The following is a 72089-nucleotide window of genomic DNA, read 5'->3' on the forward strand; positions in this document are numbered from 1 at the left end:
GGTGAAGAATTGGTTTTATTTATTTTTTACGCCGTTCCTAGTGTGATATAAGTGATGAGATTACTTTATTCTTCGGGTCGGTGCGATTACAGAGATACCAGATGTATATCGGGTTTTTATGATTGACAGCTGTCACACACTAAAAGATGCTTTTTTTGCAAAATCTAGTTTTTGCATCACCATATTTTGAGAGCTATAACTTTTCCATATTTCTGCCGACAGAGTCATGTGATGGCTTGTTGACATTTTTATTGGTACCATTTTTGGGTACGTGACAATTTTTGATCTCTTTCTATTCCGTTTTTTGGGAGGTAAAATTAACAAAAACCAACAATTCAGGAATTGTTTTTTGAGGTTTTTTTTTATGCCGTTCTGCGTGTGGTAAAAGTGATCAGGCAGTGTTATTCTTTGGGTCAGTACGTTTACAGCGATACTACACTTACTGTATTTTTTTTTATGTTTTGGTGCTTTTACACAATAAAACAATTTTATAGAAAAAAATATTTTTTTTGCATTGCTTTATTATGAGCGCTATAACTTTTTTATTTTTCGGCTGATGGAGCTGTATGGTGGCTTTTTTTTTTGTGTAACAAGATGACGTTTTTAGCGGTACCATTTTTATTTCTATTTTGTTTTTTGATCGCATTTTTTTCCACTTTTTGTTTGGCGATATGATGAAAAAGCATATTTTTTTGCTCCTTTTTTTATTTATTTTTATTACGGTGTGCACAGAAGGAGTTAATTAGTGTGACAGTTTTATAGCTCGGGTTGTTTCGGACGTGGCGATACCAAATATGTGTACTTTTTTTGGTTTTGTAAAAATATACGGATTTATTGGTTTAATATTTTATTTATTTATTTTTATTTATTTTGTGTTTTTTTTTTTACAGTTTAAAAACTTTTTTTTTTACTTTTTTTTACATTTTTACTTAGTCCCTGTATGGGACATTAATTTTTATTTTTCTGATCACTGATCTCATGTAATGTAATAGACATGTATTACATTACATGAGATCTTCGCTGACTGTTTCACAGTCAGAGTCTCCTGCCTGGCTTCAGCTGCAGGCTGAGCCAGGCAGGACACCATATATGGCAGATCTGGAGGCGGTCATGTGACCTCCAGCTGCCATAGCAACCCCAGGTCCTGGAAGGTATCAGGGGTCGTCGGAGAGGTAAGTTAGACGACCCCCTCTCCTCCTTCTATCTTCTATATGCCGCGATCACTATAGATCGTGGCATATAGAACATAGCAAAGGGTTAACATCACTGGGACCTGATCCAATCAGGTCCTGATGATATCCCCTGTCAGAGCTAACGCTCTGCACCAGAATCGCAGCGCTTGCAGGACCCTGGGGGTCCTGAGCGCTGCGAGACCACCCATCGTTTTTAAACGTCGGCACTGCACAGAGCCCAGCAAGCGCTGACGTTTATCTACAGTGGGCGGTCTGGAACCGGTTAATATCATTATGTTATGTCTAGTTAAAAATTATGATTTTGCCCCCATTACCTTACTGCTCATGTACATTATTGACTTAATTCTTCATTTTCATATTTACTTCTATGTTCATTGATTGTTCTCAACTGTTTTGATTGTAAAACGTGAGTATAATTCCAAGTGGGGTGAACTAGTGAAAATAATACAATTCTGCCTTTGTTGTATTTTTGCTTTGCTTCATTTTGATGGCTTTTAGTGTAATATTGACCTGGCGATATGATTTTTCAGGTCAGTACAAATATAATGTTACCAAATTATTATAGTTTTGTTCATATTTTTGGGGTTTAACATAAATTTGGACTTGTGCTTCCTATTTCGGACAGCCTTAACTAATTTTTCTGTTGACATTGCTGTATGCCGCGGTTTTTATTGGTACCATTATAGGGTACATACACCGATTTCACTGCTTTTTATTGTATTTTTGGGGAGAGATGCAGTGGCAATTTTGGCATTTAGATTTTTATTCTTTTCAGTATTTATTGAATGGGTTAAATAATGTTATTTTTTATTACATCAGACTTTTATGGATGTAGCAATACCAAATATGATGTTATTTTTTTTAGTTCTTTACTTTTGCTTTGGTAAAAAGGGGTGAATTGAAATTTTTGTTTTCCATTGTTCTAATTTTTTAAATACTTCTTTGAAATTATGTTTCATTTATTTATTTTTGCCCTCTTAAGAGACGGGATTCTGTGATCAAATGATCACTTACACTGCACTTGCAATGTTTTGGTATACTGAACTAAAACAGTATTTTAAGAAGTCTAGCCATAGCATGGGCTTCATAGAAGAACCAAGATGGTGGTGCCAGGGGCATTCAAAGAGCCACCGTTGTCACAGCAAGCCATCTGCTCCCCATGATTGGAAGGTGAAGGAATGGCACCCAGATGGCAACACCAACAATTGACAACAGCTTCATAGAAGCTGATAGATGTCAGTAATGGGTTAAGTACAAGATGTTACTGCAATAAATACATTTAGAAAGTACTAAGCAGAGTATGTGTATGGTTTCACCTTAACTAACATGAAACCCACACAACCACAGATATGATATGCCCAAAGACTAAATACAAAACCGTCTTTGTTTCTTTTTACATATTGTGTTGTGTTGTAAGTGTAAAAGCATTAAAGCTTGTGGCTTGTGCATGCAACATCTGGGTGATAGGGGGAAAAAAATAAAAAATGAAAAGAACATAAGATACAAAACCACAATCACATTTATAGGAGAATTTTAGTACATTTTCTTCCAAAAATTCAATGCCTTCCTTATATTACATTAGATTGGTTGACTACATTTGGAACACTTTCATATTTTCCGAAAGATTACATATTTGGATGCCAGCAGAAGTCCATATATTTGCATGTTTCATACCAAGTCCATTTATCAGGTTTTTTTTTACTCAAAATAATAAGTTTCTCTAGACTTTTTTCTAAAGGGAGTTGAAACTAGTTTCACCCCCCCCCCCCACCTCCACGCAAAATAGATGCTCTGCTGGTGTTACATTATTCTGGGAGTTGTGTTGATATTATGAACTAAAGAGAAAATGAAGGTATATTTTTGCGATCAGGTGGCAAATAATAATTCAAAAAATTCTAAATTTACTCAGTGACATAATAGCAATAACATAAACACCTACCCTGTGGGGCATATGGTGTCTGTGTGGTGACGAAACCACATTCCATTGAGTCTGTGTCCTGATAATGCATATATGGTGAAGCAGAAAGTCCCTGTCATTGCATTGTGCCTTGGCCACTGACATCTGGTGGGCTAACCAGTCTAATGCATTATATTATTGCGATGTAGCACAAGTGGCCTAACTGCCATGTGTAGGGGCACAAAAGGGGACAATATTACTGTGTGGGTCACACGGGGGTCAGTGGGACTGTGTGAAGCCTATCAGTATACACTTTGCTTGGAATCTAAAATGAGGCACTACTACTGTGTTGACCTGAAACGAGGTGTGGTTACAGTGTGGGGCTTAAAAGGGAAAATCACTGAGAGACACTTTTACTTTGTGGGGCCCTTTAACTGGGTTACTGTCTGGCACTATTTTGTGGTCAAACTCCATCAAGAGAATGCCAAGAGTGTGCAAAGCAGTCACCAAAGCAAAAGGTGGCTACTTTAAAGAACCTAGAATATAAGACATATTTTCAGTTGTTTCACACTTTTTTGGTAAGTATATAATTCCACATGTGTTAATTCATAGTTTTGATGCCTTCAGTGTGAATGTACAATTTTCATAGCCAAGATAATACAGAAAAATCTTTAAATGAGAAGGTGTGTCCAAACTTTTGGTCTGTACTGTATACAGTGCCTACAAGTAGTATTCAACCCCCTGCAGATTTAGCTGGTTGACACATGCGGAATTAACTTGGCATTGTGACATTTGTACTGTAGATCAGCCTGGAAGTGGGAAATGCACTGCAGCAAATTTTGTTCTTTTTTTTTTTTTTTTTAAAACGTAAAAAGTTAATTCAGAGTGTCATTTATTATTCAACCTCTCAAACCTCAAGAATTCTGTTTGGTCCCCCTAAAGTATTAAGAAGCAGTTCAGGCGCCAAGAATAATGAGCTTCACATGTGTGGATTAAAGATCTCTTTTGCCAGCCTTTTCTGACTATTTAAGACCCTCCCCTAACTTGTGAACAGCACTCAGACATGGTCAACATGGGAAAGACAAAGGAGCATTCCAAGGCCATCAGAGACAAGATCGTGGAGGGTCACAAGGCTGGCAAGGGGTACAAAACCCTTTCCAAGGAGTTGGGCCTACCTGTCTCCACTGTTGGGAGCATCATCCGTAAGTGGAAGGCTTATGGAACTACTGTTAGCCTTCCACGGCCAGTACAGCCTTTGAAAGTTTCCTCCCGTGCCGAGGCCAGACTTGTCCGAAGAGTCAAGGCTAACCCAAGGACAACAAGGAAGGAGCTCCGGGAAGATCTCATGACAGTGGGGACATTGGTTTCAGTCAATACTAGTGTTGAGCCACCCCCGTAGTGTTCGGGTTCGGTTCGGTTCGTCGAACACCGGGATGTTCGAGGAACTGTTCGTCGAACTGTTCGTCGAACACCGTCGAACACCGTCGAACACCGTTAAAACCAATGGCAGGCAAACAAAAACACATAGAAACACATAGAAAACACCTGCAAAGGTGTCCAAAAGCTGACAAACTGCTCAGAAGACACTCTCTTTAAAAAAGCCGGCCGGCAAATTCAGCAGCGGCATACACCGGTACCCGACAATTTAGACAAGAAGGAATAGAGCATCACACATAGATTAGATAGATAGAAACATGTCAGTCACACATATAAGAAGCACAGTGACAGTGTTGGTTACTGCACTTGTCATTTAGTGTAAAGGATTTATTAAAAAAAATATTAGTGTTTTCATGCACCGTCTCTTTAAAAAAGCCGGCCGGCAATTCAGCATCTGTACCCGACAATTTAGAACAGAAAGAATAGAGCTTCACACATAGATTAGATAGATAGAAACATGTCAGTCACATATATATGAAGTACAGTGATAGTGTTGCTTACTGTACTTGTCATTTAGTGTAAAGGATTTATTTAAAAAAATAATAGTGTTTTCATGCACTGTCTCTTTAAAAAAGCCGGCCGGCAATTCAGCAGCGGTACCCGACAATTTAGAACAGAAAGATAGAGCATCACACATAGATTAGATAGATAGAAACATGTCAGTCACATATATATGAAGTACAGTGATAGTGTTGGTTACTGTACTTGTCATTTAGTATTAAAATAAAGGATTTATTATTAAAAAAATTGGCGTGGGGTTCCCCTTAATTTTAGGCTCTAGCGGAGGTTAAGCAGACGGCTGGGGCAGATGTTTGAAGCCTGGGAAGGGGGTAATACCCACGGAGCTTCCCAGGCTACTAATATCAGCCCCCAGCTGAATACATAGCCTTTACTAGCTATTAAAATGGGGGACCCCCCAAAAAAAATGACGTGGGGTCCCCCCTAATTTAATAGCTAGCAAAGGCTAGGCAGACAGCTGGGGGCTGATATTAATAGCCCAGGAAGGGAGCCATGAATATTGGCCCCCTCCCAGGCTAGAAACACCAGCCGTCAGCCGCCCCAGAAATGGCGCATTCATAGGATGCGCCAATTCTGGCACTTAGCCTCGCTCTTCCACGCTGCCCTGGTGCGGTGGCAGGGGGTAATAGGGTTGGGGTTGATGTCAGCTTATAATGCCAGCTGACATCAAGCCCAGGTTAGTAATGGAGAGGCGTCTATAAGACACCCCCATTACTAACCCCATAGTCAAAGTTAAAAAAAACACAAACACCCAGAATAAAGTCCTTTAATTGAAATAAAGACACAATCCTTTATTGTTCTAAATTAAACCATACTTACCGTCACGCCCATTCCAGCTGAAGCCAACGATCTCCTGCAATAAAAGAAAAATAATAAAGCAACCTCATCCTTACCTTTCCATGGTTCCCACGACAGCTTCAGCTCTGCTACATCGAGATGACAGGCTGGACCGCAGCAGAACGCTGCCATCCAGCCTCTCATCCCGCAGACACTGAGAAGCGCAGGCTTGCTTGCGCTGCTCAGCGTCTCTCTGTGACGACATCCAGATGAGCCGAGTTCATGTCCAATGAACTCGGCTCACCTCATGCACGTCACTGACAGCGTGGGAAAATTCTCACGCTGAAGCGGTGAGTGCAGGAGAATTCTCCCACGCTGTCAGAGACGTGCATAAGGTGAGCTCATGTCCAATGAACTCAGCTCACCTCCTGCACGTCACTGACAGCGTGGGAGAATTCTCCTGCACTCAGCGCTTCAGCGTGAGAATTTTCCCACGCTGTCAGTGACGTGCATGAGGTGAGCCGAGTTCATCGGACATGACCTCGGCTCATCTGGATGCCGTCACAGCGAGACAGTGAGGAGCGCAAGCATGCCTGCGCTTCTCAGTGTCTGCGGGATGACAGGCTGGATGCCAGCGTTCTGCTGCGGTCCAGCCTGTCATCTCGATGTAGCAGAGCTGGAGCTGTGGTGGGAACCATGGAAAGGTAAGGATGAGGTTGGTTTATTATTTTTCTTTTATTGCAGGAGATCGTTGGCTTCAGCTGGAATGGGTGTGATGGTAAGTATGGTTTAATTTAGAACAATAAAGAATTGTGTCTTTATTTCAATTAAAGGACTTTATTCTGGGTGTTGTGTTTTTTTTAAATACTTTACTAGAAATTCATGGCGGTCATGTCTAATACTGGCGTGACCCCATGAATTTTGGGCTTGGGGCCAGCTGATAATACCAAGCTGGCCCTAACCCCTTTATTACCCAGTGAGCCACCGCACCAGGGCCCTGGATGAGTTGGGTACAGCGCCAGAAGATGGCGCTTCTATGAACGCGCCATTTTCCGGGGTGGCTGCGGACTGCAATTTGTAGCGGGGGGGGGCCCAGAAAGCTTGGGCCTCCCTGCGCTGCAGATTCCAGCCCCCAGCTGCCTAGTTGTACCTGGCTGGACACAAAAATAGGGCGAAGCCCCACGTACTTTTTTTTTAATTATTTCATGAAATAATTAAGAAAAAAAGGCCTTCCCTATATTGTTGTGTCCGGCCAGGTACAAATAGGCAGCTGGTGGTTGGGGGCAGCCCGTTCCTGCCTGCTGTACCTGGCTGGACACAAATATAGTGCGAAGCCCCACTTCAATTTTTTTTAATTATTTCATGAAATTCATGAAATAATTAAGAAAAAAAGGGCTTCCCTATATTGTTGTGTCCGGCCAGGTACAAATAGGCAGCTGGTGGATGGGGGCAGCCCGTTCCTGCCTGCTGTACCTGGCTAGACACTAATATAGTGCGAAGCCCCACTTCAATTTTTTTAAATTATTTCAGGAAATTCATGAAATAATTTAAAAAAAATTGACGTGGGGCTTCGCACTATATTTGTGTCCAGCCAGGTACAGCAGGCAGGAACGGGCTGCCCCCAACCACCAGCTGCCTATTTGTACCTGGCCGGACACAACAATATAGGGAAGCCCTTTTTTTCTTAATTATTTCATGAAATAATTTAAAGAAAATTGACGTGGGGCTTCGCCCTGTTTTTGTGTCCAGCCAGGTACAACTAGGCAGCTGGGGGCTGGAATCCGCAGCGCAGGGAGGCCCAAGCTTTCTGGGCCACCCCCGCTGCAAATTGCAGTCCGCAGCCACCCCGGAAAATGGCGCGTTCATAGAAGCGCCATCTTCTGGCGCTGTACCCAACTCATCCAGGGCCCTGATGCGGTGGCTCACTGGGTAATAAAGGGGTTAGGGCCAGCTTGGCATTATCAGCTGGCCCTAAGCCCGAAATTCATGGGGTCACGCCAATATTAGACATGACCACCATGAATTTCTAGTAAAGTATTTAAAAAAAACACAACACCCAGAAAAAAGTCCTTTAATTGAAATAAACACACAATTCTTTATTGTTCTAAATTAAACCATACTTACCATCACGCCCATTCCAGCTGAAGCCAACGATCTCCTGAAATAAAAGAAAAATAATAAAGCAACATCATCCTTACCTTTCCATGGTTCCCATGACAGCTTCAGCTCTGCTACATCGAGATGACAGGCTGGACCGCAGCAGAACGCTGCCATCCAGCCTGTCATCCCGCAGACACTGAGAAGCGCAGGCTTGCTTGCGCTCCACAGTGTCTCTCTGTGAGGGCATCCAGATGAGCCGAGTTATTGTCCAATGAACTCGGCTCACCTCATGCACGTCACTGACAGCGTGGGAAAATTCTCCTGCACTCAGCGCTTCAGCGTGGGAGAATTCTCACACTGAAGCGCTGAGTGCCGGAGAATTCTCCCACGCTGTCAGTGACGTGCAGGAGGTGAGCTGAGTTCATTGGACATGAGCTCACCTTATGCACGTCACTGACAGCGTGGGAGAATTCTCCTGCACTCACCGCTTCAGCGTGAGAATTTTCCCACGCTGTCAGTGACGTGCATGAGGTGAGCCGAGTCCATTGGACATGAACTCGGCTCATCTGGATGTCGTCACAGAGAGACGCTGAGCAGCGCAAGCAAGCCTGCGCTTCTCAGTGTCTGCGGGATGAGAGGCTGGATGGCAGCGTTCTGCTGCGGTCCAGCCTGTCATCTCGATGTAGCAGAGCTGAAGCTGTCGTGGGAACCATGGAAAGGTAAGGATGAGGTTGCTTTATTATTTTTCTTTTATTGCAGGAGATCGTTGGCTTCAGCTGGAATGGGCGTGACGGTAAGTATGGTTTAATTTAGAACAATAAAGGATTGTGTCTTTATTTCAATTAAAGGACTTTATTCTGGGTGTTTGTGTTTTTTTTAACTTTGACTATGGGGTTAGTAATGGGGGTGTCTTATAGACGCCTCTCCATTACTAACCTGGGCTTGATGTCAGCTGGCATTATAAGCTGACATCAACCCCAACCCTATTACCCCCTGCCACCGCACCAGGGCAGCGTGGAAGAGCGAGGCTAAGTGCCAGAATTGGCGCATCCTATGAATGCGCCATTTCTGGGGCGGCTGACGGCTGGTGTTTCTAGCCTGGGAGGGGGCCAATATTCATGGCTCCCTTCCTGGGCTATTAATATCAGCCCCCAGCTGTCTGCCTAGCCTTTGCTAGCTATTAAATTAGGGGGGACCCCACGTCATTTTTTTTGGGGGGTCCCCCATTTTAATAGCTAGTAAAGGCTATGTATTCAGCTGGGGGCTGATATTAGTAGCCTGGGAAGCTCCGTGGGTATTACCCCCTTCCCAGGCTTCAAACATCTGCCCCAGCCGTCTGCTTAACCTCCGCTAGAGCCTAAAATTAAGGGGAACCCCACGCCAATTTTTTTAATAATAAATCCTTTATTTTAATACTAAATGACAAGTACAGTAACCAACACTATCACTGTACTTCATATATATGTGACTGACATGTTTCTATCTATCTAATCTATGTGTGAAGCTCTATTCTGTCTGTTATAAATTGTCGGGTACCGCTGCTGAATTGCCGGCCGGCTTTTTTAAAGAGACGGTGCATGAAAACACTATTATTTTTTTTGATAAATCCTTTACGCTAAATGACAAGTACAGTAAGCAGCACTGTCACTGTACTTCATATATATGTGACTGACATGTTTCCATCTATCTAATCTATGTGTGATTCTCTATTCTTTCTATTCTAAATTGTCGGGTACCGCTGCTGAATTGCCGGCCGGCTTTTTTAAAGAGACGGTGCACGAAAACACTATTATTTTTTTTGATAAATCCTTTACGCTAAATGACAAGTACAGTAAGCAGCACTTTCACTGTACTTCGTATATATGTGGCTGACATGTTTATATCTATCTAATCTATGTGTGAAGCTCTATTCTTTCGGTTCTAAATTGTCGGGTACCGGTGTATGCCGCTGCTGAATTGCCGGCTTTTAATGTTTCACTGTGGGCACTGTTCCCATCGATTTGGGCAATCACTGTAATGCCACAACCACCATGGCTGTGGCATTACAGTGAGTGGCAGACAATCCCTGCATGATTGGTGCTCTAAATAGCGCCAGACATGCAGGACACGCTTTTGGTGCACGAACAGTTATCGAACATAACCTCGAACAGCCGAATTTTTTGCAAATCGTTCGGGTTCGTCGAACAACTCGAACACCGCCCAAAACAGCTCGAATTTGAGATTGGCGAACAGTTCTAGTCGAACACCGCTCATCTCTAGTCAATACCATAAGTAACGTACTCCACCGCAATGGTCTCCGTTCCAGACGAGCCCGTAAGGTACCTTTACTTTCAAAGCGTCATGTCAAGGCTCGTCTACAGTTTGCTCATAATCACTTGGAGGACTCTGAGACAGACTGGTTCAAGGTTCTATGGTCTGATGAGACCAAGATCGAGATCTTTGGTGCCAACCACACACGTGACGTTTGGAGACTGGATGGCACTGCATACGACCCCAAGAATACCATCCCTACAGTCAAGGATGGTGGTGGCAGCATCATGCTGTGGGGCTGTTTCTCAGACAAGGGGCCTGGCCATCTGGTCCGCATCCATGGGAAGATGGATAGCACGGCCTACCTGGAGATTTTGGCCAAGAACCTCCGCTCCTCCATCAAGGATCTTAAGATGGGTCGTAATTTCATCTTCCAACAAGACAACGACCCAAAGCACACAGCCAAGAAAACCAAGGCCTGGTTCAACAGGGAAAAAGTCAAGGTGTTGGAGTGGCCTAGTCAGTCTCCTGACCTTAACCCAATTGAAAACTTGTGGAAGGAGCTCAAGAATAAAGTCCACATGAGACACCCAAAGAACCTAGATTACTTGGAGAAGATCTGCATGGAGGAGTGGGCCAAGATAACTCCACAGACCTGTGCCGGCCTGATCAGGTCTTATAAAAGACGATTATTAGCTGTAATTGCAAACAAGGGTTATTCCACAAAATATTAAACATAGGGGTTGTATAATAATTGACCCACACTTTTATGTTTAAAATTTAATAAAATTCAACTGAGCAACATAACTTTTTGGTTTGTAAGATTTATGCTTCTGTTCATAAAACCTACTCTCGTTTGCTGTTTGAAGGCTCTAACTTATTTGCATCTTATCAAACCAGCTAAATCTGCAGGGGGTTGAACACTACTTGTAGGCACTGTGTATATATATATATATATATATATATATATATATATATATATATATATATATATATATATATATATATATATTGTGACAGTGTCACTGGTTTTATATGTGAGGGGAGGTATGTGTCACTCAGGATGCTCTCCTGTGTGAACTAAGACCTACTTTATTTTTCTGCCAGCGCGTTTTATGCTGGTAGATTTACTCTGTTAAAGGGTGTGCGGTTTTATGGGAATGGCAAAGAGGGCGGGACGCCATTCCCCCTACCTCCCCTCATAGTGTGGCTGAGCAATGTGTAAAAGCTCAGTCCCTTTTTTTTTCTCTGGAGTGCGGTCTGGAGAGGGAAGTCTCCAGACAGTATTGTGGAAGCTGCAGAGCTTGTTACCTGTGCAGTTTATGCTACCGAGAGTGGGCGGAACCCGCTCATCTATGGACTGAGCCATACTTTGTTTTGTTTTTCCGTTTAACTCAGAGGGGACTTGTTTATTTTCCTGCGGAACCCTGCATGAGTTTATGCCAGATAATAAACCGGCAGAAAGGTTACCTGAGAATGTGTGTCCTGAGTCTGCCTCCGGGAGAGCCGAGCGAGTCGTCTTGCCACAGTTGGTGTGAGAGTGCGTGCAGGATTCCAGGAACACGTGTACCTGCCACAAAGACCGGTGGATGTCCTGGGTGAAGGCTGCCAGCCAGCCAGAGAAGTCCAGCAGCATGGAGGAGCTCGTTAAGCACCTGGTCCAGAGCCAACAGAGCATGCAGCAGCAACACCTACAGGCCCAGCAGAGTATGCAGCAGGCCCAGCAGAGCATGAAGCAGCAGCACCAGGAGACGACCAAACTGTTGCTTCAGCAAATCCAGTTGCAGCAAAATTCACAGCAGCAGCACCAGCAGGAGGCGCAACAGCAGATACAGCTTTTGGCGGACGCCATCCAGAGCAGGGCGGCCGCCCCACCCCCAGGGCCGATTGATGATTCTCACGTCAGGAAGGCGGTAAGGCGAGCCATGCAGAAGATGACCCCTGGGGATGATGTAGAAGCATTTCTGACTGTTTTTGAGAGGGTGGCTGATCGGGAGAGACTTCCACCAGCACAGTGGGCAGAGGTTCTGGCGCCATATTTATCGGGTGAACCCCAGAAGGCGTATTTTGACTTGGCGCTGCAAGATGCTAAGGAGTATCCCAAACTAAAGACAGAGATCTTAGAACGTCTGGGAGTAAATATGGCGGTGAGAGCCCAGCGAGTTCATCACTGGGCGTATGCTAACAACAAACCCCCTTGTTCGCAGATGTTTGACCTCCTGCATCTTGTTCAGAAGTGGCTACAACCGGAGTCCTCCACTCCGGCCCAGATGGTTGAGCGGGTGGTGATTGACAGGTTCATGCATTCCCTTCCCAAGCTAGTACAGACCTGGGCTGCCCAGGGTGATCCCCAGAACGCAGATGACTTCATCGGCATGGTAGAGAGGTACTAGGTAGTCGAGAGATCTCTTGGGAAACCGGATGCAGTCACTTCTCCCTACTGGGATACCCAAAAGGGGGTGGGTTCACCACGGAAGGGGTCTAGAGCCACCACTGGGGGACGTCCCACTCCTACTGAAGGTGCCTTTAGAACAGTTGGTAAAGATATAGTTTGCTGGCGGTGTCACAACCCTGGACATGTAGCCGCCAGGTGTCAAATATCCCCTGAGCCCATGGACTGCAGCCTAGGCAGACGGGTCTCCTATTATGCCTATCCAGCCTGTAGCGTGGACTGTCGACCCGGCGAGGGGCCGCAGGCGTGTGCAGTGTCCATTAATGGAGTAAAAGTGCTTTGGCTGTTGGGCTCCGGGAGTCTGGTGACCTTGATCAGAGCAACCCTTCCCCACCAGTTGATCCCTTCCAAAACCCTGGGCGTTTAGTGCATCCATGGTGATGCCAAGGACTATCCCGTGGCCACAGTGACAGTGGGGACAGACTGTGGTGCCCAGTCCCATGAAGTCGGGGTAGTAAAGGACCTGATACACCCCGTCCTATTGGGCCGTGATTTTTCCTTATTCTGGGACTTGTGGGGGAAGGGAACTGGACTAAGTAGCATGGGGAAAAGCCAGGTCCTTGAAGAAGAACCCCCGGCGAAGTCTCAGTTGGAGGAGTTCCCACTGTGCGTCCTTGTCGGTGACGAGGGTGAGACGGTGACCGAGGAGGCCAACCTCCCTGCGTTAGATATGTCCAGAGAGAACTTTGGGACTGCTCAAGTTTGAGACCAGACCTTAAAAGGGGCGTTCGACCAGGTTACTGTATGTAATGGGGTTGCCCAAGAGCCGGGGGCCGACCCCAGATTCCCCCACTTAGCAGTGCAGGGGGAGTTGCTATATCGGGTGGCCAAATTGAGGGGCGGTGAGATAGTGGAACAGCTGTTAGTGCCGGGGCCATACAGACGGCGGGTGCTAGATATGGCCCATTCACATGTTCTGGGGGGACACCTAGGGGTCGAGAAAACTCAGGAGAGGATACTGAGAAGGTTTTATTGGCCAGGGTGTTATCGAGAAGTTCAAAACTATTGTAGGTCCTGCCCCACCTGCCAAATAACCGCTCCCTCCTCCCACTTTCGTAGCCCCTTAGTCCCACTACCTGTGATAGAGGTTCCCTTTGAGAGAATTGCCATGGACCTTGTGGGCCCCTTAGTTAAATCAGCTCGGGGCCACCAATATATCCTGGTCGTCATGGACTATGCTACCCGGTACCCTGAAGCGGTTCCCCTAAGGAACTCGTCCAGTAAAAGTATAGCCCGAGAGCTGGTCCATATTTTTGCTCGGACAGGTCTGCCAAAAGAGATTTTGACAGACCAAAGAACCCCCTTCATGAGCAAGGTGATGAAGGAGCTTTGCAGAGTCCTTCAGATAACTCAGCTTCGGACCTCGGTTTACCATCCACAGACGGACGGCCTAGTGGAACGCTTCAACAAGACCTTAAAGGCGATGCTCAAGAAGGTCGTTGAAAAGGATGGGCGAGACTGGGACTACCTGCTCCCATTTCTGCTTTTCTCGGTCAGAGAAGTTCCTCAAGCCTCCACTGGCTTCTATCCATTTGAGCTCCTATATGGGCGGAATCCAAGAGGTCTCCTAGACATCGCCAAGGAAACTTGGGAGGCTGAAGTCACGCCACACCGGAGTATCATCGAACGTGTCGCCCAGTTACAGGAGAGAATGTCAAAGGTGATGCCCATCGTGAAGGAACATCTCCTCCAGGCACAGGAAGCCCAGGCGAGGGTCTATAACCGGTCGGCGAGACTAAGACAGTTCCAGCCGGGGACCGTGTTTTGGTGCTGATCCCTACCATCGAGAGCAAGTTCCTCGCCAAATGGCAAGGTCCATACGAGGTGGTGGAGAAAGTCAGCGAGGTTAATTATAAAGTCCACCAGCCTGGCCGAAGAAAGCCGCATCAAATATATCATATAAATTTGCTCAAGCCGTGGCGTGACGGTGAACCTGTGGAAACTCCTTGCCTGGGAGCCGCACCAGAAGGCAAGGTGGAGAAGGTCACTATTGCAGAGACTCTATCACTGGCCCAGAAGCAACAGTGTTGAGAATTACTACAGCGGAATCGGGAGCTGTTCTCAGAGTTGCCGGGGCATACTCAAGTGGTAGAGCATGATGTGCTGACAGAGCCGCACGTACGAGTGAATCTGAAGCCGTATCCGATTCCGGAAGCACGCCGGGAGGTGATCCGAGGTGAAGAGGATGTTAGACCTCGGAGTAATAGAGGAGTCAAAGAGTGGGTGGTCGAGCCCAATCGTCCTCATGCCGAAACCCAATGGAGAGTGGAGGTTTTGTAATGACTACTGCCGGCTGAATGAGGTATCCAAGTGTGACGCTTACCCGATGCCCCGCGTCGACGAACTCATAGAGAGGCTTGGACCAGCGAGGTACATCACCACTCTCGACCTGACGAAGGGCTACTTGCAGATCCCCATGTCCCAGATGGCTAAGGAGAAGACGGCTTTCTCAACACCTGATGGGTGTTTTCAATACACGCGGATGCCGTTCGGACTACAGGGGGCCCCAGCCACTTTCCAGAGGGCTATGGATCGGATCTTAGCCCCACATAAGAAGTATGCCGCAGCCTACCTCGACGACATTGTGGTCTTAAGCCCAGACTGGGCTAGTCACCTACCTAAACTACAGGCCGTTCTGGACGCACTAAGGAAGGCAGGATTTTCCATAAATCCGAGAAAGTGTGCCATCGGAAAAGAGGAGGCCAAGTACCTGGGCTATGTTGTTGGGAGAAGCGAAATAAAGCCGCAAATCAAGAAAGTGGAGGCAATTCAAACCTGGCCGCAACCGCTCTCGAAGAAACAGGTGAGAGCATTCCTAGGAATGGTGGGATACTACCGGCGGTTTATCCCGAATTTTGCCATGATTGCCGCGCCACTAACGGATCTTCTAAAAGGCACCAAATCAACCATGGTGAAATGGACGGAAGGAACGGAGACCGCGATTCAACAGTTGAAGCTAACACTGTGCAAGCAGCCGGTCCTGGTCGCGCCAGACTTCAAGAAAGAATTTGTGGTCCAGACGGACGCTTCAGAGGTTGGTCTAGGGGCTGTACTCTCCCAAGAGATAAATGGGGAAGAACATCCCATTCTCTATCTAAGCCGAAAGCTGTCCTCCTGCGAGAAGAACTACGCCATAGTAGAGAAAGAGTGTTTAGCCATAAAATGGGCCGTGGATACACTGAAATATTACCTACTAGGCCGGAAGTTTAAATTAGTATCAGACCATGCCCCATTGAGATGGTTGAGGGAGAAGAGGGGTAAAAATGCCAGGGTAACTAGATGGTTCCTAGGGCTTCAAGATTTTAACTTTCACGTGCAGCATAGGCCCGGGTGGTTACATGGGAATGCAGATGCCCTCTCTAGGATTCCCTGCCTGGTGTCAGAAGGTGCCCAAACCCCCGGCTTTGGGCAGAGGGGGGGAATATGTGACAGTGTCACTGGTTTTATATGTGAGTGGAGGTATGTGTCACTCAGGATGCTCTCCTGTGTGAACTAAGACCTACTTTATTTTTCTGCCAGTGTGTTATATGCTGGTAGATTTACTCTGTTAAAGGGTGTGCAGTTTTATGGGAATGGCAAAGAGGGCGGGACGCCATTCCCCCTACCTCCCCTCAGGGTGTGGCTGAGCAATGTGTAAAAGCTCAGTCCCTTTTTTTTTCTCTAGAGTGTGGTCTGGGAAGTCTCCAGACAGTATTGTGGAAGCTGCAGAGCTTGTTACCTGTGCAGTTTATGCTACCGAGAGCGGGCGGAACCCGCTCATCTATGGACTGAGCTAAACTTTGTTTTGTTTTTCCGTTTAACCCAGAGGGGTCTTGTTTATTTTCCTACGGAACCCTGCATGAGTTTATGCCAGATAATAAACCGGCAGAAAGGTTACCTGAGAACGTGAAAACACTTGAAATAGGTCACTCTGTTTGTAAAGACTCCATATAATATATGAGTTTCACTTTTTGTATTCAAGAACTGAAATAAATTAAATTTTTGATGACATTCTAATTTAGTGAGAAGCACTTGTATATACAGTGTTTATATATATATATATATATATATATATATATATATATATATATATATATTACTTGTATAATACTTTATAATTCCTTTCTTTAGATGTTTACCATATTTTCCAATGTACTTTTGTGCTGCGCAGACTAGAGTAAATCTCTCATTGCAGCACAGGACTTGTCAACAAGTTGCTATCGGCAGGGCCATTTTTACATTAATTCAGTGCAAAGATTTCATGAAAACCTGACTCCTGAACTTTTTTAATTGCTTTACAATGGCAATTAAATATTTTGCCATGAAGAGTATTTTTCCCAAAACTTATATCTGCAGAGATCAATACACTTATCAGCTTTTTCAGCACTTTACTCAATTCTTTACCCATTACATAAACTTTCCATTCTGCCTTATATCTTTAGGCACTGATTTGTGATTTGTTTAAGTCACTTTTCCTTTTTGTCTTAAGCATTTGTTGCCATATTATGAGCCAAGTTCTTCAAAATGGTTTATACATTTTGCGCAAAGTCAAAAGGCATCTTTATGTTTGTCTTTTACATTTTTTGCAATTCTTCAGCTCAAATAGTCATACATTTTATAGAGTTTTTAAATTCACTCCAGGGAGAGCTTGGATTACATTTGTGTCAAATTTTGTGACTTTTTGAAAAGTCACAAATGATGAACATAAACATACAGTACAGACCAAAAGTTTGGACACACCTTCTCATTTAAAGATTTTTCTGTATTTTCATGACTATGAAAATTGTACATTCACACTGAAGGCATCAAAACTATGAATTAACACATGTGGAATTATATATACAGTATATATGTTTATATATATATATAGATATATGTATATATACCTATACAAATTGGCAGAAAACCATTGGGCCACTAATATATCAAGTTTTTTAAATTGGTAGTCATCAATACAATTTTTTTAAACCTAAAGGATGACTGCACAAAATATGATATAGAAAATATTTATCATTCCACATAATCATAATATACATAACTTACAAACAAATGTAACTAACAAACAAAGCAGCACACTGTAACGCTAAGTATGCGAACATGAAATATATGAAATTTGAATAGCATTACTGCTGCAACTAAAATCGGCTGTGGCATAGAGGCGGAGTGCTCAGTGAAAGCTTATACATAGAAACAGAAAAAAATGGCCCGCACTTCCAAAACAAGAAATAGGTGTGAACAGCTGCTTACTAGGAGCAACTACCTCCATATACAACTAACAAACAAAGCAGCACACTGTAACGCTAAGTATGCTAACATGAAATATATGAAATTTCAATAGCATTACTGCTGTAGAAAATAGAAATAAATTAGAAATCTTAGGGTGTAAATTGGTAAATTCATGTGTACCTGGTAGCCACGTTAAGGCGTTTTTCTAAATACCAGGACCCTATCAATGTGTAGTTTAGAAGTTTGTTCAGGACAACTTTTTCAATTGGTGAAGCCTGTGGGGAGTGGACAGTAGATGGAAAAGACACTTCATTGGTTCCCCAATTGATAGTGGGATTTTGCGTCTGTAGCCATGGCAACACCAGGATTCTTGGAAAATGTGGAGATGAGATTAGTAAGAAGAATAAGACCTCATGGTGATTAGGTTAAATTACTATCTCTAAGGGTTCAGTCTCTTGGTTCACTGGTTCCGAATTTAGTGGAGATCTGTCAACAGTTTCCATGATAATAGATGAAAGTCTGTTTTGAATCTTTACCCCACGTTCCTTTACGAAAGAGATGTCCATAAAATTTCCGAATGCTCCTGAATCAACCATGGCAGATGTGGAAATCCATTGAGAATCAACTTGAAACTTGATAGAAAGGAAGCAATGAGAGTCCTTGTTTTCTTTTCTAATGTTGGGTGCAGTAGAAGAAATTGTATGGATGACAGCATTCACTGGAGGCGCTGGTTCAGGAATAAAATGATTCTTCATTGGAAAAGTTGGGATCCACTACCACTGCCAATGTTTTATGTAGTCGAGAAGGACAATTGACGAGAAAGTAGTCAGTCTTGTCACAATAAAAGCACTGATTTTCCCAAAGTCACTGTTCTTCTCTCAGCACTTTCATGTTTTAACAGGCTGTTGACCTGCATGGATTCAACTTCAGATATGTGAGGACTCATTATCACAAAGTCTCTGGTACGGGTGGTTGAAGCAGGTGGATAACGATTATTGTTACGGGACCAGTTTGAATTCCACTTTTCTTCTCTCTGATAATCGGTTGTCTATACGAATGCAATGGTGAATTAAGTCATCAAAATTTGTGGGCGCATCAGCCAAGGCTAGTTCATCTTTGAGTACACTGGAGAGTCCGTTCTTAAAAAAAGATAATTTTGCAGCATTATTCCCTTCAGTATCAATCACCCACCCTTTGAATTCTGTGGCATACTCCACAACAGAGCATTTACCCTGATGTAGCGCCATCAGTGTAGCTGAAACTGTTGCACAATGATTAGGGTCATCAAACTCCTGGCTCATGGCTGCTAGCTAAGCCTCCAGATCATTAAGTCAATCATCATAAAGTTTCAATAAGGGGGCTGGCCCAAACCAATGCTTTATGTGCAAGTAGTACAATGATACACAATACTTTTGATCTGTCATTATGGAAGTGAGCAGGATGTGCACTAAAGTACAATCTGCACTAGTTGATGAATCCACAAAATTGGTTACGGTCTCCACCAAACCTGAAAGATGGCAGTGGAAGGGTGGGTGGAGGGGCCAGATCAATATGTTGATTTTGTAGCTAAAGGATCTGTTCAGACTGCAGTGTAATCTTATTGCTTAGATCTTGCACAATATTCTGTAGATCTTATGTAGCTTGCCCAAAAATTTGTATGTTATGAGTTGTCTGATTTTCAAATGCCGTGTATTTTGTTTTTAGTGTTTGCAGTTCATCTTAGTTACAGGCACCTCTAATTTTCCTCCCTTGGTGGCGTCCATGATGATGGCTTGAGTTTCCTGTTACGATACTGGTGTAGTACTGCTGGAAACCAGTGGCTGAAGGAGCACAAGCAGGAACCACAAGCGGTAGTATAAGTTCTTGGAGATAGCAAGGAGTTGTAGGAAACAATCCATAAATAAATTAGAACAGACTGGTAAGAATGTTCAGCAGCTGGAGAATGAAGCTAAGCTAACAGGTAGACACAATATTCAAGCAATGATTGTGAGATCCCTGTGGCTTTAAGTGGGCCCAAACAGTAAACAAGATGGATTCCATAGATTCAGAATCCGCCATCTTGGAAAAGGGCAATTGTAGAACACAACAGCAGCATCCAGTGGTAAGGCGTGAAACTGCAGCCCAATTATTAAAGTGAACAATAGCAGCCAATAGTGGTCAAACTGTAGAAGGCAACAGAATTCCTGAAATCCAGTGGATGGACTAATTGACATCTGCACATAACATGTTACTACAATATGTTAACAACAAATCCCTTTGGACATGATTGTTAGAGACTAAGCAACACTTGCATAAAAGATCTTTGTTAACTTTACTTCATTGAGCAATGTAAGTCTTTTTATACCTAGTTGCTTATTTTCCATTAACGTTTTTACAATATACTAAATACTGAATTATTTTTGTAGCACATACACTATGCTTTAGCATGAATTATACTATAGCTATACACGTAAAAATATAAGGTCATTAGTCAACATGTTTTGATTAAAAAGTGTCAAAAATATCCAACCAAGGTGTATCTTTATACTACAAACCCTGGCAAAAATTATGGAATCACCGGGCTCGGAGGATGTTCATTCAGTTGTTTAATGTTGTTGAAAAAAGCAGATCACAGACATGGCACAAAACTAAAGTCATTTCAAATGGCAACTTTAGGGCTTTAAGAAACACTAAAGGAAATCAAGATTATAAATGTGGTACTCAGTAAGGGTAATTTTTTCAGACCAAACAGAGGGAAAAAATTATGGAATCACTCAATTCTGAGGAAAAAATTATCGAATCATGAAAAAACAAACACACAAAAGAACACTCCAATACATCACTAGCATTTTGTTGCACCACCTCTGGCTTTAATAACAGCTTGAGGTATGGACTTAATGAGTGACAAACAGTACTCTTCATCAATCTGGCTCCAACTTTCTCTGATTGCTGTTGCCAGATCAGCTTTGCAGGTTAGAGCCTTGTCATGGACCATTTTCTTCAACTTCCACCAAAGATTTTCAATTGGATTGAGATCCGGACTATTTGCAGGCCATGACATTGAACTTATGTGTCTTCTTTCAAGGAATGTTTTCACAGTTTTTGCTCTATGGCAGGATGCATTATCATCTTGAAAAATGATGTCATCATCCCCAAACATCCTTTCAATTGATGAGATAAGAAAACTGTCCAAAATATCAATGTAAACTTGAGAATTTATTGAAGATGTAATGACAGCCATCTCCCCAGTGCCTTTACCTGACATGCAGCCACATATCATCAATGACTGTGGAAATTTGCATGTTCTCTTCATGCAGTCATCTTTATAAATCTCATTGGAACAGCACCAAACAAAAGTTCCAGCATCATCACCTTGCCCAATGCAGATTCGCGATTCATCACTGAATATGACTTTCATACAGTCATCCACAGTCCATGAATTCTTTTCCTTAGCTCATTGTAACCTTGTTTTTTTCTGTTTAGGTGTTAATGATGGCTTATGTTTAGCTTTTCTGTTTGTAAATCCCATTTCCTTTAGGCAGTTTCTTACAGTTCGGTCACAGACATTGACTCCAGTTTCCTCCCATTCGTTCCTCATTTGTTTTGTTGTGCATTTCCTGTTTTGGAGACATTGTTTTAAGTTTCCGGTCTTGACGCTTTGATGTCTTCCTTGGTCCACCAGTATGTTTGCCTTTAACAACCTTCCCATGTTGTTTGTATTTGGTCCAGATTATAGACACAGCTGACTGTGAACAATCAACATCTTTTGCAACATTGCGTGATGATTTACCTACTTTTAAGAGTTTTATAATCCTCTCCCTTGTTTCAATTGACATCTCTCATGTTGGAGCCATGATTCATGTCAGTCCACTTGGTGCAACAGCTCTCCAAGGTGTGATCACTGCTTTTTAGATGCAGACTAATGAGCAGATCTAATTTGATGCAAGTGTTAGTTTTGGAAATGAAAATTTACAGGGTGATTCCATAATTTTTTCCTTAGAATTGAGTGATTTCATAATTTTTTCCCTCTGCTTGGTCTGAAAAAAATTACTGTTACTAAGTACCACATTTTTAATCTTGATTTCTTTAAGTGTTTCTTAAAGCCCTAAATTTGCCATTTAAAATTACTTTAGTTTAGTGCCATGTCTGTGATCTGCTTTTTTTCCACAACATTAAACAACTAAATGAACATCCTCCGAGCCAGGTGATTCCATAATTTTTGCCAGGGGTTGTAGTTGGTCTTTAACTCTAATGACTCTCCATGTACCCAAACAGACCTCAAATGAATTGCAGAAGAGATGGGATCCAGGCTAATCTCTAAATTAAAAACTTTCTGGGATAAATGGGGGATAAGGGTGCACAGCCAAGGAGGGCACCACACCCCCAAATACACAACACAAAAAAGGTACACCTTGTCGTGGTTGGACAGCTTTTATATTTTTTGATCAAATAATGTTAACTAAGTACCTTACTCTTTCCATAGTGGCATTGGGATTTTCCGTTCCCCATATTCGGACATTGTGACGGTTCACCTTTCCAAATAAGTGTAAGGTTGCCTCGTCACTGAATATTATCCAGGAAGTGAATTCATCATCTGCCAATGCTGCCTAAAAAAGTGCACAGAATTTGTATCAGATGCTCTGGTCGGCTGGCCATAAATGTTGCAATAGCTGTATGTGATATGGTTTCTGCGCAGTCGCTGTCTCAGAATCTTCCAAACAGTCATCTTGAGGAATGCCAAGTTTACGACTTGCGCAACATGTTGATTTCTGTGGGCTACGTGCAAAGGTCTCTCAAACCCTCTCCACTGCTTTGCCTTTAACACTTGGTCCTCCGGGGCTTTTAAGTTTACACAAGCATCCTGTGTTCTTAAAGCACACCTGTCAGCAGGATTGCGCTTAGTAAACTACATACACTGTCAGGTGGGCGACATTAGACTGAGTAAAATGATACCTTTGTTAATGAAATCCGTCCAGTGGTTATTTTATAATCTTTATTTTCAGTTCTGCCATAATGATATGCTCGTGCTTCGGGGTTGGACTTTAGGGAGGGGTTGTAACTGGTGCTCTTATCATGTATGCCTATCTCTGGACTCTGACAGGTCACTGTGCTTTCAGTGACCTGCCTACTATTTTAAATACTGCCTTTGTAATTTCTCTGCCAAAGTGAAATTTACATGTCCCAAAATCGCCGCCGCTGCCCGCGCATGCGCAGTAGCATCTTTTGGTTGCCATTTTGCTTTTGGAAAAAGAATTTGGGTGCAGCAATTTGGCGCCACTACTGCGCAAGCGTGGGCAGCGAGAGCCATATTGCTGCAGGCAAAATTCTTTTTCCTCTAGCAAAATGGCGCTGAAAGCACAGTGACCTGTCAGAGGCCAGAGATAGGCATACATAATGAGAGCACCAGTTACAGCCCCTCCTTACAGGTCCACCCTGAAGCCCGAGCATTTCATTATGGCAGATATGAAAATTAAGATTATAAAAGAACCACTGGATGGATTTCATCAACAAAAGCATCATTTTACTCAGAGTAATGTCACCCACCTGACAGTGTATGTGGTTTACTAAGCACAATCCTGCAGACAGGTGCGCTTTAAATTCTAGATACCACTGCAGAATACTCTGGTAACCAAGTGGGTCACTTTCATACTGTCTTCGGAACGCTCGCTGCACGGTAACAATTGATTTACACTTCTCAGACTCTAAAACACAAAACGCTTTCTCATAGTTGCCATTTTGGGATCTGATGCTGCCCTGCCACCTTTTGAGTAACAAGTGAGTCTGCAAGCGTGAGTTACAAACTGAGATGTCACCTTTCGATACGTTATTATTACAGACGGGTGAAATATATATCTTTGCAGTAATATGAATCTTTTATAATCACCCCGTATATACATGACTCATGAACCATTGCAAATAAACTATACTGAGCAGGAGGGCATAGATAGTGTTCAAAAATAAAATTCATCAAAGATTGTTAAAGAATAACTAATCCAAAATAAGTATAGTCCTTGTATAATTCATATGTCACAATTAGTGTTGAGCCACCCCCGTAGTGCTCGAGTTCGGTTCGGTTCGTCGAACACCCGTGTGTTCGTCGAACTGTTCGTCGAACACCTTCGAACACCGTTAAAACCAATGGCAGGCAAACAAAAACACATAGAAACACATAGAAAACACCTTCAAAGGTGTCCAAAAGCTGACAAACTGCTCAGAAGACATAACTAACACATGGAAAAGTGACAAGTACATATAGTCATGCGAAAATAAAAGAGGTGGAGGAGTAAAAGGAGGGGGAGACACAGATATAGGCATGTCATGCCCTTCTAAAATCCAAAAAGTGAGAAGCCGACACGGCCAGTCCGCTCCTGCCCGTGCCACCTCCGTGTCGCCGGGTTTGTGCCAGAGCCGCGGTGAACCCTGATGGCCAGCCCCCCTCTCCCAATACTGGTGCCTGTTCGCTGGTGGGTCGAGCGAGCCCCCCTGTGGTGGAGGCAGCTCTAAGCTTTTTAATTTAAATTGTCTCTCTAATTTGAATGAATACACTTTAAATCCATTTACAAGGATCTATTGGAGGGCAAGTCTCATGCCAGCAGCCGCGTAATTCCAGCTCCAGTAGCGTCCACTAAAGCTGCTGCAGTTAAAAAGCTTTTATAAGGATCGAGCTCGGCTGTCCACCGCAAGGCATCCTACTGCCAGTCCCAGCCCCTATGCCTTGGGGTGCCTCCTGATGCTCTTCACTGAGTATCCCATGGTCCCGAAGCATTTCCTTTGAAAAAATTAAGTGTCTAAACTACAGGTGGTGTAGCTTGCTTAACAGCCGGGATAGTCCGCTGACTAGCAGACACTGCTACTAGGCACAAAGTATTTCCTGGGCTAGATGCAGTTAAAAATTTGTAATTAGATACTCTCGTTGGATGCTGAGAAAGCATTCCATAGAGTCTCCTGGCACACCATATATGATTCTCTTAAAAAGCTTGGGGTAGGGGTCTAGGGGACCCTTTTATAGCCAAAATCACGGCCCTGTATCGCAATACGTCACCTAGGCTGAAGATAAATGGAACTGTAGCACCCTGAGGGCTCGGTTGCTACAGACGTATTGCACCTCACCCAGAGGTGTGATATCTCACTCTCAGGTAAGGATGGAGTGTGGATCAGGACCCGACACCTGCATGCATTACACCACATTGCCGTGGGGCAGGGCGACCAATATGCCCCTGAGATGGGCACGACAGTCCCTGTCCCTGGCTGGAGTGGGGGGAGGGAACACTGAGGAAGGGGAACCCTGTAGTGCAGGAGCAGGGAGGAAGCAGTTCCTGGGTGCATTGAGAAGGGAGTATAAAAGGTGGGCACCATCTTAGTTCAGTGCAGAGAAGTCTGAGCAGAAGTGGCAGGGAGCAGGGGCTCTGCATGAGCTCTGCTCCGGAGGCGGGCCTAGTAACAGAGGCCCAGGCCTGGAAGAGGGAGAAGGAAGGAAGAGGAGCGGAGAAGGCTCCAGGAACGAGGAATGAAGAGATCCCAGGGGTGCGGAAGGGCGAGTCGCCACCGCACGCCCGAATCCACCTGCGTGGAGGGGTCAGGCCAAAGGGGGAGACCGGTCCCTGAACTAGTGGAGGCAGGAAACGACCCTCAGCTAGAAACTGGAGGCTCTGACATTTTATGTGGCGCAGCCCCTCGCTACACCCGCTAGGAAGGCACCACATAGGGTCAGGGAAACTGGCGCCAAGTTTACCAAGAGGAGGCCCGAGGCAGCCGGACAGAAGTGTTGGTAAGAAAGGCCAGACAAAGGACACACAAAGGGGGTCCTGTGAAGTGCTCCAAAGTTATCTGGGAGTTGTCTGAGCCCCTCACCTGGTGAGCACAGTACGACGTGGGCAGCCGTTACCTGCAGACGTGGTCTGGATAATAAGAACTGTGAGTAAAGGCCCTGGACTGCATCACTGACTCCGTGTCGTTACTGCTGCTGCCCTGCACCATCACCCCCATCCTCCGCATACACTGCCCTGAGGCTATACTCCTCCCGTGGGGAGTTATGCTACGCTCTGCTGCACCCACAACACCAGCCTCAGCGGTCTGCCCTGTAGCGGCGGTTCACTCTGACCGCAATCCACGGGTGGCGTAGTCGGACATTTAAACATCAAAACCACATAAATAGTTCCGCCACTGGTTTGATCGCCCTGAGCCACGGAACCGGGTCGCCGCCACGAAGACTACAACCACCAGCATCCACCAAAAAGGGTCCGGCTCCGGGTGTCCCAAGGCCCAGGAGGTGCGTCAGAACATTTTCATCACCTTTCACAATCACCAATGGGACAAGGCAGGGAAGTCCTCTGTCCCCTCTCTTATACATCCTAGTGACGGAGCACCTGCTCTCATCAATTCGCCATAACCCCAATATTAGGTGGATTGAGGTGGGAGGCACCGAGTACAAGTGCTCTCTATTTGCTGATGATGTCCTAGCATATATCACTCAATCACATATATCCATCCATGCTGTTATGGCTGAAATAGATCACTTTGTTACATGGTCAAATTTTAAAATCAATGCAGCGAAGTCTGAGGCCCTCGATGTCTCCCTCCCCAAATCCATATAGGATTCCATCCAGTCCAACTTTCCCTTTGCCTGGCCCTCACAGGGTATCAAATACTTAGGAATTCCTATTCATAGAGACCTCTCCCATCTATGTTATCTTAATTTTGGGCCCTTTATTGAACAATTCCATACAGACCACGGTTGGCAAGTTAGAACTGTAAGATTCACTACGTGAACCGCTGGTGTTTTGTGGAAAAGCACATGTACACCGCGTTCCAAATTATTATGCAAAAAGTGTTTAGGAGTGATAAGGGAAGAATTTGTTTGTTTGTCAGTTAAACTCATTGATGGTGATGTGTGTCAGGGCTCTTTATATCACTGTAAGCAATTGCAGACACCTGTGCTAATTAGTTTGGCAGGTGTGTCCAATGAAAGGCAAGACTACTTAAGAAGGCTCTCTCATATTATTAAGCAGCCTACATTTTCTGCCAAAATGGGAAAGAAAAAGGATGTGTCGGCTGCTGAGAAGCAACAAATTGTGGAGTGTTTAGGTCAAGGCATGACTACAATCAACATTGTGCGATGATCAGGATGAAGTGTCTTGGCAATCAAGAAGTATGTAGCTGATTCACAGTACACACGTGTGCGTGCTGATAAGGGCAAATTGAGGACTCTTTCCTACAGGCAATTACGTCAGGTTGAAAGAGCAGCGGCAAAAAAGCCTTGTCATAGCAGCAGACAAGTTTTTGAAGCTGCTTGTGCCTCCAACGTCCCCCGAACAACAAGATGCAGGGTCCTTCAGAGGTTTGCAGCTGTGCATACGCCATCCTGTCGACCTCCTCTATCCACTTCACACAAGCAGAAACGGCTCCAGTGGGCCAAACATTACATGAAGACTGATTTCAAAACTGTTTTGTTCACGGATGAGTGCCGTGCAGCGCTCGATGGTCCAGATGGATGGAGTGGAGGATGGCTGGTTGATGGACACCCCACGCAAACACGGCTACAGCACCAACAAGGAGGAGGTGGAGTCATGTTTTGGGCTGGAATCATGGGGAGAGAGATTGTCGGCCCCTTTAGGATCCCTGAAGGCGCTAAAGATGAACTCCATAATGTATGTGGATTTTCTCAAACAGCACTTCCTGCCATGGTTCAAGAAGAAGAACCGTGTATTTCACAGCAAGATCATTTTTCTGCATGATAATGCACCATCTCATGCTGCACATAAAACATCTGCATCTCTGGCTGATATGGGCATAAAAGGGGACAAACTTATGGTGTGACCCCCATGCTCCCCTGACCTCTACCCCATTCAGAACCTTTGGAGCATCATTAAAAGGAGTGTCTATGATGGCGGGAGGCAGTTCACATCTAAGCAACAGCTCTGGGAGGGTATTCTGTCCTCATGCAAAACAATTGAAGCAGAAACCATCCAAAACCTGACAAATTCAATGGACGAGAGAGTTCAGAAGCTCCTTTCGAACAAGGGGTCCTATGTGAAAATGTAACATCACCTAGAATAAAGTTTTGAGTTGAAAACTGTTTGATTTCAGTTTCTAACAACCTGCTAATGCTTATAATTTCAAAAATGACCATTTTTTTGGTCTTTATTAAAATGAAAAGGTTGATCGAAAAGTTTGGGGGATCTAAGAGTGTGGCAACCCAGTAGTCATGATTACTTCGAATTCTGACAATATGAGGGTCATGCTGCAGGTAGTGCAGCAAGAAGGCACTTATGTGTCTTGCGCATCTCGGAGCCCCAAAATTATTTTCCGGGCTAGATGCAGCTAAAAATTATTTTTAATTTTAAATCTGGTGGAGCTTATTATAGATGGCCTAATAGGATCAGTGCTGCACACTGCTACAAAGCCCAAATTATTTTCCAGTCAAGATACAGATAAACATGATTAGTAATTTGAAAGCTTAAAACGTTTGGTAGGGTGATTTTAACCAATCATCAAGCTTTTACTCTCCCCGGGATGACACAGGGGTAGAAAAGTCGTTTCGGATCCATGATTTGTTCATCTTTATGAACGTGAGTCTGTCTACATTATCAGTGGAGAGCCGCGTGCGTTTATCTGTCAGCACACCACCAGCAGCGCTGAACACACGTTCAGACAGAACGCTGGCTGCGGGGCATGACAAGATCTCCAAGGCGTAAGTGGCTAGCTCTGGCCATTTATCCAGATTGGAAGCCCAAAAAGAGCAAGGGTCCAGTGACACAGTCGTGGCTTCAATGTTTACTTGGAGATACTCCTGTACCATCGTCTCTAGGCGTTGACTATGTGTCAGCCTTCATGTCTCCTGTGGCCTTGCAAAGGATGGGCTAAAAAAGTGGTGAAATGATTCCGCAAAATTGATGTTACCAGCAGATACTGTGGTTCTGTTACGGTTTGAGTGCTGAACACTTGACGGTCCCACGGTTGGCAAGTTGGAACTGTGAGATTCACTACGTGCACCACTGGTATTTTGTGGAAAAGCACATGTAAGATTCTGCAACAGTCTCTGCTGATACTCCTGCATGTGTGCATCCCTTTCTATGGCAGGAATAATTTCTGCAAATTTACTTTTGTACCGGGGATCTAACAGTGTGGCAACCCAGTAGTCAGGATTATTTCTAATTCTCACAATTCGAGGGTCATGTTGCAGGTAGTGCAGCAAGAAGGCACTCATGTGTGTTGCGCATCCAGGAGCACCAAGTCCCTGTTGTGTTGGTGGCGAGGTAACAATCATGCTTCCTTCCTCTGTCCTCTACCCCCAACCTCACACAACAGAAATGTGATCAAGGTCTCCCTCATCTGATGAGTCTTCCATCAGTTCGTCCTCCACTTCTTCCTGGGCTCCTGCACCTTCCTCACTAGTTTGGCTGCTACCATGATCCCTGGTAAAACCATCTCCCCCACCCTCACATGCCTGCCGCCTTGGTGCTGCCGACCGTCTGGACCTTGCAGATGTTAGCCCTTCCGCATACAACTCCTCCTCCTCTACTTTCTCCACCTCCTCTTGTGCCACCACCTGAATCCGAATTCTGTTTAACATGTGCTCCAGCATGTAAATCACCGGAATAGTCATGCTGATAATGGCATCGTCAGCACTAAACATCTTCGTCGCCATTTCAAAACTGTGCAGAAGGGTGCATAGGTCCCTGATCTGAGACCACTCCTCCAGCGTGATTTGCCCCACCTCTGGATAGCACCCATGCGACCTGAAGAGCCACCACGACTTGTGGTGAGAGGCAGAGTTGTGTTTGAGGATGCAGTTGTTGACGTGCTTCCAGTACTACGTCTCTGTCCAGGAAGGCGCAACCTGACCTCGTCGTCACTAGCATCTTCCTCCACCTCCTCTGCTGACCTCATCTCTTGGCTGACTGTGGGTTGACAGTAAGTGGGATCTCCAACCTCATCATCATCACCCTGTGCGTTATCACACCCGTCGTCCTCAGAGCCAACCTGTTCCTGCCCTGACAAAAAACTAAAGTTGTCGCTCCAATCAGGTATTTGAGTCTCATCATCGTCTTCCTCATTGTCTCCACCAACAGGAGTTACAGTTTGGGAATGAGGGTCTACATTATGGTCAGAACCTTCTGCGTCTGGTCCTGGATCCGACTCATAAAGATTCTGGGCATCAGTGCAGATCATTTCCTCGTCTGGATTCACAGAAGCGCTGGAGTCGACCTCTGATTCCCAGGCTATAGTATGAGTAAACAGCTCTGCAGACTCAACCATCTGTTCTACCTCATACTCAGACGGGCAGCTGGAGATTTGGGAGCTGTGAGGAAGCAAGCGCGATTTGGGTGACACCTTTGAGGACTGGAGTATTTGTGATGTTGAAGTTGATGTGGAGGAGAGCCCACTTAAAGGAGCACTTGATATCCGTTGAAGCACCTGCTGTTTTTGTGCCTCATCTGGAATTTGTAGCGATTGGCGTGGCCGTAAGAAAGGGATCTTATCACATTGTCCGCTAAAAGAAGTAGACATTTTAGTTTGGCTGGAAGATGGTCTTTCTTCTGCAGATGTTACTGTTGCTTTAACACCTACCCCACGGACACAACCTTTTTTCCCCTTCCCAACACGCCTATTCCCCTTTCCACCAGCAGCAGGCCTTTTTCCACTCATTTTGGTGGTTAACTAATTCACAACTCTGGAGTTGTTTGCACAAAAAAACAATGGATGGTAACCGAGCAGAGCTGAGTGGCCAAACTGTGGTATTAGGCCAAAACTATTGGCTGGGTTAGATGCAGAAAAAAATTATTTTGAATTTGCAACCTGATGGAGGTCAGTATAGATGGACTAATAGAGAAAGTCCGACACACTACTAGAAGGCCAAATATTTTTTCAGAGGTAGATGCAGAAAAAAATATATTCAGTTTGCAACCTGATGGAGGTCAGTATAGATGGATTAATAGAACAAGACCCACACAAAGCTAGAAGCCCAATATTTTTTCAGAGGTAGATGCAGAAAAAACTATATTCAGTTTGCAACCTGATGGAGGTCAGTATAGATGGACTAATAGAACAAGTCCCACACACTGCTAGAAGCCCAAATATTTTTTCAGAGGTACTGTAGATGCAGATAAAAATTAGTTTTAATTTGCAACCTGATGGAGGTCAGTATAGATGGACTAATAGAGAAAGTCCGACACACTACTAGAAGGCCAAATATTTTTTCAGAGGTAGATGCAGAAAAAAATATATTCAGTTTGCAACTTGATGGAGGTCAGTATAGATGGACTAATACAGCAAGTCCCGCACACAGCTAGAAGCCCAAATATTTTGTTCAGAGGTACTGTAGATGCAGATAAAAATTAGTTTTAATTTTCAACCTGATGGAGGTCAGTATAGATGGACTAATAGAGAAAGTCCGACACACTACTAGAAGGCCAAATATTTTTTCAGAGGTAGATGCAGAAAAAAATATATTCAGTTTGCAACCTGATGGAGGTCAGTATAGATGGACTAATACAACAAGTCCCACACACTGCTAGAAGCCCAAATATTTTTTCAGAGGTACTGTAGATGCAGATAAAAATTAGTTTTAATTTGCAACCTGATGGAGGTCAGTATAGATGGACTAATAGAGAAAGTTCGACACACTACTAGAAGGCCAAATATTTTTTCAGGGGTAGATGCAGAAAAAAATATATTCAGTTTGCAACCTGATGGAGGTCAGTATAGATGGATTAATAGAACAAGACCCACACACAGCTAGAAGCCCAATATTTTTTCAGAGGTAGATGCAGAAAAAACTATATTCAGTTTGCAACCTGATTTAGGTCAGTATAGATGGACTAATAGAACAAGTCCCACACACTGCTAGAAGCCCAAATATTTTTTCAGAGGCACTGTAGATGCAGATAAAAATTAGTTTTAATTTGCAACCTGATGGAGGTCAGTATAGATGGACTAATAGAGAAAGTCCGACACACTACTAGAAGGCCAAATATTTTTTCAGAGGTAGATGCAGAAAAAAATATATTCAGTTTGCAACCTGATGGAGGTCAGTATAGATGGATTAATAGAACAAGACCCACACACAGCTAGAAGCCCAATATTTTTTCAGAGGTAGATGCAGAAAAAAAAATATTCAGTTTGCAACCTGATGGAGGTCAGTATAGATGGACTAATAGAACAAGTCCCACACACTGCTAGAAGCCCAAATATTTTTTCAGAGGTACTGTAGATGCAGATAAAAATTAGTTTTAATTTGCAACCTGATGGAGGTCAGTATAGATGGACTAATAGAATGATGCTATGCCCAAAAGATTTTACTTCACTAGGTGCAGTAAAAAAATTGGTATTCTATACACAGGTGGTATATCTTGCAACACAGATAGGCTACTCCACTGACTAACACACTCTGCAATAGGCCAAAAAGGATTAGCTTTGCTAGATTCAGCCAAATGCTGTGAAAAAAACTTGCACAGCACTGGCACAGACCTGCCTGGCAAAAACTGATAGGAACTCATGTAACCTAGTCCTGAAAAGGACTGCAATTACAATTAGTCTTTACTCCCACAACCGATCTATTTAAGAGCACAGACCTCCCTGATAAAAGTCGTAGGAAATGCTGTAACCTAGTCCTTAAAAGGACTGCAATCACAACTATTCCCTACTCCCAAGCTATCTGTAGATTTGTGCGAAAATTGGCTTGAAATTAACAAGGTATAGCGCACACAGCAACAGCGGTGCCGTCTAACACGCAGCTGCAGCAGTGAGAAAATGGTGGCGACGGGGAAAATGGCTTGGTCTTATAGGGCAAGGACATGTGACATACACTGCCAATGACACATGCCCTTGCTTGTGTGAAAAAAAGCACTTCGCTCCGTGTGTGCGCTGCTGATAGGCTGACAGATTGCACCTCCCCACTGTAAATGCGGGAAAGAGAAAAAAAAATGGAGATCTTCATTGTTCCTGCAGAGATCCATCCCCTGCCCCTCCCCCCACCCCGCTGTACACTCAAATTGCGTATTAACATTAATTTTCATCATTACTGAGAAAAAATCCAGTTATGATTTTGGTGCACGAACAGTTATCGAACATAACCTCGAACAGCCGAATTTTTCTCAAATTGTTCGTGTTCGCCGAACGGCTCGAACACCGCCCAAAACAGCTCGAATTTGAGATTGGCGAACAGTTCGAGTAGAACAACGCTCATCTCTAGTCACAATACTTCAAAGTGCATAGTACATAAGGATATTCTAGGCTATCATGCTCAGTAACTATAATTAGTAAAGTGCATAGTGTCATTTAGAAAACTAGCATATATGCTGATAACATGTCAAGTACATTCAATATGTCCAGATATAATTCACACATAATAGCAGTAAAGGGAGAGTACCATTACACAGCCTGTCACCTCTTGCTCAGTAGAGTTTATTTGCAGTTGATCATGAGTCATGTATATATTTAAGTATGAAACTAGAATCTTATAGTTACAATTGATGAAGTTCATTATTTTTAGCATATTTACATTTGTTTGTAACAGAAAAAAATGGCCGGCACTTCCAAAACAAGAAATAGGTGTGAACAGTGGCTTACTAGGAGCAGCTACCTCCATATACAAATAACGAACAAAGCAGCACACTGTAACGCTAAGTATGCGAACATGAAATATATGAAATTTGAATAGCATTACTGCTCAAGAAAATAGAAATAAATGAGAAATCTTAGCACATAAACTGGCCAATTCATGTGTACCTGGTAGCCATGTTAAGGCGTTTCTCAAAATATCAGGACCCTATCAATGTGAACTCCTCTCTAAGAGACATCCGTCTGCTTATGTTTGGGATAATAAGATCCTGCTGCAATTAAAATCGCCTGTGTCCTAGAGGCGGAGTGCTCAGTCAAAGCTTATACATAAAAACAGAAAAAACTGACTGGCACTTCCAAAACAAGAAATAGGAGTGAACAGGTTCTTACTAGGAGCAGCTACCTCCATATACAACTAACAAGCAAAGCAGCACACTGTAACGTTAAGTATGCGAACATGAAATATATTAAATTTGAATAGCATTACTGGTGTAGAAAATAGAAATAAATTAGAAATCTTAGCTCATAAATTGGCCAATTCATGTGTACCTGGCAGCCACGCTAATATGTTTCTCAAAATACCAGGGCCCTATCAATGACAAGAAAAATGCCTACAAACTCTCTCCTCATCGGCCGTATGATTGTCCAATTGATCTATTGCCTGGAGCAGCAATACCCTTTGGAAGCATTAACCCACTGGCAGAGCAGGAATTAAAAACACTCAAGGAATACATCAATGAAAATGTAGCCAAAGGGTTTATTCATCCATCTTCATCACTAGCAGGTGCACCTATATTTTTTGTCAAAAAGAAAGATGGTTCCTTAAGACCCTGCCTTGATTACAGAGAATTTAATAAAATTGCTGTAAAGAATCGTTACCCTCAGCCTTTGATCCCTGAGTGGCTGGACAGAGTTCGTCATGCAAAGTTGTTCACAAAACTGGATCTTCAAGGGGCATACAACTTGGTTTGTGTTAGACAAGGTGATGAATGGAAAACGGCATTCAGATAATGTTATGGACACTTTGAATACTTAGTCATGTCATTTGGACTATGCAATGCTCCTGCAACGTTTCAGCATTTCGTTAATGACATTTTTAGAGACTTGTTTGATCAATTTGTAGTCATTTATCTGGATGATATACTAAGTAATCTTTTCTAATTCTGCAGAAGAGCATAAGAATCATGTGAAAACTGTGCTAGAGCATCTAAGAACCCACCATCTTATTATTAAGCTGGAAAAATGTGAGTTTCATCAAACAGAGATCCAGTTCTTGGGCTATATAATCTCTACTCAAGGATTGCAAATGGACTTTAGCAAGATTAAAGCTATCGCTGAGTGGCCAATGCCAAAAGACGTGAAAGAAGTCCAATGATTTGTGGGCTTTGCCAATTTTTACAGATGTTTCATTAAGATTTTTTAGGTATAATTGCACCAATCACTGAATTAACAAAGAAAGGTATATCATTTGTTTGGTCTCCTCAAGCACAAGATACTTTTTCTTGTCTGGAGACAGCTCCTATACTAATTCATCCCAATCCTGAACATGCCTTTATTGTAGAAGTGGATGCTTCAGACGGTGCAGTAGGGGCCATTCTATCACAAAGAACAGGAGCAAAAGATTTGTTACATCCTTGTGCTTATTTCTCCTGAAGTTTGATCGTGTCAGAGAAGAATTATGATGTGGGGAACAAAGAGCTCTTAGCTATCATTGCTGCTTTTAAGGAATGGAGACATCATCTAGAAGGAGCAGCTCAACAAGTTGTTGTTCTAACTGACCATCATAACCTTGAATTTATCAGAAAATGTGCAGAATTTTGATGCAACAATTCTCAAAATGCTTCGACCAAACAAACACACTTCACAAATTCTGGTACCATCCAAGTATCCTTCCTAATTTTCCCAGAGAAACGCCTATCCCTGCTGTCATCGACAGAATTCAATTTCTGCAACAGAATCTGGAAATACTAAAAGACACTGAGTTGCCCAGGAGAAATATAAGGAAGCAGCAGATAAATCTCGCAGACCTTACCCTAGCTTCCAAGTGGGTGATGAAGTATGGCTTTCCACCAAGAATTTGAAACTCCATATACCCTCACCAAAACTGGGTCAAAAATGTAGTGGTCCATTTTAAATAATTGAACAAGTTAGCTCAGCAGCTTTTCGCCTTCAACTTCCCAGAACAATGAAGATACATTCAGTGTTCCATGTCTCCTTACTAAAGCGATTAATTCCAAATCCTTTTCCAGGGCATCATCTGCCTCCTCCTGATCCTATTAAAGTAGAAGGGCAAGAACATTACACAGTTGAAAAGGTCCTGGATTCCAGAATATTCAGAAACAAGTTACAGTACTTAATAAAGTGGCAAGGGTACGGCCCTGAAGATAACTCCTGGGAACCTGTAGAAAATCTCAGTGCTCCTCGACTGCTTAAAGAGTTTCACCAAAAATACCCACACAAACCAAGCCAAGCATCGCCTGGAGGCTGCTGTTGAAAGGGGGAGTAATGTCAGGAATTCTGTTGCCTTCTACAGTTTGACTACTAGTGGCTGCTATTGTTCACTTTAATAATTATGCAGCAGTTTCACTCCTTAACACTGGAGGCTGCTGTTGTGTTCTAAAATTGCCCTTTTCCAAGATGGCGGATTCTGAATCTATGGAATTCATCTTGTTTTCTGTTTGGGCCTACTTAAAGCCGCATGGATCTCTCACTCATTGCTTGAGTATTGTGTCTAGCTGTTAGCTTAGCTTCAGTCTCCAGCTCCTGAACATTCTTACCCAGTCTGTTCTAATTTATCTATGGATTGTTTCCTACAACTCCTTGCTATCTCCAAGAACTTCTACTACCGTTTGTTGCTCCTGCTTGTGCTCCTTTGGCCACTGGTTTCCAGAAGTACTATGCCAGTATTGTAACATTGGTTTCTTTGAAGTAAGGGCTGCAGTTTTATTCTCAATTTTCCCATGATCAATATTGATATTTATTTAAAAAGGACCAATCACCTGCTGGAAAACTTATAGAGTAAAAGACCAAATACAAACCTTTTTGCCTTTTTGTATTGCAAATAATTAGGAAAGTTAAAACTTAGTTCTAAATGCACTGTTCCTTTACAAGAGGGAGACTTAAGTCGACTGAAGTTAAGATTACCTGTCTCACTATTTTGACAGATTTGTTTTATAGAAAAGCAAGAGAAGGAAGATATATAGGTACATTTCACAAAATTAGAATATCATCAAAAAGTTAATTTATTTCAGTTCTTCAATACAAAATGTGAAACTCATATATTATATAGAGTCATTACAAACAGAGTGATCTATTTCAGGTGTTTATTTCTGTTAATGTTGATGATTATGGCTTACAGCCAATGAAAACACAAAAGTCATTATCTCAGTAAATTAGAATAATTAACAAAAAACACCTGCAAAGGCTTCCTAAGCATTTAAAAGGGTCCGTTAGTCTGTTTCAGTAGGCTCCACAATCATGGGGAAGACTGCTGACTTGATAGATGTCCAGAAGGCAGTCATTGACACACTCCATGAGGTTCCAGAGTTCCAACTTTCATTTGGAAATCAAGGTCCCAGAGTCTGGAGGAAGAGTGGAGAGGCACAAAATCCAAGCTGCTTGGGGTTTAGTGTGAAGTTTCCACAATCAGTGATGGTTTGGGGAGCCATGTCATCTGCTGGTGTAGGTCCACTGTGTTTTATCAAGACCAAAGGGAAGGGAGTTCGAAACGCGCGTCGGGGCATCCCACTCCACGTGTGCGCTCTCCTATTGGGCTCCTTATTTCCTGGTTGCCCCTGGATTTTTCCGTGACCTGGGTTGATTTACCCTGGTATGTATATGTATATGGTGAATGCTCTTGGGATAATGTATATGTTACTGTTTATGAGCATTTCTTTCACCCTCTATATGATATAAGGGCATTAAGACAGATTACTTTTGGCATAGAGTTGTCACTTGTTATGTTCCCCATGGTGGCATCTTCTCTGCTATTCTATGTCTTAAATCTATGACGGAAGTATATATAATATGGAGCTTAATGTGATGACTGCCATGTGGAGTGGGCTGTTTTTATGGCTTTTTTAGTCTATCCTATTGTACTTGCACTTACTCCTATAGTGTGACTATTTATTGTTAATAAACTTTGATATAAACTCTCAAATCCAGTGGCCCCTTATATCGTTTTTTGTTCTCTAAGTGTTTTCTACGTCTCTCTTTAGTAGATGAACTCTTTAGAAACCGCAATGTTTTCTACCTGAAGACTAACTCTTTTGAAAAAGCTGTATCCTTCTCTATTATTTAAACCATTTAATACATAATAATAATAATAATAATAATAATAATTTTTATAACTATAGCGTCAACATATTCCGCAGCACTATACATTTCAGAGGGGACTTGTACAGACAATGAAAAGACATTCCAGGATAACAGTATTCACATAAATAAACAGATACCAGGAGGAGTAAGGGCCCTGCTCGCAAGTTTACAATCTATGGGGAAATCAAGGAGACACGAAAGGTGGATGGTAACAATTGCTTGCATTGTACGGTCAACCATCAATGTAATAAAAAGGGTTATCACTTAATGCTAAATGAACCAGTCACCAACCAGTATGTGAACAAGTACAGACACAGTAGTCTACTAAGTGATGGGGTGTATGAACAGAAGATATGAGGGACCTGATTTGTAAGGAAGTTTTGTATGGGAAATAAAAAAGGGATAGTTAGATAGGTGAGGTGAGGTGATAGGCCAGTCTAAAGAAATGCGTTCTTAGGGCACGCTTAAAACTGTGGGTATTGGTGATTAATCGAAGAGTCCTGGGTAGTGCGTTCCAAAGAATTGGTGCAGCACGTGAGAAGTTTTGGAGATGGAAGTGGGAGGTTCGGAGTATTGAGGATGTTAGTCTTAGGTCATTAGCAGAACGGAGAGCACTGGTAGGGTGGTAGACTGAGACGAGAGAGGAGATGTAGGGCGGTGCTGAAGCATTGAGCGCCTGATGTAAGATACATCAGGGTATCTTATTAAATGACTGATAAATAACAATAGTTTCATAGCTAGTTTTTAGGTTTAATAAGTCCATCACTAGCCTAATATATTGATCGAGAGGAAGACAAAAACCCCATGAGGCAGATTCAGTTAGCCCCATATTAGGAGAAAAATTACTTCCTGACTACAAATACAGCAATTTGACCAATTCTCTGGATCAACGTTCAATCACAAAATTTAGTACTCATAACATGTAATATATTTTTTAAGATAGGCACCCAAGCCCTCCTTGTACTTTTGTAGTGGATCAACCATTACCACATCATGTGGCAGAGAGCTCAGTAGTCTCACTGCTCTTACAGTAAAGAATTGCCAAATGTTATTATAATTAAACCTTTTTTCATATAGACATAGAGGATGGCCTCTTGACACCATTGCAGGTCAAGGTGTAAAAAGATCATTAGAAAGGTCTCTGTACTGTTGTCTAATATATTTGAGAATTGTAATAAGATCACCCCTAAGCCATTATTTTAACAAACTGAATAATCTCAAGATTGATAACGACTTGGTACTGCAGCCCACCCATTCCCTTGACAACATTGGTCTTCTCTGCACCCACTCAAGTGTGACCGCATTAGTGACTTGTATAGAGGCAAAACTATGTTCCTGTCATGAGCATCTATGGCTCTTTTTTGCATCAAAATAATTTTATTTGGCTTGGCAGCAGCTGCCTGGCACTGGTCACTAAAGTTGAGTTTGCTGTCCACCCACACACCCAAGTCTTTTTTAATGACAGTTTTGCCCAGTGTTTTACAATTTAGCACATAATTATACATTTTATTTCCTCAGCATAAGTGCATGACTTTACATTTATCTACATTAAATATTCTGTATGTAGTAAAGTTCAGGCTCCTGGATGGAGGCTTGGAAATTCTTTGCGTAATTTGTGCTTTGAAATTATTTTCCCATTAAAGAGGTGGTCTGAAACACAAATTAATTTTTATCCTAAATGTCTATATATTGAACGTCATAATCTAATCTTTTTTTCTAACACACTTTAATAAAAAATCCCTATCCTTCCCTCACTACACTAATCTAAATGTTTTTTTTTTACTACTCCTCTTTGATGATGCTTCATTTGAGAATCCCAGTGCATGAAATATGCATAGTGATGCTCTCTTGCCTACTCAGATCAGAGGTAGTGGTTTTAGCAAGAGAGTGCACTGTCAGTAAGAATACCCGCTCCGCAAGTGAGTTAATTTGTGGGGGCAGTGCTGGTCTCTACACGCCAGGCATTCTTACAATGTGCATTGACAGTGCACTCTCCTACCAGCTCATCATTACTTCTGATCTGAGCCGAAGAGAGCACACTGTCACTGTGCCTATAGTACAGTGACAATAACCTTCTGTGCATACGTTGGAATTGACATCCAACGCATGCTCAGTAGAGCACAGACTAGCCCAGCCCCTGAAGTTGAGGTCACTGATGATGCTTCGTTTCAGTATCGCAGCAGGCAATGGGATTCTCAAGCAAAGTGTCATGAAAGAGAAAGTAGTAAAAAAAAATCAGTTAGTGTAGTGAGGGAAGGATAGGGAATTTTTAATAAAATATATTATATTATTTTAGGATTAAAATAAATTGTGTTTTGGACCACCCCTTCAAGTACAGATCTGAATGCAAGAATCCATTTACCATTCAGGTACTGTGTACAATCAGCTCTCCCTCACAGTTGATATCTCCCAAAGAAGATAATCTCACCAAACCATTTGTTCAAACTGGTAAAATTAAAATAAATCCTGTGTTGCTGTAATATTAAAGGAAATTATTTTTTTTTTGCTCATGGCATGTATTTGAGAAAAGTCTTAAAAGTTAATCTATTGTAATTTTTTGCATTTTCTTACGTCTTCGATAATGTTTTTTTTTTATATGCCACTATTGCTGTGTCGTGCTTTTCATGTTTGTCTGAGTGTCAGAAAGCCAAAGAAAAGTTTTAATATTTTGGGTAACTACAATTAGGTTGTGTTGTGAAAATGATCAAAATACAATTAACTCTGCCTACAGTATTTCAGACATGTTCAGAAAACCATGTGACTGCTTTTAAAGTTGGACTTTTCTTTGGTTAACTCACCAGCTGATTAGTTTAAGTCTTGTGACTAAAATCATTTCTTTCACTCTATTTAAACTATCTGTGTCAGCTTTTATTTCTTTCTTGCCAAAGAACATATTGTACAGTTCTCTGAGGGCTATAAAACAAATATGAAATTTGCATTGGTTAATTTTACGAAACAAATTTTCTGTAACTTGTTTACAGTGAAATATATGTAGGACGGCCCCAAAATATATTGGAATATATAGGTATTTAGCTCCCTAAACTATCCACCCCCTATATATCAGATTGACTTAGATGCAAAAACATACCTTTAATACTATTAAAGTAAAAAAATCCATCTATTTTTTTCCCTATGAGTAAGGAAGACACACATACGATCTTACCAGTAACTAATCTTTTTTTTCATTTTTAAACTAGAAATATAATTTCAATACATTCTGTAATAGGATTGAATATGCTATTTTGGGGTTAAAAATGTCTCCTGGGACACTTTAGGGAAAATGCCATAACACTAGTTACTTTATTGACCCATTCTACACTGTAAGTGAAATTGAACATCATATACAAAGCCCACAGCATCAAGCAGTGTCTACACAAACCATCAAAAGGTGGTTGCATGACATTGGGCTACGAGTCAACGAATCAGAGTTCCAGCTACAGATGTTCCATTGACCTCTTGCCAATGCTCTCAAAGGCTATTAAGTTGCAGAGCAAGACAGGAATAGAGACTGGCTTGGAGGTTTAAACTCTTCAGAGATGAGTCTCGCTTTTGTCTTGTCTTTGTCAACCGAAGGGCTGAAAGAGTGGCACCCTGCCCTCACCCACTGGGGGAATGGGAGCGAAGTGAGTATGTGTTTTTTTTTTCATATGTGTATGGGATTTTTGCATGTATATAGGAGGCTATGTTGAGGCTCATACTGTATATTGGAGGTTATATGGGGGCTCATACTGTATTTAGAAGGCTATGTGGGGGCTCATATTATATATAGAGAGGCTATGTGGGGGCTCACACTGTATATAGGAAGCTATGTGGGTCTCATTTTGTATTTAGGGGGCTATGTGAGGGTTCATATTGCATATAGAGAGGCTAAGTCGGGGCTCATACTCTATATAGGAAGCTATATGGGGACTCACACAGTAGGAGGTTACTCAGTTATGCAGCTGGGATCCAGCAGTCAATCAGAATGACATTGGCAGTCCCTATGCAATGCAGGTGTCTGAATGCAACGCACAGAGAACACAAGGCAACAACAGTCAGTGATAGATATAATTCTATTTAAATGCAGCAGTAATTTTACAGTAATTTAAAGTAACTCTGAACAATTGGTGTTAGTAACTAGGCAAATAAACAATGAAAACCTAAGCTTGGAATATCGAATAAAGTCTTTCACTATGTAACATTAATGTCCCTTTAACAAGGATGGTGCACCCAACAAGTTCCTTCTGCAGCTCTGGCCCTAGCAGGGGTCAACGGGTTTTCCCACTAAGCTGCAAGTCTCTCTCTGATGTAGCCTATTAAAGCACATTGAGCCTCCCACGCACCAACCGGCCTCCTCCCAATCTGTTTTTCTAATTTCATCTGACCCCAGTACCATAGGTTATATCTGCAAGTGACGGCCCTGCTCTCTCGCGTTGTCTCTCTGCAATTGCAGGCGTGCCTTTCCTGGTGCAGCCTCCTCGCAGATCTTCTCTGCTTGACTGTCTGTGGAAGTCTCTTGGGCTTGGGGCGGAAAGGACTGGACCTCGGCTCCTCATAGGCCACGTCTAGTCTCAGAGGCTTGACCGGTGTAGGTCGCAGGTCCTGGTCTTGATCAGTGCAGTCTGGACTCTGAGTCTCACCGGGTGTCGTCTGGACCTTGTCTGCAATCAGCTAGCACCCTGCTGACACACGCTTCCTGCTGCTGCCTGTCACTCTGGCAGCAGCGTCTTCTCCTGTGCACATCTGCATCTTGCGCGCTCTTAGCGCCAAAGCCCCCAGCAATCTGGCATGCAGGGCTTTTATATCAAGGAAGTCCTTCCTCTGGGTCCCCTGATCAGGTCAAGCACACAAAGTCGCTCCCCCTGCAAATCTTCCAACACAATTTGGTTCTGCTTGATTTCGACTGGCCAGTAGATGGCAGTCTCTCATTATTAATGGCACATCCTGCAAGAGCTCGTCAGTGATATCAATGCCTCTTATTACACCTGTTAATAGTGAAGGGTGGAAAAGAAGCTGTCACTCTGTAGATGTAACGTCAACAGAGGCAGCTGAATCATCCTCAGAAGTTGTCTGTGAACGCTCTTTGCTGGGGAAGAACAGTGACAGGCAGCAACTATCTGTGTTTAGGCATTGCTCCCAACCGTCATGTCTCAGCTGTTCTCCCAGCTTCTATACTCACCTCCGAACATTTTCATAGCTCCTCCTCCACGGGGGGGTGTCCCCCCTTCTCTCTGCTGAGTGCATAAATTTAAATATTTACTCACTGCTTCTCCATTCTGTGATTGAGTCTCCATTAGTGTTGAGCCACCCCCGCAGTGTTCGAGTTCGGTTCGGTTCGTCGAACACCCGTGTGTTCGCCGAACTGTTCGTCGAACTGTTCGTCGAACACCTTCGAACACCGTTAAAACCAATGGCAGGCAAACAAAAACACATAGAAACACATAGAAAACACCTTCAAAGGTGTCCAAAAGCTGACAAACTGCTCAGAAGACATAACTAACACATGGAAAAGTGACAAGTACATATAGTCATGCGAAAATAAAAGAGGTGGAGGAGCAAAAGGAGGGGGAGACACAGATATAGGCATGTCATGCCCTTCTAAAATCCAAAAAGTGAGAAGCCGACACGGCCAGTCCGCTCCTGCCCGTGCCACCTCCGTGTCGCCGGGTTTGTGCCAGAGCCGCGGTGAACGATGACGGCCAGCCCCTCTCCCAATACTGGTGCCTGTCCGCTGGTGGGTCGAGCGAGCCCCCCTGTGGTGGAGGCAGCTCTAAGCTTTTTAATTTAAATTGTCTCTCTAATTTGAATGAATACACTTTAAATCCATTTACAAGGATCTATTGGAGGGCAAGTCTCATGCCAGCAGCCGCGGTAATTCCAGCTCCAGTAGCGTCCACTAAAGCTGCTGCAGTTAAAAAGCTTTTATAAGGATCGAGCTCGGCTGTCCACCGCAAGGCATCCTACTGCCAGTCCCAGCCCCTATGCCTTGGGGTGCCTCCTGATGCTCTTCACTAAGTATCCCATGGTCCCGAAGCATTTCCTTTGAAAAAATTAAGTGTCTAAACTACAGGTGGTGTAGCTTGCTTAACAGCCGGGATAATCCGCTGACTAGCAGACACTGCTACTAGGCACAAAGTATTTCCTGGGCTAGATGCAGTTAAAAATTTGTAATTAGATACTCTCGTTGGATGCTGAGAAAGCATTCCATAGAGTCTCCTGGCACGCCATATATGATTCTCTTAAAAAGCTTGGGGTAGGGGTCTAGGGGACCCTTTTATAGCCAAAATCACGGCCCTGTATCGCAATACGTCACCTAGGCTGAAGATAAATGGAACTGTAGCACCCTGAGGGCTCGGTTGCTACAGATGTATTGCACCTCACCCAGAGGTGTGATATCTCACTCTCAGGTAAGGATGGAGTGTGGATCAGGACCCGACACCTGCATGCATTACACCACATTGCCGTGGGGCAGGGCGACCAATATGCCCCTGAGATGGGCACGACAGTCCCTGTCCCTGGCTGGAGTGGGGGGAGGGAACACTGAGGAAGGGGAACCCTGTAGTGCAGGAGCAGGGAGGAAGCAGTTCCTGGGTGCATTGAGAAGGGAGTATAAAAGGTGGGCACCATCTTAGTTCAGTGCAGAGAAGTCTGAGCAGAAGTGGCAGGGAGCAGGGGCTCTGCATGAGCTCTGCTCCGGAGGCGGGCCTAGTAACAGAGGCCCAGGCCTGGAAGAGGGAGAAGGAAGGAAGAGGAGCGGAGAAGGCTCCAGGAATGAGGAATGAAGGGATCCCAGGGGTGCGGACGGGCGAGTCGCCACCGCACGCCCGAATCCACCTGCGTGGAGGGGTCAGGCCAAAGGGGGAGACCGGTCCCCGAACTAGTGGAGGCAGGAAACGACCCTCAGCTAGAAACCGGAGGCTCTGACATTTTATGTGGCGCAGCCCCTCGCTACACCCGCTAGGAAGGCACCACATAGGGTCAGGGAAACTGGCGCCAAGTTTACCAAGAGGAGGCCCGAGGCAGCCGGACAGAAGTGTTGGTAAGAAAGGCCAGACAAAGGACACACAAAGGGGGTCCTGTGAAGTGCTCCAAAGTTATCTGGGAGTTGTCTGAGCCCCTCACCTGGTGAGCACAGTACGACGTGGGCAGCCGTTACCTGCAGACGTGGTCTGGATAATAAGAACTGTGAGTAAAGGCCCTGGACTGCATCACTGACTCCGTGTCGTTACTGCTGCTGCCCTGCACCATCACCCCCATCCTCCGCATACACTGCCCTGAGGCTATACTCCTCCCGTGGGGAGTTATGCTACGCTCTGCTGCACCCACAACACCAGCCTCAGCGGTCTGCCCTGTAGCGGCGGTTCACTCTGACCGCAATCCACGGGTGGCGTAGTCGGACATTTAAACATCAAAACCACATAAATAGTTCCGCCACTGGTTTGACCGCCCTGAGCCACGGAACCGGGTCGCCGCCACGAAGACTACAACCACCAGCATCCACCAAAAAGGGTCCGGCTCCGGGTGTCCCAAGGCCCAGGGGGTGCGTCAGAACATTTTCATCACCTTTCACAATCACCAATGGGACAAGGCAGGGATGTCCTCTGTCCCCTCTTTATACATCCTAGTGACGGAGCACCTGCTCTCATCAATTCGCCATAACCCCAATATTAGGTGGATTGAGGTGGGAGGCACCGAGTACAAGTGCTCTCTATTTGCTGATGATGTCCTAGTATATATCACTCAATCACATATATCCATCCCTGCTGTTATGGCTGAAATAGATCACTTTGTTACATGGTAAAATTTTAAAATCAATGCAGCGAAGTCTGAGGCCCTCGATGTCTCCCTCCCCAAATCCATATAGGATTCCATCCAGTCCAACTTTCCCTTTGCCTGGCCCTCACAGGGTATCAAATACTTAGGAATTCCTATTCATAGAGACCTCTCCCATCTATGTTATCTTAATTTTGGGCCCTTTATTGAACAATTCCATACAGACCACGGTTGGCAAGTTAGAACTGTAAGATTCACTACGTGAACCACTGGTGTTTTGTGGAAAAGCACATGTACACTGCGTTCCAAATTATTATGCAAAAAGTGTTTAGGAGTGATAAGGGAAGAATTTGTTTGTTTGTCAGTTAAACTCATTGATGGTGATGTGTGTCAGGGCTCTTTATATCACTGTAAGCAATTGCAGACACCTGTGCTAATTAGTTTGGCAGGTGTGTCCAATGAAAGGCAAGACTACTTAAGAAGGCTCTCTCACATTATTAAGCAGCCTATATTTTCTGCCAAAATGGGAAAGAAAAAGGATGTGTCGGCTGCTGAGAAGCAACAAATTGTGGAGTGTTTAGGTCAAGACATGACTACAATCAACTTTGTGCGATGATCAGGATGAAGTGTCTTGGCAATCAAGAAGTATGTAGCTGATTCACAGTACACACGTGTGCGTGCTGATAAGGGCAAATTGAGGACTCTTTCCTACAGGCAATTACGTCAGGTTAAAAGAGCAGCGGCAAGAAAGCCTTGTCATAGCAGCAGACAAGTTTTTGAAGCTGCTGGTGCCTCCAACGTCCCCCGAACAACAAGATGCAGGGTCCTTCAGAGGTTTGCGGCTGTGCATACGCCATCCTGTCGACCTCCTCTATCCACTTCACACAAGCAGAAACGGCTCCAGTGGGCCAAACATTACATGAAGACTGATTTCAAAACTGTTTTGTTCACGGATGAGTGCCGTGCAGTGCTCGATGGTCCAGATGGATGGAGTGGAGGATGGCTGGTTGATGGACACCCCACGCAAACACGGCTACAGCGCCAACAAGGAGGAGGTGGAGTAATGTTTTGGGCTGGAATCATGGGGAGAGAGATTGTCGGCACCTTTAGGATCCCTGAAGGCGCTAAAGATGAACTCCATAATGTATGTGGATTTTCTCAAACAGCACTTCCTGCCATGGTTCAAGAAGAAGAACCGTGTATTTCACAGCAAGATCATTTTTCTGCATGATAATGCACCATCTCATGCTGCACATAAAACATCTGCATCTCTGGCTGATATGGGCATAAAAGGGGACAAACTTATGGTGTGACCCCCATGCTCCCCTGACCTCTACCCCATTCAGAACCTTTGGAGCATCATTAAAAGGAGTGTCTATGATGGCGGGAGGCAGTTCACATCTAAGCAACAGCTCTGGGAGGGTATTCTGTCCTCATGCAAAACAATTGAAGCAGAAACCATCCAAAACCTGACAAATTCAATGGACGAGAGAGTTCAGTAGCTCCTTTCGAACAAGGGGTCCTATGTGAAAATGTAACATCACCTACAATAAAGTTTTGAGTTGAAAACTGTTTGATTTCAGTTTCTAACAACCTGCTAATGCTTATAATTTCAAAAATGAACATTCTTTTGGTCTTTATTAAAATGAAAAGGTTGATCGAAAAGTTTGGGGGATCTAAGAGTGTGGCAACCCAGTAGTCATGATTACTTCGAATTCTGACAATATGAGGGTCATGCTGCAGGTAGTGCAGCAAGAAGGCACTTATGTGTCTTGCGCATCTCGGAGCCCCAAAATTATTTTCCGGGCTAGATGCAGCTAAAAATTATTTTTAATTCTTGTGGAGCTTATTATAGATGGCCTAATAGGATCAGTGCTGCACACTGCTACAAAGCCCAAATTATTTTCCAGTCAAGATACAGATAAACATGATTAGTAATTTGAAAGCTTAAAACGGTTGGTAGGGTGATTTTAACCAATCATCAAGCTTTTACTCTCCCCAGGATGACACAGGGGTAGAAAAGTCGTTTCGGATCCATGATTTGTTCATCTTTATGAACGTGAGTCTGTCTACATTATCAGTGGAGAGCCGCGTGCGCTTATCTGTCAGCACACCACCAGCAGCGCTGAACACACGTTCAGACAGAACGCTGGCTGCGGGGCATGACAAGATCTCCAAGGCGTAAGTGGCTAGCTCCGGCCATTTATCCAGATTGGAAGCCCAAAAAGAGCAAGGGTCCAGTGACACAGTCGTGGCTTCAATGTTTACTTGGAGATACTCCTGTACCATCGTCTCTAGGCGTTGACTATGTGTCAGACTTCTTGTCTCCTGTGGCCTTGCAAAGGATGGGCTAAAAAAGTGGTGAAATGATTCCGCAAAATTGATGTTACCAGCAGATGTTACGGTTTGAGTGCTGAGCACTTGACGGTCCCACGGTTGGCAAGTTGGAACTGTAAGATTCACTACGTGCACCACTGGTATTTTGTGGAAAAGCACATGTAAGATTCTGCAACAGTCTCTGCTGATACTCCTGCATGCGTGCATCCCTTTCTATGGCAGGAATAATTTCTGCAAATTTACTTTTGTACCGGGGATCTAACAGTGTGGCAACCCAGTAGTCAGGATTATTTCTAATTCTCACAATTCGAGGGTCATGTTGCAGGTAGTGCAGCAAGAAGGCACTCATGTGTGTTGCGCATCCAGGAGCACCAAGTCCCTGTTGTGTTGGTGGCGAGGTAACAATCATGCTTCCTTCCTCTGACCTCTCCCCCCAACCTCGCACAACAGAAATGTGATCAAGGTCTCCCTCATCTGATGAGTCTTCCATCAGTTCGTCCTCCACTTCTTCCTGGGCTCCTGCACCTTCCTCACTAGTTTGGCTGCTACCATGCGCCCTGGTAAAACCATCTCCCCCACCCTCACATGCCTGCCGCCTTGGTGCTGCCGACCGTCTGGACCTTGCAGATGTTAGCCCTTCCGCATACAACTCCTCCTCCTCTACTTCCTCCACCTCCTCTTGTGCCACCACCTGACTCCGAATTCTGTTTAACATGTGCTCCAGCATGTAAATCACCGGAATAGTCATGCTGATAATGGCATCGTCAGCACTAAACATCTTCGTCGCCATTTCAAAACTGTGCAGAAGGGTGCATAGGTCCCTGATCTGAGACCACTCCTCCAGCGTGATTTGCCCCACCTCTGAATCTCGTTGGCCCAGGCTATACGTCAGAACGTATTGCACCAGGGCTTGTCGGTGCTGCCACAGTCGCTGCAACATGTGCAGAGTTGAATTCCACCGGGTAGGCACATCGCATTTTAGCCGGTGAAGTGGCAGGCCCAACGACTTCTGTAGAGATGTAAGTCGCTGAGCTGCGGGATGCGAACGGCGGAAGTGAGCACACAGCGACCGTGCCCTCTGCAGAAGGCCATCTAGTCTGGGATAGTGGGCTAAAAATTGCTGGACAACCAGGTTCAACACGTGAGCCATACAAGGCACGTGTGTGACATTGCCCCGGCGAAGGGCCGCACCCAGGTTTGCAGCATTGTCGCACACGGCCTTCCCTGGTTTCAGGTCCAGTGGAGACAACCATTCATGAAATTGGTTCTCCAGAGCTGACCACAACTCCTCAGCTGTGTGACTCACATTTCCCAGACATTTCAAAGTAAAAACCACCTGATGACGTTGAGCCCTACTGCCAGCATAGTAAGGAGGTGTGCAGGATCCCTTCTGCGCAGTTAGAAAGCTTGTGGCATGACCAGACAGGCTTTGGGTGCAGGTGGAAGACAGAGAGGAGGTTGAGGAGGCAGAAGCAGTGGAGGAACTTTGACATAAAGAGGATTGACGCACAACTCGTGGGGACGGCAAGACTTGGACAGCAGCCCCTTGTCCTGCTGTCACCATAGTTACCCAGTGCCCAGTCAGCGACATGTAACGCCCCTGTCCATGCCTACTCGTCCAAGTGTCTGTGGTGAAATGCACCCTGTCACACACAGAGTTTCTCAAAGAAGCGGAGGTGTTGTGTGCGACATGCTGGTGGAGCGCAGGCACACCTTTCTTTGAGAAGTAGTGCCGACTGGGCATCTGGTACTGGGGCACTGCGACGGACATAAGGTCTCGAAAATCCTCTGTGTCCACCAGGCGGAAAGGCAGCATTTCTGTAGCCAAGAGCTTGCAGATGGTGAAATTCAACCTCTTAGCTTTCTCATGGCTAGGAGGAAATGGTCTTTTACTTGTCCACATCTGAGGGACCGAGGGCTGGCTATTGTGCTTAGACGGGGTTGATAAGGGTGTCCCCGGCAAACTGCCGGTCTGTGAGGAAGATGCAGGCGTACATGTTAGGTTGCCTTGATCCAAAGGTGGTGCTATCGATGTCGGACAGCGCTCAACACCAGCTGGTGTTACCACCTCCAAAGAAAATGATGACCTGCCAATCACGCTGGCTGTTGTGGGTAAAGAGGTGGCAGGTCTGCGCCCCAAAACAGGTGTGACTGCTGTCCTCCCAGTCACAGAGGATGAAGAGGCCGCGGATGCACAAGATATGGCAGACGGTGGTTGGCCCGGCCGGCTAGGCCGCATTGTAGCACACTGAGCTTCCCACTGCAACTTATGCTTCATGTCCATGTGCCGGTTCATGCATGAAGTACTCAAACTATGTATTTTTTGGCCTCTACTTAGCTTTTGCTGACAAATGTTACAGATAACACGATTTGGGTCATCTTTATCGATCTGAAAAAATGCCCAGGCTATGCAAGGCTTAGCACCCATGCGACCTGAAGAGCCACCACGACTTGTGGTGAGAGGCAGAGTTGTGTTTGAGGATGCAGTTGTTGACGTGCTTCCAGTACTATGTCTCTGTCCAGGAAGGCGCAACCTGACCTCGTCGTCACTAGCATCTTCCTCCACCTCCTCTGCTGACCTCATCTCTTGGCTGACTGTGGGTTGACAGTAAGTGGGATCTCCAACCTCATCATCATCACCCTGTGTGTTATCACACCCGTCGTCCTCAGAGCCAACCTGTTCCTGCCCTGACAAAAAACTAAAGTTGTCGCTCCAATCAGGTATTTGAGTCTTATCATCGTCTTCCTCATTGTCTCCACCAACAGGAGTTACAGTTTGGGAATGAGGGTCTACATTATGGTCAGAACCTTCTGCGTCTGGTCCTGGATCCGACTCATAAAGATTCTGGGCATCAGTGCAGATCATTTCCTCGTCTGGATTCACAGAAGCGCTGGAGTCGACCTCTGATTCCCAGGCTATAGTATGAGTAAACAGCTCTGCAGACTCAACCATCTGTTCTACCTCATACTCAGACGGGCAGCTGGAGATTTGGGAGCTGTGAGGAAGCAAGTGCGATTTGGGTGACACCTTTGAGGACTGGAGTATTTGTGATGTTGAAGTTGATGTGGAGGAGAGCCCACTTAAAGGAGCACTTGATATCCGTTGAAGCACCTGCTGTTTTTGTGCCTCATCTGGAATTTGTAGCGATTGGCGTGGCCGTAAGAAAGGGATCTTATCACATTGTCCGCTAAAAGAAGTAGACATTTTAGTTTGGCTGGAAGATGGTCTTTCTTCTGCAGATGTTACTGTTGCTTTAACACCTACCCCACGGACACAACCTTTTTTCCCCTTCCCAACACGCCTATTCCCCTTTCCACCAGCAGCAGGCCTTTTTCCACTCATTTTGGTGGTTAACTAATTCACAACTCTGGAGTTGTTTGCACAAAAAAACAATGGATGGTAACCGAGCAGAGCTGAGTGGCCAAACTGTGGTATTAGGCCAAAACTATTGGCTGGGTTAGATGCAGAAAAAAATTATATTCAATTTGCAACCTGATGGAGGTCAGTATAGATGGACTAATACAACAAGTCCCACACACAGCTAGAAGCCCAATATTTTTTCAGAGGTAGATGCAGAAAAAAATATATTCAGTTTGCAACCTGATGGAGGTCAGTATAGATGGACTAATACAACAAGTCCCACACACAGCTAGAAGCCCAAATATTTTTTCAGAGCTAGATGCAGACAAAAAATTAGATTCAGTTTGCAACCTGATGGAGGTCAGTATAGATGGACTAATAGAATGATGCTATGCCCAAAAGATTTTACTTCACTAGGTGCAGTAAAAAAATTGGTATTCTATACACAGGTGGTATATCTTGCAACACAGATAGGCTACTCCACTGACTAACACACTCTGCAATAGGCCAAAAAGGATTAGCTTTGCTAGATTCAGCCAAATGCTGTGAAAAAAACTTGCACAGCACTGGCACAGACCTGCCTGGCAAAAACTGATAGGAACTGATGTAACCTAGTCCTGAAAAGGACTCCAATTACAATTAGTCTTTACTCCCACAACCTATCTATTTAAGAGCACAGACCTGCCTGATAAAAGTCGTAGGAAATGCTGTAACCTAGTCCTTAAAAGGACTGCAATCACAACTATTCCCTACTCCCAAGCTATCTGTATATTTGTGCGAAAATTGGCTTGAAATTAACAAGGTATAGCGCACACAGCAGCCGTCTAACACGCAGCTGCAGCAGTGAGAAAATGGTGGCGACGGGGAAAATGGCTTGGTCTTATAGGGCAAGGACATGTGACATACACTGCCAATGACACATGCCCTTGCTTGTGTGAAAAAAAGCACTTCGCTCCGTGTGTGCGCTGCTGATAGGCTGACAGATTGCACCTCCCCACTGTAAATGCGGGAAAGAGAAAAAAAAATGGAGATCTTCATTGTTCCTGCAGAGATCCATCCCCTGCCCCTCCCCCCACCCCGCTGTACACTCAAACTGCGTATTAACATTAATTTTCATCATTACTGAGAAAAAATCCAGTTATGATTTTGGTGCACGAACAGTTATCGAACATAACCTCGAACAGCCGAATTTTTCTCAAATTGTTCGTGTTTGCCGAACGGCTCGAACACCGCCCAAAACAGCTCGAATTTGAGATTGGCGAACAGTTCGAGTAGAACAACGCTCATCTCTAGTCTCCATGGGAATCAAACTCACATCTCAATGTTGGCAGGCTTCTTATCTACCAATGATCCACAGCCCACTTTGACATAGTTAGGAGAATTTTGTTATCTTGACCTCGATTGCAGGCAATGAAGACAGAAACAGAGTATACATATCCAAAGAAATACATTGTGTATATAACAATGTATTTTTGTGGTGCCTGTATTAAGAGCTGAAGAAAAATATTTTTTTTGGTTCCTATAAAAGTATTAAAAAGTAAGTTATTTCTGTGAGTCTTCCAGACTTTTACCCACAACCATAACATTACAGACAGGTGCTTTAAGCTTCTGAACCACAAGGCCTGATGATGTCAGTGGGAGAATTTTATGTATTTGATGTGTACTACATGCTTTGACTACAGACAGATTATACTGATAGAAATACACTGCTATGTGCAATGTATGTATTTGTATTCTGGAGGGAGAATGAGAGATTTTTTCATCCTATAAAATGACTAAAAAATAATAATGAAAACCCTTGATAATGAAAAAAATAATGTAATTTTTAATGTGTTTTGTTTTAAATAATAAACATCACTAATCAGCAAATAACATGGACATATTTGGTCTCCCTGTAATCGTAAAGACCAGTACAACACAGCAATCAGATTATTTACGGGGGTCAGTAAATGATGTAAAAAAATGGCATTTTTCTCTATTAAACCCATAACAAAATGTAATAAAACTGTAATGCTAAGACTGTGTTCACACATAGCCTAAATGCTGCCTTCTTTCTGCTGTTTTTTTTCTGCAGGTGTCCCCACGCAGTAATAATCTTAACTGATTATTGCATATTTGCTGTTTTCTTTTATGCATTTTTCCGCTTATTTGATGCGTTTTTGGTGCAGATGTGAATGCGCGTTTTTAACTATTTTTTATTAGCACAAAAATGCTTTGATTCTGCACTTAAAAATGCAACGGCGGTTTTTTCTTCATATGTTTTTTTCAGAAGAAGCCTATAGAGAAAAAATGCACCAAAACTGCAGAGCTCAGCAGCGTCTGCAGACCACAGAGAGTGGACATTTTTATGGAATCACATCAACTTTGCTTGGACATTTAGACCGTGTTCACATGCTGCTTTTTTTGTATAAAAATTCTGCTGTGTGTAACTGGCCAAGCAAAGTGGATGTGATTTCACGGGCAGGGTCCTCGCTCCTCCTGTACCAGTCGCCCACTTGTATTGTTCAAATTTATTGTAGTTGTTTGTGCTATGTATATCCCTTTCAAGCGCCATGGAATGAATGGCGCTATAATAATAAATAATAATAATAATAATTTCGTGAAAACTGTGCCCGCTATTAGAATTCAACAAACAGTATTTTACAATATTTAAAAGTTAGTATTTCTCTATATGCTTGTCTTTCCAGCTGTTTTTACAAGTGTTCTTCCTTTCCCTTTTCTTTCCTTGCCTTTCCCATTCCTTTTCTTCCCCTCCTATCTCTTAAATGTTTTATATATAAAACCTATTCCCCTGCCTATCCTGTATATACCAATCTTTTTAATTTTCATTTTATCCCTTTAATTTTTTCTATTTCCTTTATTCCCATTTTCCTTAATAAACCATATTTTCCCTTCCCTCTTCTCATCCTTAACCCTTTTCACCCTTTATTTTGCCTATATCTTTCATCCCTTTAAATGTAGATTTTTTTTGCTTTTATTTGTTCGTGTTTTCTTCTATATTACTGTGTATTTATAATATGTCTCCTCCTTTTCCTATATTACTGTGTATTTATAATATGTCTCCCCCTTTTTCTATATTACTGTGTATTTATAATATGCCTCCATCCCTTTTTCTTTACCCCATTTATGTAAAAAATCCTTAATAAAAACTACTTTAACAAAATAGGCGCCCAGAGAAGCTGCTGATCTTTGCAGGTTTGGTGTTGTTTTCTTTTCTTTCTTGTCTCCTATGTGGGGCCTAAAAAACACATAAAAAACTGCATTTACTTTTTAAGTGCAGAATCCAAGCTCTTCTGTACTATAAAAAGCACATTAAAAACGCGGCTTCGTGGTGAGGCGCCCCCTGGGCCGTGGGAGTACTCAGCAGCCGGGCCTCTGCGTATGCCGGTGGGGGATATCATGGTGGCTGGCCCGTTCCGTGACCCAGGGCGGTCAGTAAAAAGGGGAATTTGTAGGGGGTTTGGAAAGTTTGTGACGCCGCCTGTGGAATGCAGCAAAAGGGATGCCGCCGCTGCGGAGCAGTCCTCTGGAGCTGGTGTTACGGCAGCAGGGATGGTGTGGCTCTCCAGAGGTAGAGCTAGCTCCAGGGTAGCGTGGGGTGTAATGGAGGATGCTAGGGAGAGACGGCAGGACGTTCCCGGAGGAAAGACGGACACTCACACTGGGGTAAGCTTCAGTACCTTTACTGGTGATGCTGCAGGCACGATCCCGGGTACTCCGGGTGAAGGGTGCACTTTTGGACTCTCCCCAGTGAGCGGGTATAGGGCCTCCCGATCCGTGGCTTTTCTCATTAAGCTTCTGGCCTGCCTGGAACTAGGCCTAGCTAGGTTACTGTCTCTCTCTCCCTTGCACCTGCTGACCTGGTGGTAGGGCCTTCTCTTTGGAGTTCACTCTCCCTGGACGCTGGGGCCTCCGTGACTCCTAGCCCTGGTACTGTAGTCAGCGTTTGGCAAACCTGGGACCTGTAGTTCTCCTGGGGTTCCGGTAGTCCCTACTGGGTGTAAAGAGTCCCTGTAGTCGCGGACCCGGTGTCCAGTATATATCTCGGGGTGAGCCTGGTATGCTCCTCTGCCCCCTTGCTACTTTTTCCTTTTCCTCTCGCCTTCGGCCCACTCAAGGCCCTCACTAGGCCTTCACACGTGCTGTAGGCCTTGGCTCGCCTAAGCATAGCAGCCAGCGTGCTACCTTTTTGCTGCTCTCTGAGCGTCAGCACGCTCTCAGCTCTAAACTCTGAGCTAAACTCAACTGTGCCTGAGCTACATGGCTCCACCCTCCCTATATATCTCCCTATCAGGGCTCCCTCTGCTGGTCTGAGGTGGTAGGATGGAGGTGTGTGAATGTGTGAGGGCCTCTTGTGAAGAAGTACATCCATGCACCCTTCTGGGTTCTGTGGCACCAATGCGCAGCAGGGCACCACAGTGGCCTCCCGTACAGTCGCCAGGTAGCACTGATCTGGACCCTGGACCAGAGACGCATGAATCCATCCTCTCATCTCTAGTCCTAACTGTCCAGGATATAACCAACAGTCCTGTATTTGGGTCTACACCCTGCAGTCTCGAGCGTCTGCTGAATGTCCCTCACTACTACCGCCCCTCTTACAACTCCTCCTACCAGAGTAGAAAGAAATGGTAAATGGGCATGGATTAGGATGTGGCCTGGGGCGTGGCCAAATCTGCAGCGGTGGGCTATGTGCGCCGCATGATCTGTCCCTCTATGTGTTCTTCAAAAGTTGGGAGGTATGGTTTAGGCAAATTTTTTTTTTACAAAGTCCCAGATATTCCTCTTTATCTAGTACAGTCACATTGAGAAAAGTGCTGAAGCTGAGTCTGCACAACACTCGATGTGACTGCAAAATGTTCTCTTTTATACAATTTTGTATAGGAAACAAAAAAAGCACTGCAGTCACACTTGTTGCTGGGGACCAGTGGCGTACCGCCAATGGCGGCAGACCATGCCACTGCTATGGGGCCCGTGGCTGGAGGGGGCCCGTGAGGGCCCCAAGCAGTGTGGGAACGAGGAGGATAGGTGAGTAGGAGGTTGCGGCGGCAGAGGAGCGGGTTGCGGCAGTGGAGGAGCAGAGCACACACAGTAGAAGCTATCACGTGTGCCCACTGCTAAAGGGACATGAATATTCCCTCTTCTCCACTCCCATGGGCGTGGAGAAGAGGGAATATTCATTCTCTTTAGTAGCGGGCATGGAGGAGCGCTGAGCCCCAGCTCCTGCTGTCAGTGCCCGCCGCTAAAGAGAAAGCATATTCACGCTTCTCCACGCCCATAGTCCCGTCGTGGAGAGGAGTGAATGTGCCGGCAGCAGCAGCAGCAGCTGCTCACCTCGGCTTCTGAGTGCGTGCGCAGCTCAGATGCTGACATGAGCTGCTGCAGACAGGACTCAGCGCTGGAGCAGAGGTGAGGAAGGAAGGAAGGTGAGCATAAGTGTTTATTGTTTTATGTGTGCAGTGATTGGGGGCATGAGGAAGCCACACATACCAGGATACTTGGATTGAGGAGGCCACACATACCAGGAATGGGGGATTGAGGAGGCCACACATAACAGGATACTTGGATTGAGGAGGCCACACATACCAGGAATGGGGGATTGAGGAGGTCACACATACCAGGATACTTGGATTGAGGAGGCCACACATACCAGGAATGGGGGATTGAGGAGGCCACACATACCAGGATTTGGGGATTGAGGAGGCCACACATACCAGGATTTGGGGATTGAGGAGGCCACACATACCAGGATTTGGGGATTGAGGAGTCCACACATACCAGGATTGAGGGGTTGAGGAGGCCACACTTACCAGGATTGGGGGATTTAGGAGGCCACACATACCAGGATTGGGTGATTGAGGAGGCCACACATACCAGGGATTGTGGGATTGAGGGGGCCACACATACCAGGGATTGTGGGATTGAGGGGGCCACACATACCAGGCATTGTGGGATTGAGGGGGCCACACATACCAGGGATTGTGGGATTGAGGGGGCCACACATACCAGGGATTGTGGGATTGAGGGGGCCACACATACCAGGGATTGTGGGATTGAGGGGGCCACACATACCAGGGATTGTGGGATTGAGGGGGGCACACATACCAGGGATTGTGGGATTGAGGAGGCTACACATACCAGGGATTGTGGGGGCCACACATACCAGGGATTGTGAGATTGAGGGGGCCACACATACGAGGATGGGGAAATTTACCAGTAGCTGCTGCATTTCCCACCCTAGGCTTATACTCAAGTCAATAGGTTTTCCCATTTTTATGTGGTAAAATTAGGGGCCTCGGCTTATATTCGGGTCGGCTTATTTAAAATATACGTTATTTTAAAATCAGTGAGTACGTGGTGCCCATAATACTGCAGGACTGTGGCGTGCATTATACTATATGGGGGCTGCATTTTACCCTATGGGGTGTGTAATATACTGTATGGAGGACTAAGGGGAGTGCAATATATTCTATGGAGGACGATGGGAAGTTCATTATACTATATGGAGGTTTATGGGTGGAGCATTATACTATATAGAGGATTATGGGGGCGCATTATACTATATGGAAGATTATTGGTGGTGCATTATACTATATGGAAGGCTATGTGGGGCCATTATAATATTTTGAGGGCTATGTGGGGGGCCATTATACTGTATGAAAGCAATTATACAGTGTGAATGTTTGTGTGGGGCCATTATACTGTTTGGAGGGCTGTGTGGGGCCATGAGAGTGTATGGAGGGCTCTGTGGGGTTCACAGTTGGGGGATTATACTGTGTTAGAGTCACCATACTTTGCCGTGGGAGTTGAAGTGGGGTACAATAGGGTCATTATACTGTGCATGTGGAGGAATGCACCATAGGGGTATCATACTGTTTGGGGGGCACTTTTGTTGGCATCATACTTTATGGGGGCAATGAAGGAGGAATCTACGACTTCAGAAGGAGGCAAATTACTATGTAAAGGCTGGAAAGTTATGAGATCTGCTCTTCTGTGACACAGACAAATATTTATTTTTTGTAGGGGGGGGGGGCAATTAGAGCTTCTGCTATGGGGCCCCATGACTTTAATGTACGCCCCTGCTGGGGACACAGACAACTGCCTGCTTTCCTTACAAGCTCTCAGGGATCTGCACTCCTGCACAATGCTGTCTTTGTGATTGTAGTGTAACATTGAGTGTGAGAAAGCTGTGCAGGACTGAGTGTCCTGGGACATTTGCAAGGATAGTAGGCAGGCAGTCTATGGACCTGGTGACAAGCGTGACTGTAGCATGTTCTCTCCTATATAAGAGTGTATAAAGAGGAATACTCTACAGTCACAGAGAACTGTGCAGACCCAGCTCCTGTACTCCTCTCACTGTGACTGCTATATACTATGAAGACTCTGCTCCCTCATCATCTATATTCCATATCTGGATGTATGCACTTTTTAAAGCACACTTTAGAACTTATTTTCTCAATTAAAGGAGTTTCCCCATGGCCAAAGCTAATTTTAATCAACATTTTAATCAAAAGATCTTTGAATAATAATAAGTTCTACAATTAGATGTGTTTAAAAAAAAAAGTTCCTGTGCAGAGATAATCTTATAATTGTTCCCCAGCTATGTACAGTGTAATGTCCATGTCTGACCATGCTAGAACATGGTCTGATCATACCACAACTCCTGGCCAGGGGAGGATGCAAAAGAGTAAACAGACAGGACAGTATGGGATCACAGCTGATTCTTTCTTTGAGGTAAAATACAGTGGGTACGGAAAGTATTCATACCCCTTTACATTTTTCACTCTTTGATTCATTGCAGCCATTTGGTAAATTCTAAAAAGTTCATTTTTTTCTCATTTACACTCTTCACCCCATCTTGACTGAAAAAAACAGAAATGTAGAAATTTTTGCAAATTTATTAAAAAAGAAAAACTGAAATATCACATGGTCATTTTCAGGTCTCTCCAGAGATGCTCAATTGGGTTTAAGTCAGGGCTCTGGCTGGGCCAGTCAAGAATGGTCACAGAGTTGTTCTGAAGCCACTCCTTTGTTATTTTAGCTGTGTGCTTAGGGTCATTGTCTTGTTGGAAGGTAAACCTTCGGCCAAGTCTGAGGTCCAGAGCACTCTGGGAGAGGTTTTCATCCAGGATATCTCTGTACTTGGCCGCATTCATGTTTCCTTCAATTGCAACCAGTTGTCCCTTCCCAGTAGCTGAAAAACACCCCCATAGCATGATGCTGCCACAACGATGTTTCACTGTTGGGATTGTATTGGGCAGGTGATGAGCAGTGCCTGGTTTTCTCAACACATACCGCTTAGAATTATCACCAAAAAGTTCTATATTTGTCTCATCAGACCAGGGAATCTTATTTCTCATAGTCTGGGAGTCCTTCATGTGTTTTTGAGCAAACTCTATGTGGACTTTCATATGTCTTGCACTGAGGAGAGGCTTTCCGCCATAAAGGCCCTACTGGTGGAGGGCTGCAGTGATAGTTGACTTTGTGGAACTTTCTCCCATCTCCCTACTGCATCTCTGGAGCTCAGTCACAGTGATCTTGGGGTTCTTCTTTATCTCTCTCACCAAGGCTCTTCTCCCACTATTGCTCTGTTTGGCTGGACGGCCAGGTCTAGGAAGACTTCTGGTGGTCCCAAACTTCATCCATTTAAGGATTATGGATGCTACTGTGCTCTTAGGAACCTTGAGTAATGCAGAAATTCTTTTATAACCTTGGGCAGATCTGTGCCTTGCCACAATTCTGTCTCTGAGCTCCTTGGGCATTTCCTTTGAGCTCATGATTCTCATTTGGTCTGACATGCACTGTGAGCTGTGAGGTCTTATATAGACAAGTGCGTGCCTTTCCAAATCAAGTCCTATCAGTTTAATTAAACACAGCTGGACTCCAATGAAGGAGTAGGAACATCTCAAGAAGGATCACATGGAAATGGACAGCATGTGACTTAAATATGAGTGTCTGAGCAAAGGGTCTGAATATTTATGACAATGTGATATTTCAGTTTTTTTTTAATAAATTTGCAAAAATTTCTACATTTCTGTTTTTTTCAGTCAAGATGGGGTACAGAGTGTACTTTAATGAGAAAAAAATGAACTTTTTAGAATTTAACAAATGGCTGCAATGAAACAAAGAGTGAAAAATTTAAAGGGGTCTGAATACTTTCCGTACCCACTGTATTGCTTAAAAACAGGAAGGGAAATGTTTTGCATCAAAAAGAATCAGTTACGATCCCCTGCTGTAATGTCTGGAGGAAAGGAGGTTCCTGCACCAGCATAGAAGGGGATTCTTTACGGTCAGAGCCGTGAGACTCTGGAACTCTCTGGGAGAGGAAGTGGTGATGTCCAGCTCACTTAATGAGTTCAAGAGAGGCCTGGACGCCTTTCTTGAGAACAATAAAATTACATCTTATGCTTAGTGATAGTTAATTAATCCAAGGATTTAATCTGACTGCCAGATTGGTGTCGGGAAGTGAATTTTTCCTCAATGATGTAAATTGGCCTATACCGCATGGTTGTTTCTTGCCTTCCCCTGGATCAACGCTGCGGAATAGCTGCAGTGCACAAGAAATAGGCTGAACTGGATGGACGCTTGTCTTTTTTCGGCCTTATAAACTATGTAACTATGTAACTATGTCTGTATACTTGCTTCCCCTGCCCAGAATATGTGGTGTGTGCAGCCTAGCACGGTCAGACACGGCCATTAGACAGTACATAACAAGGGCACATTTATAAGATTATCTCAACACAGGAACATTTTTATTTAACACATCCAATTGTGGAACTTATTTTTATTCAAAGATCTATTAATTAAGATATACTTTGTTTGTGGAAAAACCCCTTGAAGGCAGCAGTGTTGTCACGACTCTGTTGTTGGATTACCCAGGGCTAGGGGCTCCATCCTTGTCCCTAACGCTAGGGGTGCCTTAGCTATCCCTGCTCCTTGGATTACTTTTGATTGTGAAGATGCCAGTGCCACGCACATAGCTAAACTCCTGAATCAGCCCTATATCTGTCATCCTCCCCCACCCAGTGAAGTGGGGAGTAGTGATGGGCGAGCACTAAAATGCTCGAGTGCTCAATGCTCAGGTCAAGCAAATTGGAATGCTCGAGTGCTCGACCCGAGCAACGAGCCCAATGTAAGTCTATGAGAAATGCGAGAATTTTTCAGGCGGCTCCCCCTGGCGGTCTGCAGAGGGCCTAAAACATACTCAAATCAATGGGAACAGTGCTCAAATTACATGGGAACAAAACCAAAAATACTCCTCCACACCTTGGGCTATGTTCACACGTAGCGTTTTTTATGCGTTTTTGCACTTTGCTTTGCTTTTAACCAAGACAAATGCATTCACTGGGAAATGTCATTTTAACATTTTATAACCTTATCTGGCCATGTGGTGTGTGACACATCATCAAACACATGCATACAGTGCTGAAAAGACATGGGAGTAGAATGGGGAGGACCCCTGGAAGCATCTCTGACTCCCAGGTCACTGCCTAAAAGTGTGCCCATCATAAGTGATCCTTGGCGCATGCGAAGATACCTCCCACCATGCAACGGTCGTTGCAGACTTACAACAATCACCGTCCATGTTCTTGTCCCAGTGCAGCGTTCAGTTGTCCCTACCCCATCCCTTGGAATGCAAGCGCAAGTAAACAGCCAGCCACCCACGCACAGGCTGCAATACTATACTGCCAAATTTTTGACGGCTGCTTGCACTTGAAATGTGGCCTTTTAGGCTCGTGGAGGCAGAAGCTGTCCACAATCTTATGGCGGCGGCAACTGGGTATCCATACTCGGTCCCCAGCCGCCACTATTTGTCCCGGTGTCGTCTCTGCCTTCCACAAGCATGGGTCCCTACAACTTTACCCGTGCCCTCCCCAGTGAACTCACTGGGAAGGACCGCCTATCTACAAACACGTGGTCAAGTGAATGTGGCCAGGGACGGTACGGAGCCAGTCCACAGCTTTTTTTTGCTGAGAGTTGCATTTCAGCACAGCCATATTCTTTAGGTTGATGAAAGGACTTGGGAAACCATATCTACTCCAGTCGTCATTTCTCCCAGGAAGTCCTCTAAAGCTGCTTTCACTTGAAATGCGGACTTTTAGGCTCGTGGAGGCAGAAGCTTTTCACAACCTCATGCCGGCTGCGCCGGGTGTCCATACTCGGTGCCCAGCCGTCACTATTTCTCCCGGTATCATCTCCACTTTCCACAAGCATGGGTCCCACAACATTACCCATGCCCTCCCCAGTGCACTTACTTGGAAGGACCACCTAAGCACAAACACGTGGACAGGTGAATGTGGCCAGGGACTGTACAGAGCCAGTCCACAGCTATTTTTGCTGAGAGTTGTATTTCACCACAGCCATATTCTATAGCTCGGTGAAAGGACTGGCATAGAGGGAAACCGGATCTACTCTGCGTGTCATTTCTCCCAGGGAGTCCTCTAATGCAGCTTGTTGTGTGGCGCCCCTGCGGGTTCAGTCGCAACAGAGGTACTGCATCACACCCAGAGGTGTGGTGTCTCACTCTCAGGTAAGGATAGAGTGCTGCCGGGGACCCTAACACCTGCATCCAACACATTCCACTTCAGTGGGGGCAGGGAAGGGAGAGCACAGTCCCTGGTCCTTGGCTGAAGGGTGGAACCATGTAGTGAGTGTGGGTGGAGAACGTAGTTTAGAGGAGCACTTCGGTAGGTGTATAAAAAGGGGAGCCATCTTGAGAGAGTGTGGCCTGTCAGTCAGTGGAGTTTGAGGGGAGCAGGAGCTCTGTAGGAGCTCTGCTTAGGAGGAGGGCCTGAGAGAGAGGCCCAAGACTGAGAAGGAGAGAGGAGCAGGAGGAAGGCTCCAGGAAAGTGGAAGGGATCCCAGGGGTACGGGCAGTGCTGGAGGCCTTCCATACGCCCAAGTCTGCCAGGAGGTGGAGGGATCAAGCTGCAGAGGGGACCGGCCCCTAACTAGTGGAGAACTACAAGGCTCAGCTAGAAACCGGTGGCTTCTGTACTTTCTGGGTGCAGTTGCCACATCCCCACTCAAGTCGCCAAAAAGGTAACCACAGAGGATCCAGGGAACTCCAGGTTGCCCAGAAAGATCCGAGGATACCGGCTTGGGACATTGTTTGACGAGGCACAGGGCAGGAGGGTGAGAGCCAGCACAGGAAGACGGCTGAGGAGGTCATATAGAACGGGGTCCTGTCAGGCACTCTTGAAATACCTGAGGGATTGCTGAACCCCTGCCTGGTGAACGCAGCGCAACGTGGGAGGCTGTAAGCTGTTCAGTGCAACCTGAGGAACTTAACAACTGTGAGTAAACTCTGAGGACTGCACCCCACTGTCTCTGTCAAGTTATTGCTGCGCCATCACTCTCTGCACTACACTGCACCACGAGTGCTACTTCATAACAGCAACATCTACACTGCCATGGAGCTAAGCTCTACCTGTGGAGAGCTAAACCAACTCTGCTGCATTTACACCAGCTCCAGAGGACCTGCTCCGCAGCGGCAACTCCACATAGCCGCAAACCACAGGTGGCGTCACGAATTGGGTATAAAAACTATAAATCCCCTGTAAATATAACCCCTTTTGTTGACCACCCTGGGTCACGGCCGGGTCACCGCCACTGTGACATCTCCCCTAGCAATGACCGGCCCGGCACCGAGTACCCCACGGCCCAGGGGGCGTGTCAGTTGCAGAAGCAATGGCAGCCCGTCCAACATCAGCTCGCACTTCGTGGTGCTTTGACACACAAACATCTTTCTTTGCGTCTTTAATTTCATGACTACAGAGACAATAGCCTGATCTGCAATGCGGTTTGAGAAATAACATGCATAAGCATGTCCAATCAACATTAAAAAAGCAGCCATAGAGTGTCCGGGAACCTTCCCACACACTTTTCTTAGCCAGAGCTACTTCTCGGCAGGGTTGGACAGGCCCACCAGAGAACTGGAGACTCCTCCGGTGGGCCCTGGCTTCTCTTTCAGGAGAGTTCATAGTGCCGAAGTGAGGCCATGATGATGATAGAGGCCACCATTTGTTTAGTTTTCTGTTACTTGGAATGTAAGCGTAAGTATGCAGCCAGCCACCCACCCACCCACAGGCCGCAAAACTAAACTGCCACATTTCTGGGCAGCTGCTTGCACTTGAAATGTAGCCTTTTAGGCTTGTGGAGGCAGAAGCTTTTCACAACCTCATGCCGGAGGCGGCTGGGTGCCATCACCACTATTTCTCCCGGTATCGACTCCGCCTTCCACAAGCACGGGTCCCACAACATTACCCGTGCCCTCCCCAGTGTACCTACTGTGAAGGACCGCCTAACCACAAACACGTGGTCAAGTGAATGTGGCCAGGGACGGTATGGAGCCAGTCCACAGCTTTTTTTGCTGAGAGTTGTATTTCACCACAGCCATATTCTTTAGCTCGGTGAAAGGGACTTGGGAAACCATATCTACTCCAGCTGTCATTTCTCCCAGGAAGTCCTCTAAAGCTGCTTGCACTTGAAATGTGGCCCTTTAGGCTCTTGGAGCCGAAAGCTTTTTACAACCTCATGCTGGTGGCGGCTGGGTATCCATACTCGGTCCCCAGCCGCCACTATTTCTCCCGGTATTGTCTCCGCCTTCTACAAGCGCGGGTCCCTAAACATTACTGCTGGTACTTTTCTGTGGGAATATGCTTGCCACCTACCAGCCTGGAATATTTCCAGTAAACTATGGTACGACGCCATGGTATTAGCACTGCCACCAGTACCAGTAGCGAAGCCATCCCCAAATTCCTTCTCAAGAAATTTATTTGGTTGACTGAGTGGCTGCCCAAATACATTAGTTTCTCACAAAGGAGCTGAAGATAGAGTGGCAGTAGGTGCAAGTTTCTCCAGCCTGTTAGATATCAGAGGGTGAACAGCAGCACATTGGATCAGTAAAAAAAATGTTCCCATTATAAAGGAGCGGGTCTCCTATAGTAGTAATGCCAATGCTGTGACTGCAAGGGCCGCCGAAATTTGGGAAAAACCCCACTAACAATTTAAAGACACATAGAGCAGGGCCACAGTAACGAGTACGACATGTTCCCATTAGAAACGAGAGGGTCTGCTATACAGTTATAGGGTATGCAGTGAGTCCAACGACTGACCAAATTTAGGAAAAACCCCACTAAAAATTTAAAGGCACATAGAGCAGGGCCACAGTAACGAGTACGACATATTCCCATTAGAAAGGAGAGGGTCTGCTATACAGTTATAGGGTATGCAGTGAGTCCAATGGCTGGCTAAAATTAGGTCAAACCCCACTAAGAATTTAAAGACACATAGAGCAGGGTCACAGTAACGAGTACAACATGTTCCTATTAGAAAAGAGAGGGTCTGCTATACAGTTATAGGCTATGAAGTGAGTCCAACGGCTGACCAAATTTAGGAAAAACCCCACCAAAAATTTAAAGACACATAGAGCAGGGCCACAGTAACGAGTACGACATATTCCCGTTAGAAAGGAGAGGGTCTGCTATACAGTTATAGGGTATGCAGTGAGTCCAATGGCTGGCCAAATTTAGGACAAACCCCACTAAAAATTTAAAGACACATAGAGCAGAGTCACAGTAACGAGAACGACATGTTCCCATTAGAAAGGAGAGGGTCTGCTATACAGTTATAGGCTATGCAGTGAGTCCAATGGCTGACCAAATTTCGGAAAAACCCCATTAAGAATTTAAAGACACATAGAGCAGGGCCACAGTAACGACAAATTCCCATTAGAAAGGAGAGGGTCTCCCATAGTGTTGGCCTATGCAGTGAATGCAAGGGCTGCCAAAAATTGGGAGGCACTCCAATGCCCCTTGGAACAGACTTAGAGGGCCTCATATAAAAATATTCCCATTAGAAAGGAGCGGGTCTCCTATACTTGAAATGTCCATGCACTAAGTGTATGGGCTGACAAAAATTTACCCTTGAGGGGTATACATGAACATAATGTATAAAAAATTTTTTTACGGGCATCATAAACATCCTTTAAAAAAATGATGTAGGTGTTGCATCACGGACCACGGTCACCGTGGTAATATGGTGGTGGAGGATGAGGATGAAGAGAAGGAGGAGGACAAGAGTAAATAGCCAAAATCAGGAAGCGTATACCCATGTGTGGGTGTGAAAAGGTGCATGGGAATACACCTACGAAAAAAAGACACTGGATTTCAGTTTATGTTACACTGCTATCATTCAGTGGTGTTGAGAAGTCTGGCCCAATCCAGCCCTTGTTCATTTTTATAAGGGTCAGCCTGTCAGCATTTTCAGTTGACAGGCGGATGCGCTAATCAGTTATACTTCCACCAGCGGCACTTAAAACTCACTCTGATAAAACGCTAGCGGCAAGGCAGGCCAGGACCTCCAAGGCGTAGAGAGCCAGTTCATTCCAGTATCCACCTTGGATACCCAATAATTTTAAGGCATAGAGGAATCACGGAGGACATTGGTACGGTCTATAAGGTACTCCCTCAGCATCTTCCCACTCTTTGCACTCCTTGTGAGAGTACCCCACGCCTCAGGGCTTGTGCGATGGGAGGGGCTGAGAAAATTCTCCCAGAACTTTGACAGTGTTCCCCTGCTTCTGCTGGATTGGAGTTGTGTCTCTCTCAACTATAGTCTTTGGTTTTCCAACGAACTATCACGTCTGCCGCCAGCGTTTTCAGATGGGAATTGTTTTAATAGTTCCGCAACAAGGGCCTTCTGGTACTGTCCCATTTTCGTAGACCTGTCCGCCTCAGGAATAAGAGATATAAAGTTCTCCTTGTAGCGTGGGTCTAGAAGTGTCATCAACACGTAATGACTGTCACTCAAAATTTTGAGAACATGAGAGTCATGGGAAAGGCAGCGTAACATAAACTCAGCCATGCGTGCCAGACTGCTAACAGGCAAGACTTCCATGTCCTCACCAAGAGAACGAGTAACCATGCTCTCCTCCTCCTCCTCTCTGTCCTCAAGCCATCCACGCTGAATAGACGGTATGACAGTTGTGCAGGTAGTACCGACTATAGCGCATGAAACTAGCTCCTGTTCTTCCTCCTCCACCTCCTCTTCCTCATTGTCACCCAATCCACGTTGGGATGAGATGAGGCTGGGCTGTGTGTAATCACCCTGTATGGTTCAGTGCACCATCTCATCGTGCTCCGCCTGCTATGCATCCTCTTTGATTGTGAGCGGAGAGCATTTCAGAAGACAGAGAAGCGGGATGGGGACGCTAATTATGGCATCATCGCCGCTCACCATCTTAGTGGAGTCCTCAAACTTTTGGAGGATGGTACAGATGTCTGACATCCATGTCCACTCCTGAGGTCTTATGTGTGGAGCCTGAACTGAATACTGATGGCCTCGTTGATGCTGGTACTCAACAACTGTCCTCTTCTGCTGACAAATCCTTCCCAACATCTGCAGTGTAGAGTTCCAATGCGTGGGAACATCACACACCAGTCTGTGAGCCGGAAGCTGCAAACGCTGCTGATACACAGCAAGGGTGGCGGAAGCTGTAGGTGACTTTCTAAAATGGGCACACAGGCGGCGTACTTTAACAAGCAGATCCGGCAGCTCCGGGTAGGATTCGAGAAATTGCTGAACCACGAGGTTAAGCACATGGGCCAGGCATGGTACATGTGTGAGCTCGCCTCGCCTCAGAGCCGCCACCAGGTTCCAGCCATTGTCACATACGACCATGCCTGGCTGTAGGTTCAGAGGTGTGAGCCACAGATCTGCCTGCTCTTTCAGTGCTGTCCACAACTCTTCAGATTTGTGCGGTTTGTCACCTAAGCATATTAGCTTCAACACAGCCTGTTGCTGTTGGCCAAGGCAGTGCAGCAGTGCTTCCAGCTTGTGACTGATGTGGTCATTTCGGAGATGGAGGCTGAAGAGGAGGAGGAGGCTGAGCAGGATGAGGTGCAGGAGCTGTAGACTGTGGGGGCAACCCTGATTGACCTAGGGCCTGCGATCATTGGCGTCGAGAGGATGTGTTCCATCCCAAGGTCTGACTGGGTCCCAGCTTCCACTATGTTAACCCAGTGTGCCGTCAGTGAGATGTACCATCCCTGCCCACAAGCACTTGTTGATGTGTCCGTGGTTAGGTGTACTTTCCCGGTAACTGCGTTGTTGAGGGCACGGCTAATGTTTTGGGACACGTGTTTTTGTAAAGCGGGGAAGGCACACCGGGAGAAATAGTGGCGGCTGGGGACCAAGTACCGAGGAACGGCCGCCGCCATCAGGTTGTGGAATGCTTTCGCCTCCACGAGCCTAAAAGGCAACATTTCTACTACAAGCAGTCGCGAAATGTGGGAATTTAGTAGTGTGGCCTCTGGGGCGTTGGCTGCGTATTTGCACTTGCGTTCCAAGGACTGGGGTATGGACAACTGAACGCTGCGCTGGGACAAGGACGTGGACATGCTTTCTGATGCTGCTACTTGAGAGTGTGCAATGACAGGTGCAGGGCAAGAGGCTTCTTCACATGCACCATGGACAGGGGATTGGCTTGCATGCACAACAGCGGAAGAAGCAATGGTGCCACCTGCAGACACTGTTCCTGGACCCTGGGGTTTGGCCCACAAAGTCGGGTGCTTTGCTGCCATGTGCCTCATCATACTGGTGGTGGTCAGGCTGGTCGTTTTGCTACCCCTGCTGATTCTGGCCTGGCAGGTGGTGCAAATGGCCTTTTTGAGGTTATTGGCCGAGTCTTTAAAAAACAACCAGACTCGGGAATACCTAACAGTTGTACTGGCAACTTCCTTCGTGTTGGTGTTACGGGGAACGGTAGCCTGCCTTCTTTCTGCGGCCACAGCACTGCTTCTTCCTGCCTGTTGGGGTGCTCTGCCTCCCTCCCCCCTGTGTACTGCTGTCCTCACTCCACATGTCCTCCTGCCAGGTTGTGTAAGTTACTATATCATCCACAACCTCGTCTTCCACTTCCGCACCCTGGTTCTCCTCCTGACTTTCTGGCAATTGTGTCTCATCATCGTCCACATTTTGTGACACTTTCCCACCATCGCCTTCATGTGACCGTGGCTGCTCAAATATTTGGGCATCGCTACATGCATTCTCCTCTTGCTCCGCTTCAATTGGACTGGGCGAGAGGCCCGAATCTATAAATGGAAAAGTGAACAGCTCTTCCGAATGTCCAAGTGTGGGACCGGTTGTCTCTGGTCACTCGGCATGGTGGGAGGTTCAGGGTGAGGAATATGCGGTCCAGACTCACAGCTACTGAGACTTGACCTTGTGGAAGACAAGGTGGTGGTGGTGGCTAAGTGACTGGAAGTGACGCGCCACTGGGCCTGAGTCGCGCAGCGTTGCGCACGCGGGAGCCTACCCGGAGCCGGATCGGATAGGGGTAGTAGTCTCGTGGCGATGACCCGGTCCGTGCCCAGGGAGTCAGACTAAGTGGCGGTATATTAGCAGTAGATGTAGGACGACTACGCCACCCGTTGAATGCAGCTATGGAGCTGCCGCTGCAGGGCAGACCGCTGAGGCCGGTGGAAGGATGGTGCAGCGTGGATGGTATAACCCTCAACAGGAGGGGTATGGCCTCAGGGCAGCCGACGTGGATGATGGGGGTAGTAGGAACCACTCAGAGACGATGCGGTGTAGTTCAGGGTCTTTACTGGTGACAAAGATAGACCCTCCCGGAGTACTGGCTAGCGGTCGGGGCCTGGTCAGTCCTTGAGCAGATGGGATCCCCCTTGGCCAGGCGGAGTTGTAGGCCTCCCCAACTAATTGTACTCTTCTGGCTTCCTTGCTAGAGGCGGGTAAAGGTAGCCCACGTCCCTGAGTGTACCGTGTGGTGCTCACCCGTATGGCCGGTGACTCGGGGCCTTCTAGTGGCTTCCGCTCCACGACGGCGGTGCTGGTCCCACGCGTGTGACCGTGCCTTCGGGTTTCTTGGCCAGAGGACCTGAAATCCCCTGCCGGGCGGTTTCTGCTGCTGGGTCTGGGTTAATCCCCACAGCCTCGGACTCCGGGTCCGGTGGTAACTCTTCAATCAGGGCGAGCTCTTCAGCTGCCAGCCCCTGATTCCTTTTAGCACTGCTCCCACTGAGCTCCTGATCTTTCTTTCCTATGCTGCTCCTCTTCTTCTCTCTACTCTTCTCACTAACCCTGCCTCAGCCCCAGCTTTATATAGGGGAAGTTCTTCCCCTCCCAGGACTGGGCAGGAGGTGTGGCATGCATAGGATTCCTGACCAAGAGACCTCCCACCTGCTCTCAGACATAACATTGCTATACTGTGGAGACCAGACCCCTGGGGTGCCACATTCCCCCCTAGTGAAAGTTAGTACTCCGGGACTAAACATACTTTTGTAAACATAACAAGGTGCAAACAACAACATTCTAATAGAGACAACACATAAGGTGGTCACGGCGTGTCCGCAACCGGGTGTAACTTTTGAGGAAAACAAGGGTGTCCATTTCACCAACACAGGGAGACGTAACCAGGTAGGGGTCTGTCCTGCCCCGAGTCCTTAACAGTCTTTCAGTCCGTCCTGGGTTACGCTCCAACTATATGCACAAAGGATTCCCGGTAAATCCACCAAAGACTCCTATAAATAACTAGAAACACATAATTATACACAAGCAACAATAAACAGGTAAACATTAATAAAATAGCTTGAACATTTAGATCCTCCACCGTATGGGCAGCTGGCCTCTAGTGACCCTAGTGGACCTACGGAGCTGGTTGATTGGTCCTGAGCTACAGGGTATAGGAGCTGTCAAGGGTAAACTGGGCAGCCGTCTACGGACTCTTTGGCTTCAGGAGGTGACACTTGGAAGGTTTCACCTTTAGGCCGTAACTTGCCAGAGCTTCAAACACTTCCGCCAGGTGCTTCAGGTGGTCCTCGTACGTCTTGGAGTAGACGATGACATCGTCCAGGTATAACAGGACCGTCTCAAAGTTCCGGTGTCCCAGATAGCACTCCATCAATCGCTGGAAGGTTCCTGGTGCGTTGCAGAGTCCAAACGGCATGCAGGTAAACTCGCTAAGTCCCATCGGGGTGGTGAATGCGGTCTTCTCCCGATCCGCCTCTGCTACAGGAACCTGCCAGTACCCGCTAGTGAGATCCAAGGTGGAGAAGAAGTTAGCAGATTTTAAAGCAGCCAAAGACTCCTCTATTCTTGGTAAGGGGTATGCATCTTTGTGTGTGATACGGTTAATTTTCCGGTAATCTACACACATTCTCATGGTGTTGTCTTTCTTTTTGACCAAGACTAGTGGAGCTGCCCAGGGGCTACAGCTATCCCTGATTACCCCAGCCTCCTTCATGTCTCTAAGCATCCCCTTGGCGTGTTGGTAGTGTGCAGGGGGTACGGGCCGATACCTCTCTTTTATGGGAGGATGGTCTCCCGTGGGGATGTGGTGTTCTACCCCCTTGACTCGCCCGAAGTCTAACGGGTGTTTACTAAACACTCTCTCGTACTCTTGAACCACCCGGTAGACTCCCTGTTTCTGGTGGGAGGGAGTGGAGTCAGTACCCAAATGTAGTTGCTGACACCAATCCTCCATTATTTTCTCAGAGCCGTTACCTTCCTCCGGATGAGATGGAGGCAAGGGTTCCACAGACTGTATAGAATTTTGGTTGATAGTATATAATTTGGCTAGCGTAGCATACCGGGGCAGGTATACTTCCCTATTCCCAATATTTATTATGCGAACGGGTACCCTCCCATGGCGTACATCAACTACCCCCCGGGCTGTCAAAATGGTGGGCCTACTGTCTGAGTAGACTGGCTCTACCATGGCCTGGTAATCTCTACCTCTCAGACCAATAGCTGCCCGGCACCAAATCATCATTTCACTTTTCGGGGGTATGGCAATAGGGAAAGGGTCACACATTCTTACGCTACCAATCTCACCGCCGGAGAGTTCCACTTGTTGCCGTCGCATCAGTGCCCGGATCTCTTTCTGGAGCACTCGCTGCTGGCCGGAGCTGGCGTTCTTGGCAACCTGCTGTA

Source organism: Phyllobates terribilis, unplaced genomic scaffold (genome assembly GCF_046119375.1).
Source record: "Phyllobates terribilis strain yellow unplaced genomic scaffold, ASM4611937v1 Scaffold_1__5_contigs__length_1240528914, whole genome shotgun sequence".
In the NCBI taxonomy this organism is placed as follows: Eukaryota; Metazoa; Chordata; class Amphibia; order Anura; family Dendrobatidae; genus Phyllobates; species Phyllobates terribilis.